We start from the raw sequence: 51,553 nt of genomic DNA on the forward strand, positions 1-51,553 counted from the left end.
TAAACAATTAGTTAATAAGACTTAACGAAAATAGATTTATTATTAATTTTAAATTTATTTATTAAAATAGTTTTTTATATACAAAAAATTAATTCATTATGGCTTTACAAAATTTGTGAGTCTATAATTTTAGTTTTTTTTTTAATTTGAATACAGTTTGGTTTAGTAAAGTTTTTTAAAGAGTTATTTGTGCTTTTTAAAAGTACAAACTCTTCATTTTGTGTTTGAATTTACCGTTTAAATTTATGTCTTTTATAGTATTTTTAAATTTTAAAAGCAATTTTGCCTAACATAATTATTTTTGTTTGTGTTTATTAAAAATAATTTTTAATTTAATTTAGCAAATATAAATGATACAATTTTTAAAAAGTAGAATTGAACGGATCTACTGGCGTCGACGTCGAGGAACAGCGGCGAGGACCGAACGACAAGGAGCAGCAATAAGATTTAGCGACCGAACGACAAAGAGCTGCGGCGATGGCGAAGAACAGCGCCAGCGAATTCCCTTTCCCTTTTCTTTCCTATATTCCCTCTCTCCTCTTATTCCATTAAAAACCCACCTCCTGAGAATGATTAACTCCTCTCCTGTTTCCTATCCTTTAACCTGTTTTTTTCTTTTTTTTTATATATTTTTTTAATTAAGGGTAATTTAGTAATAAAAATTAAAGTTTTGATAAAAATGACGATTTTAAAATTAAGATAAACGTTTGAGATATTTTGTAGTAAAAAAATGTCAGAAATAAAATAAATTTTCAATTTCTATCTTAGAGACCAAAATCATAAATCCTTTTATCAAATTAAGCCTCCATATATCTTTCACTTAAAGATGTTAATTAATGACTTAATATTTTATTTTTTAATAAATATTTTCACCAATACTATTAATAATGCACAAAATTTATTATTTATTTTTTCTATCAACCCTTATTATTTATCTATTGTCAATTTCTAAGTTATTCTTGATAAGTCCTGTTCATGAAAATATCCTATATAATAATTTAGTTGACAAAAATGATGAAATTAGCTTTTTTCCTAAGATTTATCATTAATTAATTTATTAAAAAAGATTTTAATAAATTTATTTCTTTAATTAATAAATATCAGATAAAATTAATTTATTGTAAAATTCTATTTTATCGTTAAAAATTTAGCACATTAAATTTAATACTTATACTTTGAAATGAGTTTAGTTGATAAAATTAAAATATAAGTAATATTATTTTTGTACAATTTTTTATTAATACTATTATAATGGTGCTTATTTGAGCAATTAAATTTAGCTTATACTAATCTTAAAGTTGTCCTATTTATTATTCTAGTCATTTAAAATATATATATTTTTAATTTATTTTACATTCAATTAATTAAATTAAAAATATATTTAGTGACAATTCCAGTTAATATATCATTTTTTTCAATAAAACAAATTAATAAACTTATAAAGTATTATTTTTTTTATTAAGCAAATATGTAAGTTTATTTTTTTATAAAAGAATAGAAATCTTACAAGGCCTAACTCGCCCAATAATGCAGTTTTAAATACATCTACTCAAACTAGCTTGAAGCTAATTTAGACAAAAAAGACATTTTCAAATCAATTAAACTGTCCAAAAGATGTAACGGTTGCATGCCTACCATATAGTTTTTTTGTGAATGTCTACAAAATTTTCTTTTCTTAAATCTAGACCATTTGTATTTTTTATATTAAATCTGATTGGTTACAAATAATAGAATTGTGATATTTCAAAAAGTACACTGGAAGGTGAAAAGCTTCCAATTATAATGGCTTCTCTGTAACATGAAATCTCCAACGTGGTTCAAATCACAATACTTTGCTACTAGGCTAAGCTATTTCATTTATTTTTCTATGTTAATCAGTATATATATTCTAATATTTTAATTAAATTATTTTATATTTATTTAATTTAATTTAGTTTTATGGTCAATTTTTTCAAATTAACTATTTTTTTAATTATATAAAATTATTAAAACAAATATTAAATCTTCTTAAATATTTACAAATAAAAAAGAAAACAATAATACTCTTTATTAACCATAATGTTTTTTCTATAATTATATAATATTTTTATAATAAATACTCAAAATATATAATAATAGGTGTAAACTTTTTTTTTTCCGATCAGTTAACAAACTCACAAGATTTCCTACCCAGGGACGTGAGTACAAACAAGGAATACAAAACAAAGAAACAACAACGAACAAAAAAAACAATGATAAAGTTTTGTTCTATTAAGTGGGGTCGATTACATGAATCAAATGATGTTATTATATTCTATTATGTATTATGTCTATAAAGAAACTGTTTACATGTAGATCTCGTTTGACCACCTCATAGATGGTCTTTTTAGGTCTTTCTCTGTCTTTCGCCCCTTGTCCATCTTCCATCTCATCCATCTATTGATCTTTTTCTCACATGTCCAAACCACCTTAGACGCGATTCAACCATTTTCTCCACAATGAGTGCTATTCCAACTCTCTCCCTTATATCTTCGTTTCTTATTTTATCCAATCACGTATGACCGTTTATCCATCTCAACGTAAAAACATAATCAAACAAATAATATTTAGCATTTTAAAATCATGAAGTCATCAAATTAGTTGTATCTTCCTATTTGAGTTTAGTTATTATGGTATATATTTTAAACTGTGAATTATTACTACATATCTGAAATTCATAATAACTGGTTATATATGTACTGATACTTTTTGTTCTCCGTTATATATATATATATATATATATATATATATATATATATATATATATATATATATATATATATATTAAATGTTATAAATCTAACATGCGATCCAGTTGTGAATTAACGAGCCTTATTTTACACTAAATAAAGGGAAAGAAAAATACCATTTTAATTCAGCTCCTTTTTTATTAAATATTTATGAGTAATACCTTAAATCATTTTTTTAATTAATCAAATATTATTTTAGTTTTCAAAAAATATTATTTTTAAACAAATAAATTCCACATCATATTATGTTAAAGAATTTAGATAAATTAATTTTTACCATTATTTAATTCTCTAAAAAGGTTTTTAAAATTTTTGAATTAATTTTTTCATATAAACGAGAATTTTAATGTTAATATTATATTGATTTGTTTATAGAATAAAGATTTAGAGACAAATTTAATAAATAAAATTTATTAAAAACTTAAAGCATTTGATAAAAAAAATTATCTCAAGGCTTAATTGGGTTCAACTATATTTTATTTATTATTCGTGTCAAAATCAAACTCTGGATAAATTCAAGTCCAACTAGCGATACAAGATATACCGTCCAGATGATATTGATTGCTGCCTTGTTGGCACATTGATCTAGTCTCAGGAAAACTACGAATAATAGATTATATTTTCCTTTTTGACGAGTACAAAGAGTGACACATTAGGGAAGAGGAAGCTAATTAAAATATATAGAAGTCATCTTCAAAAAAAAATCACCTACTTATTTAATTAGCTGAACCAAAAACAATCGAAGTCATGCATTGGCTCATTTATTACTTATTTGAAGTTCATGGTAATTCTAAATGCGTCATGTGAAAGGGAGGAATATAATAGATATTATCTCTCAAGGTTTAAGTGACTCTGTTTGATTTTGACTCTGCTCCTGAATTCTTTTCATTTTTTCTATCTTTTGCAAATAATTAATTATTGAATATATTTTAAAATTTTATTACGATTTATAATTTTAAAATTTTATTTAAGGTTGACTATTTCAAGTAAATGAAATATTTGAATTGATTTCTTAAATTTTAAAATTAAATTAAATTGGTTTCAAATTTTTATTGACTCAAATTACAATTTTTTCAAATAAATATTTTAATTTTTTTATTTACTGAAATATATAATTTGTAAGTAATTTACCATTTTATATTTATATCGTTCTATAAACTAAATAAGGTACATACATCGATGAACATGTCGTGGGTGCTCATGTATTGTGTAACAATGTTTATCTAGTTTAGCGTATAAACGAGATAAGCACAAACGGTGTCTATATATATAACTTGTTCACAGCATTTTTTGGATGTCACTTTCATCAATTTCTAACCTCTATTCTCTCTCTTAGATCCTTTTTTTGAGATATTTGAGTGAAATAGATTCTATGATGTGCACAAACAATGGTGGAGTTAGATAAAATATTAAAGGGGCCAAAAATATTTACACAATAAAATAAGACTAAAATAAAATTTTAAAGAAAGACTAAATTAAAATTTATATATAATTTACATGTAAAAAATTAAAATTACAGGTCATTGTCCCCTTTCCTACAATGTAGCTCCGCCCCTATGCGCAGAGACAATAAATAACAATATCAATTGTTTGAACGTAATGTGGCACATCGTTAGAGAGATTGACTTCTAGATTAATATTATTATATTTTTATTTTGAATCACAAAATCATAAGATTATGTTTATTGTACTAATATGTATGATTAGAGTTGGTGCCTTGTTCTTATTTTGAATTAAAAAATCATAAAATTTGATTTATTGTATTAATCTATAACAATATATAATATCAATATATGAGTTTGGTGTCCAATTTTTTTTTTTCAATTTTGTCCTCCTTAATAATCTATCCCACTATATGTCAGTTGTACGTTAAAAAACACTTCCACTGCTTCATCTTCTCTCTTATCACATATATTCATGTTCTCTCTTATTTCATTCATTCATAATCACTGAACTTCTATAATTATCTCTTTCCTCTCTTACTATTTATTATATAAAATTCCTGTTACTCCATAATAAAATAATATTTTTCTTTTCTTATTCATCTTCACTTGCATCCTTCTCACTTTACTTACATATAACATAAAATCTAATATAAGGATAATTGGTGTCTAAATTTAAGTTCCAATATTGTTCCTAAAGAAAGATTTATTATTAAAAAAATCTTTCATTCAGTTAAGTTAAATAAAAAATTTTCTATCCATTTCTCCACAATAATCTCACTATGATTTTTGTATTGTCTGTAAATTATCGTTACAGATTTTTTTTATTTGGATATATTTTAAAGAATAAAAATAAAATAGTTCAATAGGGACCATTTTTTAAAAATAAATTTACGCAGAATAATTTTTTTCTTATCATACTTTTCTAACATATCCTAGATATCTACGCAATATATAATGTCAATTGGCATCTAAATTTAACTTCCAATATTACGCTACAGAAGTTTATTATTAAAAAAATTTTTTCTGTACATCTATCAGTTACGTTGAATGAAAAAAACTTTCACACATTTTTTACAGCAACCTTATCAAGTGTTTTCTATTGGATATAAATTATTCATGCAGATTTTTTTATTATGGATATGCTTTTAAAAAATTAAAAATAAAATAGTTTAACAGGACAATATTTTTTTAAAAAATTTACATAGAATAATTTTTGTACTCAGGATTCATTTTACATATAATATTCATTCATCTAAGTTCATTGATAAAGTACCTTATAAAAATTATATTTAAGTAATTTTTTATCTTATAACTATTTTATATCTTGAGATTCAAAATTTTGTATTTTTATTTTTATTCAAGCTTTATTTTTATGTTTTATTTTATTTATGTTAATGAAAAAGTATTAACATTAGTTTTAATGTTTAACTTTTAAGATAAATAAAAAGATGGGATATTTTTTTATAAATTTGATAATTAAAAAAATTAATTATTATAGAACAAATTAAGTCTATTTCTTGACTACAAGAATATGCGCTTGTTTGGGCGCCATTATTTTAATAAAAAAATATCTTTTCTCAATAAAAAAAAGATCTTTTTTTATTTTTTAGCGTGTTTGGCAAACTTCGAGTTGTAAAAGTAAAAGTACTAGAAAAATCAGAAAAATATCTTTTTTGAGAAGTTGTAATTTACATCTTTTTTTAAAAGATATTTTTTTCTTAAAAAAATATTTTTCATGTAATAAAAAAAAGTATTTTTATATTGTTATATCCAAATATAATTGATAGATAAAAAGATCCTTTTGTATGAGATACCCAAACATGAAATTACTTTTACTTTTTCATAAGATCTTTTAAAAAAGATACTTCGAAAAAAGATCTTTTCTTAGAAGCTCACCCAAACAAACTCTATATATAATTTATTCTTCAATGTAATCAAAATAAATATATATTTATTTAATTTTTTAAATTTTACATTAATTATTAAAATTACGATATAATGGATGTACTCTTATAAAAAATAAAAATGACTTCATAACTATTTTTTTCGGAAAAAACATGACTCAATGACCATAGAGTATAATTTAAAATAAGTAATAAAAAACGGACATAAAATTTAATTTTTTTATTATTTGGTATAAAAATAAATATAATAAAATAAATTTATGTTCTCATAAATAATGACATAAAATTTAACATTATCCTTTTCTAGAGCCGTCTATTTTTGTAGTTTTTATCTTTATTTTTGTACTTTATTTTAATTTTATTAAACCAAAAAGTACTAATGTTATTTAACTTTAATTTTTAACTTTTATCATAAATAAAAATATGTGACTTTGAATGTATTAGATAATAAAAAAAACTCATAATAAAAAAAAAGTAAAATTTACTCATTCGTTGCAGTTATAGGAGTGTAGATGACTCAAATAAGAGTTACTAGATTTTTTTTAACTTTTATTTTTAAAGTAGTCTGAGTGTAATAATTATGAACTAATATATGTTGGTAACTAATTGCGATTGAAGATAAGATAGAAAGAATAAAAACGGAGGAATAAAGAGAGAACAAGCTAATATAAGAGTGATGGTGAGGCATATGTAGATAGATAATAATAAAAAAAAGAATAATGAAAACAAAATTTAAAAATTCTAAAAGAATAATAAGACTAAAGATAATTTAATTAACATATTGAATATTAAATTATAAGAAATAAAAAATTTTAACTATTAAAATTATGCAAGGGAAAGAGATATTTAAATATAAATTTTTATATCTACTTCAAATTAAATATAATTAAGAAATAAATAAATTTACAAATATTTATAAATTTTATCTTCATTGTTACACATAAATATAATTGAGAAATAAATAAATTTATAAATATTTATAAATTTTATCTTCATTGTTATACGTACACTACAAGAAAAATGCATATTTGTAACAAAAAATATTGTTATAAAACGTCGAAATTTTGAAACAAAAGTTTTTTGTAACAAAAAAGGGTCCATTGCAGTAAGTTCCTTTACAAAAAGTTTTTGTAACGAAAAATGAAACTGTTACAATTCAATAACATATTTTGTAACAATTTTTTTTGATACAAAAAACCAGAAGCCGTTACAATAGTAACAAATTTTGATCTTGAAGGTATTTTTCGTGACAGTCAATTTTTTTCCTATCAAAAAATTTTGTTACAAAATGTAACATGATTTTCTAACATTTTTTTTCTTTAGTTACGAAAGCAAATTAATTATTTTGTAACAACTTTTTTTATTACAAATTACATGCATAATTTACTAAATTATTTTTTAAATTAACTAATATATTGACGCTTTTAATAAGCAAGTTTACATGTATATAATATGCAAAAACATACATAAATCAAACAAGATCATTTTAACTAAAATTGTCTTGAAACAAAATAACATTAGCTAGTGAGTACATTGATTAGTTCAACCAAAACATAAAAGTTCTAACATAAAAGTTCAACCAAAACATAAAAATTCTAACATAGATTAGTGTCTCAATGCATCAAAACATTCTTGAGCCCTCAAGGTAGTATATGGTCACCATTTCAGCACTCATGTAAATAAGAAAAACTGAAACAAAAAAGTTAAAAACAAGATATAACACTAATTATAATTTTTTCACTAAGTTTTATCCAAAATGTTTAGAAAAATTTCAGCAGAACCTCCCCTAAAACTTGGATATTTCTACCGTCCACGGTTCCAACAAACACAACCAATTCACAACTTATGTCTCAGTCATACCCAAAAGGCAAAACAAATAAACAAAAACAAGTCCACAAAACCAACCAAACATTTGCAAACAAAAAAAAATAGTCAAAATTAGCACCAGTTTTGGTTTCAAAATAGTACTCCATGCAATAACTTTTCACGTCATACTGCAGTTCAGATTTGATCTTGTATGTGTTTTCGGAATTCTCCAAGAAAATTGCACCTTTTCCCTAGAATCAAAGAAAACAACAAAATTTCATTAATAGAAATGTAAAGAATAGGAAAACACACTTGGTATACTAAACTAATAATATCTTAGAACTGAATATTAAAGATTTCAACATACATACTAGCAGCAACTAAACAAATTGTATTTACCATAATATAATCCAAATCAAACATACAATTTATTTAAAAAGAAAGTTAATTTTTAAATTCAAGTCCTGAAACTTGAAATTAAACAAGCATACCAATAAATTATTAGAACAATCAGCCATCCAGAGACAACAAATTACCTCAATTTTAGAAACGAACCTACTTAGGATACACTTGCTTAGATAACATAAGCCTAGATAATATTGACATATTTAGGATACACTTGCTTCACCAACCAAGTAGAAAAGGAACTTGTTAGTTGTTACTTCTAATCCAAACATGAACAATACATATTGATGACAAAAAAACTGCAAATGAATCAATGAACATACAAGTATACAAGGCATTGTATGCCAAGTAAGGAACATACTGCATAAAAGTAAAACACTTTCCCATATTAATAATTAAAAATTAGCTAGAAACCTTACAGAATAATAAGGAATTAAGAAAACTTACAGAATTCAGCAAATGTAATAGAAAGTATAACAGCAGAAACAATGATAAGGGCCAATCTCCTACAAGCCATAGCTCATCTTTGTTAATTATCTATAAATATACAAATAAAATGGTATACATATAGTTAATTATTATTATTATAACAGCAGAAGCTGAATGATCTAATACAGAAGCCATCAATAGAGAAGAAAACTCAGAACATAGACAGTAAATCAGAAAATGGTGACACAACAAAGAGTGGTAGTGAACTTAAAGTGAAACCAATAAGCCAATCATCAATGTCAGCAAGATAATCAAAAATAGAATAAAAAACAAAATTAGAATTTAACACTAATAATAACAAGTAATGCTCAAATGTGACATGAGAAAGCTTTTAACGCATACAGAGCTCCTAAGCAATCTTAGCTACTCATCAACTCCCTTGAGCTTGCCCTTCCCTCCTATCCGAAGCTCCTGATGGAAATCAACGACAACAATATTCCCAAAAATTAAAGGAAAATCGAAATCAGAGGGGAGAACGCCCTTACCGGCAGTGAATCCCGGTGAGACAGCGCTATTTTCGGACGACAGAGGCCCAGTGGCATAACCCATAACAGCGGCGACGACGGTGACTCCACGAACGGCGACTGGGCGCAGCAGGGAGAACAGCGCCTCCTCCTTTTTCCTCTGTCTTCCTCTCTTCACGCGTCTGTCCCTCCTGTGCATCCTCAGCGTCGTCCGTGATGGGAGATGCGACGGCGGTGGAAGCTGGCAACGACCCGCTCGCAATGAAGACGACGACGGCGGCAGCTTCCCTCGGCGACAGCAGAATGCGAACAAATGGCAACAATGGAGGCACAGCAGCGCTCCTTCCTCGCGGAGCTCTTCCTCTCGCTCAACGTCTCCTCCTTCCTGATAGCGACACGACGGCGCGGCGGCAGTAATGCCCGCCGGCGCCATCCTCCCTCTTCCCCCTCTCCTTCTCTTGTTCTCTGATTCCAACTTCTCCCTTTCTTTTTCTTTCTTTCTCTCTCCGTTCTTCCCTTTCTCTTGCTGTGTGTGTGTGTGTGTTTTTGTGTTTTGTGAGTGCATAATGGAAAAAAGGGGGTGTGACGGCTAGGGTTAAGATGAGTGAGTGGGTGTGACCGTGTGAGTAGGGTTAGAATAAAATTAGAGTTTTTTTTTTTTTTGTGACTTAACAAAATTAGGGTTAGAATTTTTAATTTGAGAATTAGGAATTATTTTTGAAAAAAATATAAAATTAAAATTTTTTAGATAAATTGAAATTTAGTAATTTTAATTAAATATAGAGTATTAAATATTTATGAAAATTATATAAAGTTTAATTAATTTTAAACTCAAAATTTTATTGCTTTGATTTAATTACTTTTTGATAAATAATATTTTAAAAATAAAATCATGAATAATGAAAATGAGGATTACCATTAGGGTTTTTATTTTTTACATTTATTTTTATTTTTTAATTTTAACTATTTTTATTTATGTTTAATAATTCATTTATTTAATTTAAAAAATTAATTTTTAGTCAACATTTAAGACTTAGTTATTAGTAAAAATTATATATTAATTGTATAAAAAATATAAGATAATATATACTATTTTTAAAAATTAATCATTTAATCTTGAATTTTTTTATAAAACATAATTAATTAATAAAAATAATATTTTAAAATATTAAATGTTTAAAACAAAATAAAATTATCTTAAAAATTTAAATATTTTAAAATAATTTTTTTTAGTTACGAAAATTCTTGTATTTTCTGACAAATAAATAATTTGTTACAAATAATATTGAATTTCGTGATAAATTAATTTTTTGTTATAAAATAATTAGAGTTTTTGAAACAAATGGATATTTTGTTACAAAATATTTTAAACTTTTGCAACAACTTCATCTTTTGTTATAAAATATTATAAAATTTTGTAACAAAATATCGTTTCGTTACAAAAGCCAATATAATTTGTAATAAAAAATTAAATTGTTACAAAATAATAAAACGTTTTGTAACAAAATTATATTGTTGTTACAAAACATTATTATTATGTAACAATTACTAATTTTTGTTACAAAAAACTAATTTTTTGTAACAAATTTAAATTTGTTACAAAGTTTTTGTTATAAATGTTTCATTTTCTTGTAGTAATGGTAACAACATAATGATTTTAGTATTATACCTAAATTAATTTAAATTCAATTATTTTATATATTAAAGAAATTAAATAACTAATAAATTTTTTTATTTTTATTTAATTATTGTATACAAAATTTTTGAATGCTTGATATTTTAATTTTTTTTAAATGATAAAATATGATTTAACAAGTAAGTATGAAAAATAAGTATTTTTATAATAATTATACATCTAGATATCTAAATCAAACAAAAAAATAATTTTTTTAACAAATTTTTAACAACTCAAAAGTTAACACAATGGATATGTATGGATCAAAGTGATAAACAAAAATAAAAGCTGCGATAATGGTAATATCATATGGTGGTAATTGATTGCGATCGGGGCTAATAGAAGAAGAAAAAAAAGAGAGAATAAAATAAGGCAACATAATAGTGACGGCGAGACAATAATAGTTATACGTATAAAAAAATAATAAGAAAAATTAATAGTGTATAATATGATGAGATGATATAATCAAAATAAAATTAATAATTTTGAAACAATAACAAAATTAAAGATAATTAAAAATGTTCAATATAAGATTAAAGAAATAATTTTTTATCTATTAGAATTATGTATAAAAAAAGAATGTTTTGAATATGAATATAAATTTTTAAAATTATTTTAAATTAAATAAGATTTAAAAATAAATAAATTTAATATATAAATAACTAATTTATAAATAATGTTATAAATTTTTATCTTGACAAATCACATAAAATAACAACAAAATTTTTTTAATTTAAGTTTATTTATTTTATATTTTTTATATATATTAAATAATTTAAAATATTTTATATTTTTATAATATATTTTTTAATTATTGATATTAAATTTATAATTTTAAAAATAAAAATATAAAAATATCTTTTTAACTCAATAGAAAAGCGGCTAAACAGGCACTGTCGTACCTGTTGAGCTGCTAGTATGTATAACTAGAGTAGATGCCTTGCTAGGAACATATCTTATGTTAGTTACTGTTTTAAATCATATTAGTTGTTAATATTTACGTTGAGTAACTAATATTAGTTGGTATTTTATTTTTTATTAGTGGTTAATATTTAACTATGTAGATACATTTTTTAAATATTGGGTTTAGAAAATAAATGCATAACCATATATTTATCACATTTGAAAAAATAATTTAATAACTTTAATTTATTAATTTAACCAAAAAATATTAGTAATTTAAAATGTCAGTTGATATTTTAATTTATTTTTATTTAAATATTCTATTTTAATATGAGTTGTATATTAATTTATTTTTTAATTTAATAGAGGCCTCGTCTCCTATATTTTAGGAGAGTTAGTCAAATTCTTACACCAACAGACATCATTCTTCCTTATCTGAGGGAGGCAAGGTTTTGCGACACAGTGCAACTCAGAGATTTTGTGTTTGACAATATCCTGATTTCTGTATTCGTGGAGCATTGGTGTTTAAAAACCCACAATTTTCACCTGCCTTAGGTTGAGTGCACGATCACCCTACAGGATGTTGCATATTACCTTGGGTTGCGCACCAATGAAGAGTCAGTGGGTAGTTGCTTGAGGAATTTTCAGACATGGTACCAACACCTGACATGCGATTAGTTAGAGGAGCTCTTCGGTGCTAAGCCTCCACATGCTCAACAATATGGGGAGCAGAGGAAGGAGTCCTTTTCGATCAAGCTCACGTGGCTTAGGGACAGGATACAGCATATGCTAGCTGGTGTAGATCCGGCCACTGTCTGATAGTAAACGAGGTGCTATATATTGCTAATGATTGGGGATTACCTGATTATGGATAAGTCGAACAATCAGGTTCACATTAGGCGGTTTTCCTTGCTAGCAGACTTTGATAGGTGCCGCAACTTGTCTTAAGGTTTTGTCATGCTTGCATGGACGTACCACTCGTTGTGCTCTACGACACATCGAGCCACTACGGACATTGTTGGGTGCATACCACTGCTGATGTCATGGATATACGCTCGACTTTTGGCATGGTACCACCGGACATGCAAACACCGACTTTTCCATTGGCTATGAGGTATACATTTGTTATAATTTCATTTGTCAATTTTCTTCGTAGTTAAGTTTATTTTCTCATTGCATAACTTGCTATTGTTATATATGGTTGTAGGTTGATAGATATGTCTAGCAGAGCAGAAACCAGTTCAATGGGAGACTCCTTTGATGGCATCTTTGGCTAGACCAGTTTTCACTCGATGCGGTAAGAAATCTTTCTTTCATATAATAATTTACTGCATAAATTTAGCTGAATAATTGCATATAGTGATTAAAATCTTTCAATTTGATTTGCAGTTTCAGTGGACGCCATATGATAACCCAGCATTATAAGCTTTGACGTTGGACTGGCTATGAGATGACTAAGAGAAATGGACATAGAAGGGTGTAGTATCCATTTGTTTTAATTATGTTGAGTTTCACCATGCTGACAAGGTGAAATCTCAGTTCGAAAGCCAACAGCTAGTTCCTATGGATCTGGTCAATGTCAACAAGTACATCTTCAACACTAGCGGAGGAGAGGACGTATGGTGGCCCACTCGTTATAGGGAGTGGTATGACAGATGGAGGGTTCAATTCGAGGAGGGACATATGATCTCCTTGCTTCCATAGACAAACTACTAGTCCACACAAGAGTATTGAGACTGGTGGCAGGTTGTTTGCTGAGTTCGGTTGCTATCTGATCAGGATGTGCTCGACAACCCTATACTATTGACTCTTTTTAATGAGTGCAACCCACTACCACACAGCCTAGGGAGGTGCTAGACCTTTGACGTGATGCACCTAGTAGACGTGCTAGGCAGTCTCATTTAGTCACACGGAGGCTAGATAGGAGAGAGGGGTGCGAGAGGCCCCGAAGGATTTAGGGGGCTCGGAGGGAGAGAGCCAGGCAGCGCCGAGAGTGCTTAGATGTAGAGTTTGAGGAGGAGGCCAAGTATGCGCAACAGGAAGATCTCGAAGACATACCGTAGGATGCTGATGGGTTATCATGGTCGCCGCCACCACCATCACCACCACCCTCTCCCACCGGTGACACAGCCACCGTCCCATGTTGATGACCCTTTCAATGCCCTACCTGGCTAGGTTGATCTTGGAGCATAGAGGAGTGGTCATCATGGGGCATCAATTGATGAGATCCAACTCAACAAGGTCTTATAGCTGTATACCACCGACTAGGATACCATGCAAACTCTTGTAGACCAATTTTGAACGAGTATGGAGTAGAGGATACATTAGGGTATCCACTCTACCGTTGCACCGGTAGTGACGTCTGTGTGGGTCCCTTATGTGTCTCCTGGTCCTAGTTACTCATATGGTACGATGTACTTCCTGGTGCTCAGTATGCCACACCCCCATCAGTGGACTATGCACGGTTAATGACTGCAATACAACCTCTGCCTCCTCCACCATAGTATCCACCTATTTCTCCAAACTATCAGACACAACCATGTCCGTGGCTGCAGTATGGTCATCTTATGCAGTTCCCTCCTCCACCACCCCCTCAGGTTCCTCCACAACCTCCGCAAGTTCCTCCTTCGCCCCCGGCCAGGCCGACAAGACCATCACGTCAGACACAGCCCCCACTATATGGCACGGGAAATCATCTTCACTACCGCATGCCCTTCAACACTGCGTTCATGCACTCTGAGAGTTTTGTAGTCATGTGTCTAAACCTACAACCACTATCATAATGCTGCAACAATATCTCCTTGTTGAATCTGTTGGCCAAGTCTAACATCTCATGGGATAACCCTCTCAATGCATCCATATACCCCTCATACCCAGCCTTGCTTGGACCATATATAGCATTCATCAAGTATCGTTTACCCTCTGTGGATTTGAAACGGGTCATAAAGTTTGCTATTATGTGTCTCACACAGTACACATGAAAAGTACTAGGAGGCCTTCAACCGCTATCATCGGCTCTCAATGCGGCTTTAATCACTTGAGATCTATCAGATATAACCAACAGCCCTACTTCTTGTGGTGTCACATGCCTCTTTATATTGTTCAGGAAGAATGACCATAACTCAGTCATCTCTGACTCTATGATAGCAAAAGCAACAAGCAGGATATTATTATTACCATCTTGTGCCACGACAATTAGTACTACACCACCATACTTTCCATACAAGTGTATGCCATCCATGGAGACAAAGGGCTTGCAATGCTTGAAAACCTGAAGACACGAGAAAAGTCAAGAATACCTTGTCAAATTGGTTGCAATCACACACCAATAAGTGGCCATCATAGTATGGTACCATACTGAAATCACTTATTATGCCAGGACAACAAATCTGCAATGCTTGCTACAACCTCAAAACCTTATTATACGACTTCTTAAAATTACCATAGATCTAGGAAATTGCCTTTTGCTTGGCCATCCAGACCTTCCTGTATGACAGTTTGTAGTGATAGCTCTACCTGACTGCACTTTGTAGGACAGGAACAGATACAAACGGATAGGACTGTATGAAAGGCATGATAACACCGCAAATGATGTTGTTGTCCAACTATTGATGGTCCTGAGACATGGTGAGGGCTAGAAGTGTGCGATTTTCCAAATTTATGCACCTCCTTATCAAATTAACATAAAATTAGATGGTTATATGTCAGTCCCAAAACAATCATGATAAACAAGAATATTGTAACTTTAGACATCATAAAGTAGCTTACCAATATCCAAGATTCTGTCAAAGTGTAATACGGAGACTCCAAGGACGTTCTGTTATGAATTGCCTACAATGCATGTGGTACTTTGATCAATCATACTCGACAATCCTATACTCAGCACTCCTCTGAATACTGTAATTCTTCACACTTAGGATGAAAGCTTCCTTGCTCTTGAATCTATGCCCAATAAAAAAACTCCACACTACTGTTTGTGTTGTAATAATTTTTCCCTGTATTTAAAAATGGAGTACCCTCATGTATCGCATCAAGATTCAGTGTGTGATAATGTCTAGCTACAGTTGACAACTCTGGAACTAGTTTTGGGGCAGGCAGAAGATATAGAACTGTTCCCACCCACTGGAGTCTCTAGTACAAACTCTTCCTCATTCCCAGAAGAACCACTTTTATTGCTATCAGCAATATATTCTTCATCTGACTCCTTACTATCCACCTCGATATGATCCGTTGGACTAGCACGCTGTAGAGGTGGTCGTGCAAGAGGTGGATCAGCTTTGATAAAATTTGAGTGTCTAAAACCAACACCACCTATGTCACCAACCTTTGTAGAAAGCTCCATCACTTGTTAGGCTATGATTCTTCCATGGATATCAAATATCAAGTGTACATGCTCATTGCCATCCAGCAAAAAATTACAAAACTGAAATACTCTACTTTCTATTGGTGCTAACAACCTATACCCAACTCTTCCAACCTCCTTTGTCCCATTAGTACCTAAGCTTGTCAATATTAGGCTATTCAACTCAGATGAAAAACTTAATCGACGAATGCACAATAGGATAGGACTATCACACTCAAAAATAATCCCATTGTCACTGTTTCTCATGTGACAATTAGCAGGCATGGACCTAAGTAGAGCAATGGGGTACTTGCCCCCACTCACATTTCATTTTTGTTTTAAAATATATATATATATATATATATAATATGTCCCATTTTAGATTTTAAATGACTCCACTACAAATAAACTAAACCCAATTATTTAAAGCCCCAAATTTATTTTATCTTTCTATCATTTTGACTATTAGTTAACCTAATCAAATTTAGTCTTCTTCCATTCTCAAATCTCCACCATCACTCCTTTAATTTATTCTCTTAAACTGTCTTCTTAGTTTCATATTTTTAACCTTCTTTTTTTATTCTTTGTCTAGTGGTCATCTTCTCTTCATCAAAAGGTAAATTTTAAATTCTCTATTTTGTTTTATATAGCTCTCTATGACTCTATGTATCTTTTAATTTTATTGTTTCTCTTTTTGATATTTTTAATTACAAATTTTAATTCAAACAATTATAATTTAGGTATTAATCTATTTTTTCATTCTCTATGAATTTATATATTTTATTTTTTCATTCTGTTTATTGTTTATGCTTATTATTTTATTCACAATTTAGTTATCCTTATTACCATGTGAGTATCGAAATGGCTCCGTATGAGACTCTATATGGGAGGAAATGTCAATCTCCGCTATGTTAGTATGAAGCTGGGGAGAAAGGCTTGTTGGGATCGGAGATGATAGCTGAGACCACTGAACAAGTCAAGAAAATTCGAGATAGGATACTTACCGCACAGAGTCGTCAGAAGAGTTACGCCGATCAGAGACAGAAACCCTTGGAATTTGAGGAAGGAGATCATGTTTTCCTTAAGGTTACTCCAACCATAGGAGTAGATAGGGCGATTAAAGCAAAGAAGTTGAATCCTTGGTACATTGGTCCATTTCAGATCCTGGAGAGGGTTGGACCGGTGGCATATCGGATGGCTCTACCACCTCATCTTTCGAACTTGCACGACGTATTTCACGTGTCGCAGCTTCGCAAGTATACTCCTGATACTAGCCATGTGTTAGAATCTGAATCTGTTCAGTTGAAAGAAGATTTGACGCTTCCGGTAACTCTAGTCAGAATTGATGATACTAATATCAAACGGTTGCGTGAAAATGAGGTTTCGTTAGTCAAAGTGGCATGGAGTCGAGGCGGTGTTGAAGAACACACTTGGGAACTTGAGTCGGAGATGCGAGCCAACTACCCGCACTTATTCTCAGGTAATTGAATTTGAATTTTGTGGGCAAAATTTCCAATTAGGTGGGTAGAATGTAAAACCCGGTTAATTAATGACTAATTAACTCATAAATGAGAATTTATTCTAGACAGCCAAAAAATGTGATTTTTATGACTTAATATGATAGAGGAGATTGAGACGAGAATTTCGATACCAATTTTATAGAAATCGGCCCAAGATTGGACCGAATGGGCCAAACCGGGCCAACTGGACCCATATTGGGCCCTTGGCCCAACATAACTAAACCTAAAACCCTAATTTTCAGTACTCTCTCCTCACTAAACACTCACACACGCTGAAATGAATGCAAAAGGGGGAAGGACACTCTCTCAAAGTTCTACCCTTGTTTGATCTTCAAACCACTATAACTTTTTTCTAGAGCTCCGGTTTCTGCACTGTTTGCGGCCACGCATTCACCGTGAAGAGCTCTACAAAATCCACTACTTTGTTCTTGAGGTAAGCCACGATTTTGGTTCAGTTCTTCATCCCTTAATTTCGAATTTCATGGAGAAAAGTGTTGAAATTTTGGACTCTTTGATGTTATAGGACCCAACTCTCTTGAAGAAGAAGATTAATCTTGTCTCTTTGAACCTTGGGTGTGGTAAGATTCTCAATCCTAGTGAAATTTATTGTTCTATGATGTTTGGATATTGAGTTATTGTGTTTGGGTATGATAATTGTGGCTTAAGTAGTGTGTGTGTAAATATTGAAGCTTGATTGAGATTTTGGAAAGCTTGGAAAAACGGCTTTGGTGTGCTAAAAATCTGTTCTTGGAGGTGTTGAGACCTTGAGAGCTTATGGAAAAGTGATTTGGAAGTGCTCCGGTTGAGTGGGTGGCTAAGGTATGATCTTGGTTTCCTATATCTAAAATATAATGTGGTGTGAAAACTTAGGCTAGATACCCTAAGATAGGATTTGAATTGTTGATGTTGTTGAATGGTTGAGGTAAATTATGTGGTCATGTGTGTGATTATGAATATTGATGTTTTGATGGTATAATGCATAAGAGATATGCATGCTTGTTATATGTTTGATGATTGGTTGAGGTTGAATTGTGGGTGAAACCATGTTGATAGTGAGACTGATATTGATTGTATATATTGATGATTGATTGGAAATTATATTGTTGGAAATTGGGATGAGGAGATATATACAATGTGATATTGTGTTTGAAATTGAGGTAATTGATTGAGATTGGTTAAAATGGTGGATTGGTGGCTTGTGTTTTGATAAAAAGGTTAATGTATGAGTGGAGGAGGCTTGAGGTAGATTTTTGGTATGTTTTGGTTGATTTTGAAAAGGGTTGAAATTGGTTTCTTTTGAAACTGGCACTTTGTGGTTTTATATGAAAATGTGGTTTTTGGGCATACTTTGACGGAGCATAACTTGGTCTCCAAATCCCCAATTTGTGCCAAATTTGTTTAGAAATGAAATTGGACCTGGGATATTTATTTCGTTCGAAGAACGGATGAAAAATGATTTGAAACGGTGAAGTTATGCCCGTTGGAAGATTAGGGTTTGAAACTGTGAATTTTGCAGCTTTTAACTTGGAAAAATTTTCGGCAGAACGTGCACCCACGCGTGAGCATGGCTGATGCGTACGCATCGTTTTCACTACCCACGTGTGCGCATGGCCCACGCATACGCGTCGATGCGCTGCACCAATTGCCCAGCATACTTCCCGAGAGTTGTGCGAGAAATGTGCCAGTTTTGTGCGTGGGGAACAAACCACACCCACGCGTACGCATGGCTGACGCGTAGGCATCACTTGGCTTTTCTTCCATCCACGCGTGCATGTGGACGATACATACGCGTCGATGAACTTTTGGCTTTCCACGCGTGCGCGTGGGCGACGTGCACGCATGTCTCTGTTTTCATCCCAAAGTTGGTTTTTGAGTTTTAAAAACGAAATTTCATACTTCTAAGCATCCGATCTCACCCCTTATGTCCCAAATCATTATGATATGTCTAGCAATGGGAAAGAAGGTAGGGAGTGTAGTAACTTGTGAATGAAAAAAGGGGAGAAATAATGATCAATGATGATCAAATGTGATTGTATGAGATATGGAGGATGGCGGTGGAAGTGCTTTATATGCTATGAGCCGAAGGGCTGAATTTATTAATAAATTGGCTGATTCTAGATTGAACTATGAGCTAGATGGCTGAGTTATTGCCGAATTACGGCTGAGCCATTATTGATTTATGGCTGAGTATGATTGCATATATGCATATTGAGTGAAATGTGAATGTTGCACTTCCACTATTTGAGATACAAGTTTCTTTGGGTGGAAGCAGTGGCTAGCCACCATGTGCTTCAAGTGGAGACTCGATACTCTGCTGACCCTATGTCGTAAGTGTGGCCGGACACTGTGAAAGTTCCAGATAAGCTCGCCCCTGTGAATATACACCAGTGAGGGTGTTGGATATGAATTATGAATTATGAATTATATTGAGTATAACTCGAGTTGGGGATGCACGACAGAGGGACAATCCAATGGTTAGCTACCAGGACTTGTCGGGTTGGCTTTATAACCGACAGATTAGACACATCAGCCATTATGACAGGCATACATCATATGTATATTATGTCAATTGTTTGGAATTGCCTAATTGATTATATATTACTTGCTAATTGTCTAAATGTCATAACGGCTTCCTACTTGTATATCTCCTTGTCTGATATAATTGTGTTTGCCATTTTATTCTCCTGCTGCTGGTTGAGAGGTCTGGAGGAATTGGAAAGGAAAGTATTAGTTAGATTGAAGATCTTTAGTCAGTTACCACTTATGGTTTAGCCTGTTTATAAGCTTTGAATTATCTGTTGGAAGTTATAGGATTGCCTTCGGCTTTCCCAGGACATTACATGTTAGATATGTGGGCACTGTTACCATACTGAGAACCTCTGGTTCTCACCCATGCAGGTTTTGTAGTTTTTAGATGTAGGACGTGAGGCTTCTCGCAGAAGCATGCTGGAGTCTTCTGGATTAGCGAAGATCCTTGGTTCTCGAGACTCTATCTTAGTTTATATGTTTTGTTTAGATACTTTTATCTCCACTAAATAATACAAACTATTTTAACTCCTCTTAGAGGTTGTTTTGGAGAATAGGTTTTCTGTATTTTTGTCCCTTTGGGTTTTCTTTGGGTTTCTTGCTTTATATATTTGTATATACTTCTATGCTCGGACCGGTTATCTTCGCAACCGAATTTTGAGTTTTAATATTCCTGTTTTTGGCACTCTTTTGTATATATATAATCTCGCGTTAGTTTATCCTTTATCCATGTGTTATCGATCGGAGTGTTGCGCTTTTCTTTTTAACGATTTTTGTTATACCCTTTTCTTCAAAGGCTCCTAGTTATAAACATTTTTCATACTACTATATATACTAAATTTTATTTATAGAGATCATAATACCTTGCCATCTCTGAATTATGACTTAAGCATAAGACTTTGTATGGTAGGGTGTTACAGTTGCTAAACTAGGCAAACTTTAACATGCTTCCACATGTTCGTCGCTCGGTTGGAAGAATTTGATAAATCTGTAAAAAAAAAAATCTTCGTATATAATGTTAGATTAATTTGTTTCTGAAATTAAAGACCTTTTGTTTTATTATTGAAAAAAATTCACTACCTATTTGGGTTAGGGTTAAATACGATTTTGGTCCCTAAGGTAGGGGCTGGAAGTTTTTTTCGTCCCCAACCTTTTTTTTGCTTACAAAATTGTCCCTAAGGTTTAACTTAGTTTTAAAATCGTCCTTCGAACCAAAATACCCTTCCCCTTCTTCCCCAAAATCCTCATTTTCTATTCTTCTTTTTCTTCTTCTCCATCCAGCATCATCTCTTCTTTTTTCTTCTTCTTCATTGAAGCATCAGCAACAATAACAATGAAACAATGTAATAAACATGAAAAAAAGAAACCAGAAGCAGAAGCAAAAACAATGGAATTAGAAGCAAAACCAAAATTAGAAGCACAAGCAACCAGAAGCAGAAGTAAAATGAAATTGAATTAGAAGCAAAACCAGAACCAGAAGCACAAACAACTAGAAACAGAAGTAGAAATAATGGAATTAGAAGCAAAACCAAAACCAGAAGCACAAGCAACTAGAAGCAGAAGCAAAATGAAATTGAATTAGAAGCAAAACCAGAACTAGAAGCACAAACAACTAGAAGCAGAAGTAGAAATAATGGAATTAGAAGCAAAACTAGAACCAGAAGCACAAGCAACCAAAAGCAGAACCAAAATCAGAAGCAGAGCAACTAGAAGCAGAATGAAATTAGAATAAAAAATAATAGAATCATAATAAAAAATAATGTAATTAACAAAATTAATAAATCCACAAATCAAACAAATTATATAATATAATTAACAGAAACGACGAGGAACAGAAACGGCCGGCGAGTAGCAGCAACGATTAACGGACGCGAGTAGCAGCGACGATTGACGACCGAGCGAGGACGAGGAAAAAAATGGAGAGTGGCGCGCGATATCCACCCTCACGGATCTGCTGGCGTTGACGTCGAGCGAGGAAGAGAAGCAGCGCCGAGATCTGGCGGCAAAGACTGAACAACAAGGAGCAGTGGCGACGATAAGGAGCGAGGGCGGCGGCGAATTCTCTTCCCCTTCCCTTCCCTACTTTCCCTTCCCCCTCTTCTTCCATGACACCCCTCCCCCCAAAGCGTGATTCCCTTTAATCCTTTTTTTATTTTATTTTTTTTATATTTATTTAATTAGGGATAGTTTGGTAATAAAAATTAAAAATTTTTACTAAAAATGACGATTTTAAAACTAAGTTAAACTTTAGGGATGATTTTATAAGCAAAAAAAGGTTTGGGACAAAAAAAATTTTCAACCCGTACCTTAGAGACCAAATCGTACTAAACCCTTTGTGTTATATAGTTTAATTTTGATGCACTCAATCATATCCATTCTTTTAAATGACCATTCACGCGGTCAATATAAAATATAATTATTTTTACTTTTGTAACATTATGTAATTAAATTCACATATAAGATTATTTTACACTGACAGTGCATCAAAATTAAATTTATATTTATATATATTATTTTATATATTTTTCTTCTAAATAATCAGCCAATAGAATAATCAAACTTGATATAGTAGAATAATCTATTTATAGTAGTATAATAAAACATTTTATAAAATGTCAAATATATATTTTACACAATAATTAATTTTTTATATACACATAATAAATAATACCATGATAGTAGGATTGAATTCTTTTATAAGAATAATGTACGAAAATTGTCTCTCTCTCTATCTATCTATATATATATATATATATATATATATATATATATATATATATATATATATATATATATATATATATATATATATATATATATATATATATATATATATATATATATATAGTACTCATTAGTTAGCAATAATTGATTATTACCAAACCTAAACTCAATAAATAAATGATTATATATATATACATATATTACTCATTAGTTAGCAATAATCGATTATTACCAAACCTAAACTCAATAAATAAATGAAAACATTTATATAGTTTATTTTAAGATAAGTACGATTTCGGTCTTTAAAGTTTAGGTCAAAATTTTTTTTATTTAACTTTTTTTTATACAAAATCGTTCCTAAAGTTTAACTTTGTTTTAAAATTATCTTTTTTACTAAAATTTTAAAATTTTGGACCAAATTACTTCTAAAAAATTTATAAAATAAAAAAATAAGAAAAAGAACGTGTTTGAAGTTGAAAGAAAAAATAAAGAACCACGATGAAGAAGAAGGAGAAAGAGAAAGGTGGCGACGACGCCAGTGAGAAAGGATGGACGTCGTACGCCGCATCGTCGTTTCTGTTCCTGCGGCAATGTCTGACGTTGACGCCAGCAGATCGGCGAGGGAGGACGTCGTATGCTGCGTCACCGTTTCTGCTCCTGCGCTAGTGTCTGACATCGACGCTAGCAGATCAACGAGGGAGGACATTGTACGCCAGTATCCCCGTTTCTGCTCCTGCGCTAGTGTTCGATGTCGACGCCAGCAAATCGACAAGGAAGGACGTCGTGTGCCGTATCGCCATTTCTGCTCCTACTTGTCACTCCCTCGCTGCTCACTACTGCTCCTCGCCACTCGCCGCTTACGGCTGCTCCTCGTTGTTCCGTAGGTTCCAATTCTTTTTTTTTATTCTTTGATATTTGAAATGCAGATTTGTTGATTTTTTTAGTACTGATTTCTGCTTTTGCTTGTTGTTTATTACGTTGTTGATTCATCTATTTTTGGTTCTTTAATGTTTGTTGATTTGTTAATTACATTTTTTATTCTTTTGCTTTTTTTTTGTTTATTATATTATGCTTCTGATTCCATTGTTATTGTTGCTGATGCTGTGATGAAAAAGAAGAAAAAGAATAAGCGAAACTAAGTATTTTGGTGCAGAAAGATTGTTGGAGAAAGGTTTTTTTGGTGCGATGGATGATTTTAAAATTAAGTTGAACCTTAAGAATTATTTTATATGCAAAAAAAAAAAAAAGTTAGAGACGAAAAATTTTTCGACCAATGCCTTAAAGACCAAAATCATACCTAATCCGTTTTTTTTATTTTAAAAATAAAAATCTATTTCAAGGTCAACAAAAGATACTTAGAAGTTCCATCACTCGGAAGTTCCTCATTTGATTCATGGCAAATAAATAGATATAGAGTAGACACACATGGCTTTAAAACGTTTCTCTTTCTCTTATTGACTCTGTTTCGCTCCCACAAATAATAACACATAATCATAGCTACTCTTCTTGTCTTCTTCTTCTTCTTCTTCGTCCCTTTCACAAAACCAACGGGAAATTAAATACGGTGGCCAGCAATAATTAATTACACACCATATCATGATGAAGGTGGAGTTTGTTATGCCAACAAGCTCCAAAAACGTCAAAGCCTTCTTCATCATTGTGTTCCTTGCCTTCAATTGCTTCCAACAGTTTGGATCCTTCGCTCAACTCATACCACAAGATGAAGGTACAATTCATCTTCTCTGTTTTTTTTTTTTTTTTTTTGGTTCCAGTAACTTCTATAACTTCCGTGGTGCTTTTTTTTTTCTTTTAAAGGAAGAAAAAACTGCCATAAAAAATAACACTAACGCTCTTTTCTGGCAGAAAAGAAAAAATGTATGAGAACTTTGTGTTAACGATCTGTGTGTGAAAATAGGAAAGAATGAAAAGTTTTGCATTATAACCGTTTCGAATTGTATGAATTAAATTAAATAGACACACATATATATACAATCAATCATTTTCGTAGAGTTTGAAGTGATTGTCCTTGTTTTTGGCATTGCTTTTGATTACCTTGTTCTGTTTTTGCCGAATAAAGTTTGTGTTCTTTGCTCTCTCCTTATACCTCCAGAATTTATTTATTTATTTATCTATCATCAACTTCAATTGCTATTTCTTTTATTATTTTGCTGTTTGGGTCTTTTTATGGCAGTTACCAGATCCAAAACTTGAATTGATCATGGTCAATCTTCCTATGTTTCTATTACTTGACACATGAATTTATATTGTTTTTTCTTATTGGAGCTCACTTTCATGGTGACATGTTTTACTTTTCTGCTAGCAATAATGGCGAATTGTTTATCATACACTTCCTTATTTATTTTATTTTATTTTATTTTTTGGATGACGTAGATTTTTTGTAGATGGACTTGTCATTTGTTTTTGAAGGTTTTTGGTGTTCACAAAAATAATGATAGAGTCATGTACTTTTATTATATTTATTTGAAACTCGTTTTTCTTTTACCATAAAATCAAAATGAAATCGGAATTTTTAAAAATAATGTTAATAAATTTTCACTAAATAAAATATCTTGTACGCATTGCTGTCCCTCGTCAGAATGTCCCATCCTTACATGCAAAAGGGGCCACTTCTTTTGTAATTTACTCATATATGAGATTGAATTATTAAATATTATTATTATTCTTTTTATCTATCTATTCTATCATATTTACTGTGTGACCCGTGTTTTCTTTATCAATAATAGATAGAAGATATATTCTATGTTTTGTTGTAGTCAAACCAAGGAATGGATCATGCAGCTCATAATTTTATAATGATGTAAAGGGGACTTAAAAAAAACACAAAATAAGTTGTTTCATATATGGTTACGTTGAATAATGTGTACATACAAGATGTTTTAAAATTATTGACCAAAATCATGGTTTGCTAAAATCATATTTCTCCTATCCCCACTTGTGTTTCTTTAAATTTATTACTAAAGCATTATTAGTAGTGTACCAAAATGGAATACTTTTCATGAATGGAATTACGTGCTGTAGTATCGTGCATACTCTTCTTATTATTAGAACTGGCTATTTGGCTAATCATAGCACTATTTTGTAATTAATGCCTTATTAAGCCATATGTGTTCTTAAACTTGACTTTTCTTCATACATTTTGTGGAAAGGAGAGGTGCTTCTTTTTTTGAGTTCAGTGTTTTATTCAAACCTGCTTTGTGTGTCGGCTAGTAGCATATTTATTGGCCTCCATTAAAAAATAAATAAATAAAGGTGAAAATTCAGGTGAAGTCGATCGACTTCATGTGAAGTTGATATTTGAGAGTTGTTAAATAAAAATTTAGTCAAATCAGTCAAATTATCTAACGATTCTCAAGTATCAACTTCACATGAAATCAACTGCATCTGAGTTTTCACCGTAAAGTGATTCATAGTTAAGAGCTCGATTTGAATCTATGCGTTAATGTTATTTAGTGAAGCAACCTTAGAACTTAGAAGTAATCCCATAATTCTTTGATTAATAAACACATGTAAATTCAAACAGAATTTTTTACCAAAAAGAAAAACCAATAAAAAAAGGCATTTTAAATTTCTTAACATCTTTTCTGTGAAAAAAGTTGAATGCGCAACCAAACATGCAAAATTGGACGATAAGCCTTGAGAGAATATGAAAAGATCATTGAAAGTGACTTGTAGCATATAGTTGCATGAAAAGTTCAATTTTCGTTAGTATTTTATATTCCACGCCAACCATGTATGACTTTGTTTAGCCGACAAACTAAGTATAACGAGTTGTTGTCTTTATTATTCTTCTTTTTTTTTTTTCATTATTATATAATTATAATAGCATCGCATTCATTTATTTAGGCTATTGACCACGTGAATGCAATAACAATGATATGGCCAGTTAAAATCTTTTAAATCATATATGAGAGTTTCAAGTTGATATAGTAGCCCCAGCATGTGATTGTTGACTAGAAATATCTCCAAGTCAATCTAGAAATATTAATTAATTGAACCATCTTCAGTTGACATGGTTGAATTCGTACATACATTATTTACTTTTCAATTAATTAAATACTATGGTTTAAAAGGTGGTTAATAAAGCCTTGGTTAATTCATTTACTTGTCCAATTTGATGTGACTCGCGTTCACGTACTATTGATACCTTGTATTTGTTTTTAAGATATGTTATACGTACATAATAACACACACCTTTTATTTTATGCATTTTGTTAATATGTAGAGTAAGTAATAATAATTTCGTATTTAAATTGGTGTTTAATTTTATACATTTTTGAAATTTAAAAAAAGATAGAAGAAAAAAAGTATATGAAAAATAAATACCATTAAATCTTTGAATTGCTATCTCTATTGATTCAATATTCTGTTCGATTTCTAGAATCTTGAACAGATATAAAATATTTTTATCACAAGTTAATTATATTGAAAACAACATGAAATAATGCATGCAGATAAATAAAATTCAATTGGATTGTGTATTGTGTTACAGTGAAAGTGCTACAAACAATATCAGATAAAGTGAAGAACCTGAACTGGAAAGTAACACAAAATTCATGTAACGTTGATGGAGGATTTGGAAAACAAGAAGCCAATTTAGGGTCTCAAGTCCTTAGGAATATCACATGCAATTGCTCTTTCAATAGTAACACTCTTTGCCATGTTACAAACATGTAAGTCAATTTTAATTTTCAATGATATGTATCTATGCAGTGAATGTAAAAACTAAAAAGTAGTTATCAAATGTTAGGTGGCAATACGTGTTAAATTTTTTTTTTTATGGATAAATATATCAAAATTAAATTGTTATTTTTGTTATTAACAACACAAAAAAATTGGCTATGATAGTGTTCTCAAGGGTCTCAACATTTCTGGAGCTATACCTGATGAATTTGGAAATCTAACTCATCTGGTGGAACTGTAAGTGTTTTTCTTGTTACATGTTCATATATCTTGTGAGTCTGTTAGAAATTTTGAATGTGCTTAATTTTGTAGTCATTACTTGACTTAATTGTATATGATTAATGTAAGATAGAATTTTTAATTAACTGAAATTTTTGTAATTTTGCAGTGATTTAACTCGCAATTATTTTAATGGCTCAATTCCAAAGAGTCTTGCAAACATCCCACTTGCTAATCTGTAAGTCACCATTACTTTATTTTGTATCTGTGTTATTGTTTTCTTGCTCTATGATTCAAATCACTAATTAATCTACGATTATTACTATGCTTAAGGTCACTCTTGGGAAATAATCTTAGTGGTCCAATTCCCGCTGAAATTGGTGACATTGCTACTTTGCTTGAACTGTAAGTGTTTGATAAAATGACTGTGTCAGATTGGTTAGTATTTGAAGAGGAAGAATAAATTGAATTTGTTAATCCATGGTAATAGGAACTTAGAAGATAATCAACTTGGAGGATCCCTTCCACCTAGCCTTGGAAATTTGAGCAAATTGGATCAATTGTAAGAACTTTTATTGATTGATTTCAAGATATATTTTTCATTTAATGTGGATGCATTTCTTATGTATCATGATTTCATCTTGCTTTGAAAATGCACATGCAGACTTCTCTCTGGAAATAATTTTACAGGGGCAATCCCAGAAGAATTTGGCAAACTAAAGAATCTCACTGGGTTGTAAGTGATATGATTTTATACAACTTTTTTTATTTACCTTTTTCTTTAATTTCTTATTATGTCTGGGTTAAATTCTGAAATCACTTGCCATTTTCTGCAGTAGGATAGATGGAAACAGTTTTTCTGGGAAGATACCAAACTTTTTTGGGAACTGGACCAAAATTACGAGAATGTGAGTCTAAAATTTTGCTTCATGCATGATATTTTTTCTTGTTAAAGAAGAAAACAAATGCACATAATTCGGGTTGCTTTTGAGTTAATTCGGTGAGGCGTCTTGTATTTTTATAGGGATATGCAGGGAACATCCATGGAAGGCCCAATTCCTTCTGTTATATCTGAGTTAACAACTTTGCAAGAATTGTGAGTACTTTCTCTGTTTAAACTTTAAACATATTCTTAAATTGCTGCATTGTAGAATTCAATCTTCAACAGAGACAGATGTTCTTTCCATTGATGAAATGTTACATGTATCAGGAGAATAACTGATTTGAAGGGACCACCTATGACATTTCCTAATCTTACAGAGTTGAAGAGCTTGACCAGACTGTGAGTATGTGAAGAATTATACAAGATATAATTCATTTACCCTTTTTACTAACTCATTCAGTTTTTGGTGACATAGGGAATTAAGAAATTGCCCTCTCACTGGTCACATTCCACCCTATCTTGGTGAATTGCAACGTTTAAAAACTCTGTAAGTTGTTGTATGCTTTGGGTATAACATTTTCACTACATATCTGTTTATCTGAAAATCTATATGTACTTTTAATTCAATGATATATATGCTAAAAAGAATAGAGGAATGAGTTTGAAAGATTTGTTCTTTTGTTGCAGAGACCTGAGCTTCAACAGGTTGAATGGTTCTATCCCAGATTCACTTGGGAACTTGCAAGGACTAAATTACCTGTAAGTGTACAATTTCTTTTCTCGGATCGGATAGTCCAGAAAGGATATGGTAATTCCAACTTGTAATTTGATCTCAAGAATGTTGAGTGCTTTGCTTTTATTGATTTTAACTTTCTCTGATATGATGAAGATAAGCTACTGATGATGCAGGTTCCTGACTAACAATTCTTTGACCGGAACGATTCCTTCATGGATACTAGGCAGCGACCAGAACATGTTAGCATATTTTGCCGAACTTTTCCCTCTTTATTTGCAAAGTTTAGAGTCAATTGTTCAAATTTAGCTATTACTAAAGAATACCAACACCATAGACTTGTCTTTAGCAGTCACTGAATGAAGTTACTAAATTGCTTTATGTTCTCTCTTTCAGGGATTTATCTTACAACGATTTTACATCGCCTTCTCAACCTAGTTGCCAACTTCAGGATGTGTAAGCTTCTCTGTCTAGAAACTACATAAGCATTTCATATATTCCAATGCTAAGTTCTGTATAATTATTGAACAGGAACCTAGCTTCCAGCTTCTCTTCCTCAGCGAGCACTTCGTAAGTTTCTTTTAATGGTTTAGTTTATATTCTATGCCAGCTTTAAATAATCTGTTAAAAACAAACCTCATGTCTTGTAGAACTACATGCTTAAAGAGGGGCCTGCCATGTTCAGGAAAAGCAAACAGTAAGTGTCCAAACATAGTAGTTAAATGATAGTTACTTTTGAAGTAATATTTAACAAAAGAAGTAGTTGTTTCTTCTTCTCAAAAGTGATTCACTATGTTTATGCAGCTTATTCAATATTCATAAACTGTGGAGGATCTGAAATTGAGGCTGAGGGCACAAAATATGAAGCCGACGTCAGCAGAAGCGGCACTTCAAACTATCATAGTAGTAGCAGCAAGTGGGCTTACAGCAGCACAGGAGCATATCTAGGAGATACGGATGCTCCACATGTGGCAACAAATGATTTCAATTTGAATATTAGTGGACCTGGATACTACCAAACTGCCCGCATTGCCCCTTTGTCTCTTAATTACTATGGCCTCTGTATGAAGAATGGAAATTATAAAGTGAAACTTCATTTTGCTGAGATAATGTTTTCTAATGACCAAACATTTAGCAGCCTTGGAAGGCGTATATTCGATGTTTCAGTCCAAGTGAGCAAAATTTTTGTTTTTCGCATTTTACCAAAATTTGTGCACCTGGTTTTACAAGATAACAAAAGTTTTCAATGTTTTGAATTCTTTTTCATGGCAGGGTGTTAAATATTTGAAAGATTTTAACATTGCTGAAAAAGCTGGTGGAGCTGGTAAACCAATTACTGAGGAGTTTGATGTAGATGTTAATGATAATACCTTGGAGATACACTTGTCCTGGGCAGGGAAAGGAACTAATGCCATTCCTGTGAGAGGTGTATATGGACCTCTTATATCTGCCATAACTGTTACTCCAAGTAAGTAATTTCAACCCTATTGTTCTTGTCCTTCCTTTCTTTTAAGTTTTGTCTATCATATTATTTCATGTTCTAAAGACTCTTCTACTTTGTTTTAGACTTCAAAATTCCTTCGAATGGACTGTCTACTGGAGCAATTGTCGGAATTGTGATTGGATCGTGCGCATTCGTCATACTGATACTATTTGTCCTTTGGAAGATGGGTTTCCTATGTGGGAAAGATCAAACAGACAAAGGTAATTTCACAAATAGAAGGTTAAAAAAATGGTTAGCAGCCAAGATACTTCTATTAAGATTATATTATTTCATAGCAAAAATTTTACTGCAAAGATCCAAAATGATATCTTGTGATATTCTTTTTGAGGTGACAAAATCATGTGTTTTATGTTATTTGAAATTGCTGACTTGGTTTCTGATCATTGTGTTGCTTTCTTCCTGGAACTTCTTCCCCACTAATCATATGTTTTTATCACCCCCCTCTTGTCTCTCTGTTTTCATGTGTACTTTTTCATTCTGATTAACTTGTATAAACCTACCTTGTTGCAGAACTTCTAGAGCTGAAAACAGGCTATTTCAGTTTAAGGCAAATTAAAGCTGCTACTAATAACTTTGACCCAGCAAACAAGATAGGTGAAGGAGGATTCGGACCAGTATACAAGGTAACTTTGAATGGATTATATTCATCTTGCTTGAGCAGTATGAAGTTTTAGAACATTGGAAATTACCTCATACACCAATAAGTTCGCTATGAAGACAAAGATGCTGAAAACATTTCCTATTCCAGGGCGTACAGCCAGATGGTACTGTAATTGCAGTTAAGCAACTCTCGGCCAAATCAAAGCAAGGGAACCGCGAATTCGTCAATGAAATAGGCATGATATCTGCTTTGCAGCATCCAAATCTTGTGAAGCTTTATGGTTGTTGCATTGAAGGACACCAATTGCTGCTAGTATATGAATACATGGAGAACAATAGTCTTGCTCGTGCCCTTTTCGGTTAGTACCTTTTCTTACGAACAACTCATTGTGTCTGTGGTGTATGTTCCTAGTCATATCTAACTGAAAAAGAAAATTTTCCCTCCAGGTAAACAAGAACAGAGGATGCATTTGGATTGGCCTACAAGAATGAGGATCTGTGTTGGTATAGCAAGGGGTTTAGCTTATCTACATGAGGAATCAATATTAAAAATAGTCCATAGGGATATTAAGGCAACCAATGTCTTACTTGATAAGAGTCTGAATGCTAAAATCTCTGACTTTGGTTTAGCCAAGCTTGATGAAGAAGAGAATACCCATATCAGCACAAGAATAGCTGGAACAATGTTAGTATCTTGCCACACCACAGCATTTGATGTTTTGTATTGTTTTATGAACTCACTGACTCAATGATACTAAAATTTTTCTATTACCAGTGGTTACATGGCCCCAGAGTATGCTATGCGGGGTTACTTGACTGACAAGGCAGATGTCTATAGCTTTGGCATTGTGGCGTTGGAGATTGTTAGTGGGAAGAGCAACACAAACTACAGACCAAAAGAGGAGTTTGTTTATCTTCTGGATTGGGTAAGTTGCAACTGCATGTCGCTTTGAGTTTTATGTTAACCTCAAATGTTGTGTGGGATCATTTGGGTGCAAGATCACCAAGTTACTTTTTGACTCTTCTAAAGTTTAGATTTCATTTTGATTTTCTAATTACTATTTTTCTTTCCATGCCACTAAAGGCCTATGTTCTCCAAGAGCAAGGAAACCTTCTGGAGTTGGTTGATCCAAGTCTCGGTTCAAGCTACTCCCCTGAAGAAGCCATGAGAATGCTGCAGTTGGCACTCCTGTGCACCAACCCATCTCCTACTCTTAGACCACCCATGTCATCTATTATAAGTATGCTTGAAGGGAAGACTCCCATCCAAGCACCAATAATCAAGCGCAGCGAGGGTGCACAAGACGCAAGATTCAAGGCCTTTGAGATGCGGTCACACGACAGCGAAACAAATATTTCTTCTGCATTCTCACAATATAGCCAAGAGCAGAGGAGCAGATCCATGAATGGACCATGGGTTGACTCCTCCGTCTCTCTTACTAGTGGAGAAGATTATTCCTCAACCAATAACCTTATAAACAGTTCGCGCAATGTGTGATTCTGTTTGGACCTTGAAATTTGGGAGGCCAACTCACATTAAATTCATATTCTTTTTGTAAATCATGTAAGCACTAAGCAGCAATAGATTAAGAGTGATTGCATAGAAGTTTTCTTTAGACATGTTGGTTTTGATCTAAGAATGGAGAAGTTTTTACTCAAAATATCAAACTTGTTTCGCATTATTCACTAACAAAACGATGTGCACGGATGAAGTGTTCTGTTTTCATTAACTTCTCATCTAAACATTTAGTAAAATCTAAGTTCATGTCGCCTTGTACCACTCACCATATGGTATAGGACTTACATTGCCTAACGTTCACCATATGGCATAGGACTTACATTCCCTAACGTCATAGCAAAAGGTTAAGAAATATTGGGCATCTGATCCCATTGTTAAATAAAAAGTTAAAAAAAATGGTGAACTTCACGTAGTCATGAACAATGAACAATATTAAATAAATACACAATTTTATGTATAAATTAAATCAATCCCTAAATATTTGATTCCAAACACTAGTTTGATGTCATACAAAATTGAAGTACAACTGTTACACAGGACATTACTTAAGAGCATGGCATTTTCTCGTCAAAGTTGAAACCTGCAATACCCCCTTCAAACTAAACATAATGCACGCCTTCGAGCTACAAAATTGGAACAGTTTTTTAACTCAAAATTGGAATTCTATTCAAGGACGAATTCCCTTTACAAACACTAAGATGCTACAAGGTGATACAAAGCTATGCCTCATCAAATATTTGATTCTTCAGAGGTGTAGCATGTTGAGCTCATCATGTACCATATTATAAGCATTCCTGTTGGAAGATCTCTGTTGAGCAAAGTTGTAAAAATCCATGTTAATGAATTGCTGCGTTCATTCCTTGGCACCTGAAGAGCATAAATATCGCAGCATATATTCATTGGAAGAGCATGTATCAGCTAGATCTTGATGTATTCTAGTGATTCCTTTCTGCAAAGATTTTAATGATGGAAGCAGATTTCTAGACATCTGTTGAATCGAATTCCCGTGGGCTTTGCAAAGCTCCTGCCATTTCAGATGAGATTATTTTACAGGAATAATCTGATTTTTATGCCTAAAAAAGAGGGAAAACAAATAAAAGTATAGAATACCTGACTCCATCTGAGTACAAATTCCAAATGTGGGCAGTTTTCTATAAGATCTGCAAGTGCTTCAATTAACCGCTTGAGATATCTAGAAGGAATTGATCTGGCAACTGCAGGAATATCGCCTGGCATAACAGCAAAGATACATTTTTTTATTAAAGAGTCTTCATTTAGGCGAAGGCTAAGTACCAAAGCTCTGCTTGGTTGATTTTCACCAAGAGCTTCCTCAACAGCCTGTTCAACAATGTCAACTCAAGTCACTAATGACATTAAAAGAAGGTGAATTATTATACATTTATTTCCAGCAAGTTTTTCTAAAACAGTATCTGAAAGAGAAAACTTGAAGTAGAAGTACCTCTGGTGTAACATTTATGTCAAGGTCTGTTGGATCAAATATGAATGATTCATCAACAGAGTAAACTAAGACTCCCTCAGTTGTTGCTGCTACAAAACTCCTGCCTGTTGGTGCAATTCTTAGGCATTTTGTTTGAATAATAGGCCTCCCACGGTTAGGCAGGGAGCCTGGTAAACCAAATCCTAGGTTCACTCTTGTTTGTTTGTCAACACCATCCTCAATGTCACTGTTATCATCATCGATTAGATCTAGTGGGCCAGCTTCCGTCATATTCTTGGAGTTTAAGAAGTCAAGAACTCCATCTAATGAAAGATTGAGTGTTATCTGGAACCGTCGCAGCAGTACCTGTATTTAATAGATTCCGATTAATAAAATGACCTTACTATGGTATGACATGTTAGCAAGATATGCAAGTGGGCAGAACAGCAGACATAGTTTTGAGCACATTAAGCAATATCCCACTCAAGAAGAAAGAAGACACAATGAAATGCGCTACATAAGCCTACAAAAAGCAGGAGAGTAAGTCTAGAAAACAAGGAACTTGTCATGACTGAGAGAATGCATCGATATAGGTCAATATTAAACTGCGAGAAACATATTGGCCAGGAACAAAATTTTATTCAATCCCAGATTTACTTTAGTAGTTATCAGAAAGATATATGAAGATTCTGAGCATCAGTCTTTAAATGATTCTGTGTTTGATTAACTTACTGGGCAGCCAGGTAGGCGGATAAGATCAAGAATTTACAAAACCATATGTATCCCAAACATTCAAGAAATCCATGTATTAGAAGACATCTAAGACTTGCAACCAATCCATTAAACTAATGTTATGCAACACTATGCTGCATTCGAGCTTTAGCATTTTATTTAAACAGAATGCTACCATAGAAAGGTAAATTTCAACAATGTCAAATTGTCAATGTGAAGTATCATATTTACCGTAAACCAATAACTACTCTCCTTATTCCTCCTATCCAGATGCAATCAATTTGGCAAGTAAATTAGATCCCCCCCGGGGGGGGGGGGGGGGGGGGGGGGGGGGGTACTACTCAGAAAAAAGATGCTATATTATATTCCATGAAGGTGTCATGTTTGTTAACTGTCTAAAAGCCCCACATCCAAACCATATCTGTTTACCCCCCAAAATGTGTTGATGTTCAATTTAAAAGTAGAATATAACCTTCAGTATAGTATTTGCTATTTAATCAATAAATAAATAGCTTACTACTGTCAGAAATAAAACTTTCAGAATCCATTTAATAGGCTTTGTGCTGTGACTTCTAGATATGCAAAATTCTACATAATAAGGAGAGATTCATAAATGCAAGCAAGCCAACCTGATCAGCAACATCATACATACAGATATATCTGCTAACGCCCCCAGCTAAAATATAGCTTCCATCGGCTGAATAGCATAAGGTTGTGAAGAACTTTCCTGAACTTGAATTAGCACTTGTTCTACGGTCAGTCATAAGACGCCCTCCAGCAATATCTCTGGCACCCTCTATGGTATACATTAGCAAACCCTCTATTGGATCCCAAAAATGAATTTGCCCATCTAATGTGCTGCAAGCTAACTGCCTTCCATCAGGACGATAAACAACAGTGAGAACTTCGTGTGTATGAGGAAATGTCTCAACTGCCCCTTTTCCATCAAAGACATCCCACAACCGAACAGTTTTGTCCCATGATGATGAAGTCAAGATATTCTGCATCAAAAAAGAAATGATGTTAGGCTTCCTATAAATAGCAATATGGCACAATAAATGTAAAAACCATGGAAATAAAATACAAAACAACATATTTTAGTAGTTCCCTTCATTGTCAACTCTCGGGACATTGTATAGATATCTGACAATATGGACTTATACATGTTACTATTATTTTATAAAACTGTAAAAACTGAACCATGGCTTCATTGGAACAAATGAAAACTAATACAGAAAATGGATCACAATAGCTTGTGCAGATAAACATTAGAACGAAAAGACTAACATTTGTTGGAGAAAACATCAACGCATGAACAGGACCTTCATGACCACTAAGCACATCCAACAAACGGCCAGTTCTCATTGACCAGACAAAAATCTGTTACACATAGCAAAAAGGGTGAAAATATATTTATCGCATATTATATACTATATATGTAAATAATGATACAATCAGAAACATCCTTGCATGAAAGGATACCTCAAAATAATCTTTAGTACCAGCACATATCACTTCGCCACTTTGATCTGCTGTCAGAGAAACAAACTGTCTTGAAGAAGGGGTTGTAAATGTCCTAAAGTTTCGGTATCGTAATAAATCCCAAGCTCGAACAGTCCCATCAAGAGATGCACTAAGCAGACAATTGTTACTTGCCATAAAATGTAGAGCAGTAACAGCATTAGTATGCTCAGAAAAAGTAACAAAGCAAAAGCCTGAGGAAACAGTCCACACCTGTAGCAGAGAAATAGATAACTTTCACTTGAATTCAAATTTAAGCTTGTTCCAGAATTACAGAACTCAATTTTAAACTGATGCAGTATAGTAATACATATATATTATCGAAGACACTACAAAACCAGGGTTTAATCTTAAACAATTCTAAAAGAAATGAACGCACTTCCAACCTTGCGAAACATAGAGATATTATCAAACGTGCAAGGTAACAAATTAAAATGGATCAATTTTCGAATACAAGAATATCATTCATTCTCAAATACCTTCACTTTATTATCATCTGCTCCGGTAGCAAGGAGTTGTGAATCCGGCGAATAAGCAAGGCAGTTCACATCAAAGTAGTGACCCTGCTGTTTCAAAATGTAGCTCTCAGAACGCCATTCCCACACAAGCAACTGCCCAAGTTTCGCACATCCAAAGGCCAGCCAGTTCCCAAGCTCATTGAAGACCACCGTGGTGATCTTCTCCCTCGATATAGACAACAAGTGAAGGCACACAAAATCCGGCATCTGATACAACCCGAAAACTCCATTCGAATACCCAATAACCAGCGTGTCCAGCCCTCTATGATAATCACAAGCAGTCACCTTCTCCGGCGCCTGCCCAAGAAAGTCCTTCCTCAACAACTCCCACTTCCCCCTGCACAAATACCCTTCCTCATCATCAATCTCACCATCACATTCCTTTCTCTTCTTCACAGCACCATTCTCAACATTCAAATTCCCCTCTGCAACTCTCTCTGGTGTCCCCGGAGACTCCGGCTCCGAACCCTCAGCATCCATAGCATCACTCACACTTCCATCAACAAAACCCCAGCTAAACAAAACTCCATCCCTAGCAACAGTATAGGCCCTACGAACCCTATTAGTCTTCGGTTCAACGGCGAAAAACGAACCTACAACAGAATCCCTATGCCCTAAAAGCAAGAAAGGCCTATACCTCAAAGCACCTTTCTTCGATTTCTTGAGGTACAAGATTCTTGCAGTGAGGTCCTTGGACCCTGCGAGCAAGTAATTGGAGTCAGGACTCCAATCCAAGGTGGTGACCTTGCCATCGAAGTCGGCGAAAGTGCGGAGGAGCTCGAAGGGGAAATATTCCCGGCGGAAGCCAGGGGAGCGCCAAATCTGGACGAGTTTACCGGCGGCGACGGCAATTAAGGATCCGTCGGGGCTGAACTTGGCGACGGAGACGGGGTGCTTGAAGGAGATGCGATGGAGGACGACACGGCGGCTGAGGTTGATGAAGTGGCAGCGGTTGCGGTCATCGACGGTTAAGAGAAAGGTTCCGTCGGGGGAGACGGCGATGCGGGAGATGTTGGAGGAAGACTGACAAGGGAGGGTAGTGGTGTGGGACTTGAGGAGGTCGGTGACGGCAACTCTGTTACCGACGGGTGAGATTAGGAGGGTGTTGTTGGAGATTACGGTGTTGCCCCCTCTGTAGGGGGCTCCAAGAAGGTTCTGGAACCTGAAATTCATTATTTGGTGTTAGAGGTTAGAGGTTAGAGGTTAGAGGTGAGAGGTGCCGCTTTTGAAACGCATCAACGGAGGCAACAACGCCAACCACTACAGTCAAGTGCTCTTTCCCGCTCTCACGGCGGCTATTTTGTTATGTAATCAGGGTTTTGCAAGGGTTTCTTCTTTTTTCGTTATGTGATGGATTATGGGCTTTAAGAAACATAGATATCAACTGAAATTTCGAAAACAAAAATATGAAACTTCTTCACCTAAAAAAATATATGAAACTTTATGGTCATGATTTTTAATGTTAGGAACTTAGGATAAAAAGTAGTTAATTTTGGGGGATAAATTTTAAGAACGTTATGAAACTTTTTCTTTATAAAAGCAAATTTTATTCATAGAAAAAACCAAACACTTATAAATAGAAAAAAAATATTATATCTAATTCTAAAAAGAAATTAAATATTTTTTATGTTAAACTATATAGTGAGAATGAGTACAAATTTATATTTCAGGGAACTTAAACAAATAAAAAACTCACCTATAACAAATATAGAAATTTTTTATTTAAATTAATAAATATAATATTTACAAAAATAAATAAATGGTGAAATAATTACAAAAATACATCTTCGATCATATTTCGGATGTTGAGGGTATTTTTTAAGAATGAGCATATCTCAGATGCACAAATCTCGTTCTGTGATAAAATGACTGCGAGTCATATCTCGGATGCACCTGTGATATAAACATGCGCTGATATCGGATACTGAGCATCCGAGATACATGTGTTTTGTGATGGGAGGTCTTAGCATTCGAGATAAATGCATCTTCCTAATGCCCCCCTCAGCATCCGAGATATAGTCAAAGGATATAATTAGGGTCTCAGCACCCGAAATATGTGTATTATGGTTTAGATGACTCTGTACCCAAGATATGTTGTAGAATAAACCTATTTATAGAGGTCATCCCAATACTTCCCCTCACACAATTCACAAACAAATCTTTTCTTTCTCTTCTTTTCGTTTTATTCTAATAGAGAATAATCAATTCTTCCTTGTGGTGGTTTATCCGAATAGGATAGTCAAATACGGTGATGAAGGAGTGAATTTTGAGTCTGACAAGACTGTCATATTGCGTATTTACCGGATTGATAGCTTGGATGCACTAAAGACGGTCATGTTGAGAAATATGGGAGAGTAGGAATGAAGGAAGTTGGGCAGGTTGCATATAGATTTCTGCACGTACTTCCGAACGGTGGATTTACCAACCAGTTATTTTGGATTGATGGGGATCAGCATGTGAGGGTAATGTTTGACGTATATACACCGCTAATGCCGCAACATGTGATGGATTTGTATGCTGCGGTCCGTGACATAGTTGTTGGTGGTGGGCCGTCTCCTTTGACTCCTGAAATTGTGTCGTTCGAGGCGACACCAATCCACTATGTCCAGCCTCATGATATTGCCAACGAGAACGACAGTGAGGGCGATTCAACTTATGTTACCGGGTCTGAGTCGTCAAGAGATACAACATTCGAAGATGAGTATGTACCGGAGACTCCCAGTGGCGGTGTTGGTAGGTTTTTGCTGCCTCCCCCTTTGGCCATTACTCGACTGTCGGATGTTCCTAGCCATTATCAGATGTTGAACTTGGATGCAATGCAGCCAAACGATCTTCTGAACGCTGGAGACGGGGAGGATTACAACACGAATGGGTGGGTGGAATTCCAAGTTGGGAATAGGTTTAGGAACCGTGAAGCAGTTCTAATGGCAGTGAAGAACTACAGTATTCGACGGAATACGGAGTACAGAGTTCTGAAGTCAAATAGGCTTAAATACCACTGTCGATGCAAGCAATTTACCAATAGTTATCCATGGAGTCTTCGTGTAACATTACGACAGAACTTGAATTACTGGTATATTTTACGATTTATTTTGAATGCATTAGAGTCTATTATGTTAGTTTTTTATTTTGCGTAATGTTGACATCCGAGCGAAATTTGTAGGGATATATGTCGGTTCAGTGGATCAAATACTTGTCTGACAACTACCATGTCTCACGACCATGCTCAGTTGGATAGTGATTTGATTTGCAAGGTCGTGTTACCTATGATAAAGACCGACCTGTGGGTGTCTATCCCAGTGTTGCAAAGTGCTATGCATCAAAATTACCATTGCAAGCACTCGTATCAAAAGGTGTGAATAGCAAAGCAGAAAGTGATTACCAAGATCTATGGCGACTGGAAAGAGTTGTACAACAGGATACTCGGGGCTCTTACAAGCTTTACAGGAGTGCCTTCCAAGTACAATCCATAAATGTATTGATGTTCCTTATTACAACGGGGACATGGTTGACAGAGAGTGGAGTCAGTTTGATAAGGTTTTTTGTGCATCTCCTCCACGTATTGTAGCGTTTAAGCATTGCAAGCCCTTTGTATCTGTGGGCAAAATATGCTTGTACGAAAAGTACAGGGGCGTGCTTTTAATTGCTGTGGCTCAAGATAGTAACAACAATATTCTTCCCAAGGCTTTCTCATTAATTGAGTCTGAAACAACGGAGTCATGGTAGTTTTTCCTCTCAAATTTGAGACAACATGGAATCTTTATCATATCAAATAGATCACAGGCCATTCGTGCCGCCCTCAATGCACCTCACAGTGGATGGCATCCTCCGTCGGTATATCATGTTTAGTGCATCTGACACATGGCTTCAAACTTCAATTCACAGTTCAAATCGACCGAGGGTAAGAGGTACCTTATAAATGCTGCATATAGTCCAAGCAAGGAAGGATTAGGCTCTTCCTTATAAATGTTGCATACAGTTAAAACTTGAATGCTTTGGGTACACTATCCCGTGAGATGGTGGATTGAGTTCTTCGTTTTAGGAAGGATTTGTGGCTGCAACATTGCGATGAAGGTCGTCGATATGGTCACATGACGACAAACCTATCGGAGTCTTTAAATGTCATGCTGAAGGGAACAAGGAATCTTCCAGTAGCTGTGATTGTTCGGGAAACGTATGAGAGATTGCAATAGCTATTCGTGCACAGAGGTCGCAAAGCACATGTTCAGTTACAGGGTGGATAGATCTACTCATAGCGGCTGTTGGCAGCTATACATAAGAACAGAGAGAGCCCGCCGATGATACGAGTCACCCATTGTGATTGTAGGGCATTTGTGTTTAGTGTGGAAGAGCTGGAGTCGGTAGATGATTGGTCATAGACTTCATATCACGTTCATTTGAATGCGCATACATGCGACTGCGGCCTATTTCAGTCATTGCATTATCCATGCCGACACTCCTTGCGGCATGTGCAGCTGCGAGCATCGAAGGGGGTCATTTTGTGGACCCCGTGTACACGATGGCCTGTATTCAACGTATATGAGAGGGAGTTTTCGCCGATACCAGACGAGAAGTTGTGGCCTCTATGGTATAATACACAGCTGAAGCCCAACCCAGCCATACGACGGAAGGCATCGAGAAGACCGGTATCTACTCGGATCCGGAATGAGATGGATGCCATTGAGTGTGCTGAGAATAGATGTGGGCTTTGCCACGGAAAGGGTCACACGAGATGTGGGTATCCCAATGCACCCCAGTCGGATTCATGACGATGCATGCAGTTTAGGGTTTAGGTCTTTGGATTCCAAGGTTGTAAGTTTGATGTATATTGAAACAATCCGTGTTTTTATCTATTATGTCTATATTTAATGTGTAATGAAGTATGATTTTTGTATAAATAGTGTAGCTGTTACTCATTACTTTCATTGTTTTGGTCCCAATTTCAATCATTAACGTTAAGAATGCATTACTAGTAAGGATGATACTGGTTAATACATGGTTGTACATTAATAAAAACCTTCGAATATTTTTGTAAAAAATCATACACCAAAATGGATAATCAAGTAGAGTCGTACATGAATATTGAACTAATAGAGTCATACATGTGATGGTCAACTAAAAAATATAAGTAATGAGCAAAATACATAGTCATAATAATATACTAACGCCGCTCGGCTGCGGGATCCAAATGGTGTCCAGTCCTATATCCACGAGGAGGGGACAGCCTGGGAGGACGGTATGGTCGAGGACGAATAGTAGGGTGGCTCGCAGTGGCTGGTGGCCGCTAGGGGGTGGTGGTGGAGGAGCTGATACATGCGTGGGAGGAGGCGAAGGAGGTAGTGGCCAAACAGATCCCAACAGAGGTGGCTGTGGTGTAGGGATGGAGTCTGATAGTGGGGTGATGGTGTAGATCCAGACTGGTAGGGTGGTGGAGGAGGAGTCTGGTAATTTAATGGCGAAGCTAAACCATGCTGGGAAGATACACCACTCGATGGCCCAGGTATGTCGGTATCGTCTCTCTGGTGTCAATAACGATTGGCCAACTCATCCATCACATCACCAGTCGCCCCGACGTTCTAGAAAATGTCATCGATGTTTATCTCAACATCAATCCAATGTCAAACTGGGCCTGGTCCCAAGGTGTGTCATTAACCGGGTGGTGATTGGGGATGGAGGTACCCAGCAAAAGCCTCCAAGCCATGTCGGCCACATGGTAAGCAAAGAATGCATCGGACGAAAGCCCTGCATGTGCATCGAGAATATCACCCTCAGGTATATCGTCCAACCATGCGTACTCAGCCTCCTCGTCTGACAACTGCTGGTCTCCCTCACCGTGTTGAGGATCTTCACCGTGCCACCGAATGCACTGATCGTGTTCCCTCCATTCCGGTCTCTATACATCATCGCGAGGTTGCCTCCTCGCCCATCGCCTTCGATCTGGGGCATCCTGTGGTAACTGTATCTCATCCCTCTTACTAGGGGCCGCAGGGAGGATATCATCTGGTGAGGCTGCTGCTCTGGGATCAGCAAGGACGTCCTCCCCTGAGAAAAATCTGACTCTGCAGGCCTGCTACCACCAGAAAAGGTACTCCTATGTTAGGCAAAGGTTTGGATGACCGTTGATGGTAACCAAGTGTTGTGCCTAGTAACGACCCCTGAATAGGTCGTACCACTCACAGTGCTGGTCGGGCCACTAAGTGTCATCTCCCCTGGTTATCTTGAAAAGCTAGTCATCAACGTTCAGTAGGTTTGCTAGCCTGTGCTGCTGTCCCCCTAGTTGCCTCTTCACTCTGTCAACGTGATGAAACTCGACAAAGTGAAAGCAGACGATAAGGACGATAGCCTTTCATGTATAAACCTCTGCGTCACCCATAAGCCAGTCGGGTGCAATCTGACGTAGCTGGACATCGTCGTAAGGTGTACACCAAAACTGTTCACATAAGGTTAAAGGACTTTAATTAACTAATTGACATACCAATGCATGGAAAAAATACATAAACCAGACACTGTTGTACCTGCTCAAATGTCAGTGCATCGATACAATGACGCAGACTTCGGATCATGCTATCATGACGATCTCTACTATGCTGTCCTAGCCCTGCCAACCTATGCACAACAAAGATAGTTTAACATAATTTAATTAATTATATTCCATAACAAAACACGTGTTCAGATGTCTACTACATGGTAAGTAAAAAATTATTTACAATATGTACGTACCTGGAAGCAAGTGGGAACCTGATGACGTTGTAACCCGCCGGACTAAAAGACAGGAATCTATGGTAGATCCACGATACAAGAAGTGGCATACACCCACGCAATGTCTGTCACATCACGCGATGCCGCGATGCACAATGAGTGGTAGGTATGACAAAGTAGTGCAGATCCCTATGACAACCGGCTGCAATGATCGAAATCCTCCAACAGCAGCCACCATTTCAAAGAGACAAGTGTAGCCGACTTGTCTGTGAATAGAAATCTCCTAATCAGCATCATCAAGTAGCATCGGACATACTGACAGAGTGTATCCGGGGCTGCCCCATCAGGAGTGTATGCCACCCGGTCCCTGAGCCACGTCATCCTGACCCCAAAAACCTGCTTCCCTCCCTCTGGCTATGGTGGCGGCCTGGCACCCAGTAAATTCTCAACCCACTCCCATGTCGAGTGTCCATGCCACTTCCGGAAGTCTCTAGTACAACCCCTAACGGGCTCTCCAGCAGTGCGCAGTCCAATATGATAGACAACATCTTGGAGCGTAATGCTGACCTCACCCCATGGAAGGTGGAACATGTGGGTCTCTAGCCTCCATCGCTCGACAAATGCAGAGATCAAGAAATTGTCAAACATAAAATTTCTCAACTCTACTGCAAGTCCAAATCCCGCTTCTCTTATATAGGACAACATGATGGGCGGCGGCGGGGGACCCAGGGTCACACGGCGTGGCAATAGTAACTGTAGTCTCTACAATTTCTAAAATATTTACTAGTGCATATCAATTACATCTAAATCATTAATTATTACTAAACATTACTAAAACTTATAATCCACCTAGATAAATATTTACATTAAATGTAACAAATATCTATTTATTATACTAACAGGTTCAACGAGAGTTACTTATTTTGTTTCTTTAATTTAACTCACAATTAGGTACCTATTATATTTATTTAACTTAAGTAATTATAATCAATTATACAAGGTATACAACGATCCCAAGTATACCGAACAAAGCAATGTAACTCTTCTAACTTCAGCAACTCATTATACCTACTCCACTAACTAAGTCACTAAAGACTACACATCTAAACCTATTATTAACTAACAATAAAAAAGGTTAAACTACTAACCTCAAAGTCTAATACTCCAGCTACGTGTCAAGTAGCATTCAGTCTGTTGATGTCTCCTTCGCGGACATATTGTCGGGGAGCCATATTTTCTAAAGGAACTCTATTTCACATGTCCAGAAGCTCACAAAAATGGGAAAAAAGGTTGTTGTGCACGTTCTTCCTAGATACTGTGACTTATATACGCAGTCATCTTTATCTCGGATGCTGAGCCCTTGAAGAGAGAATTTTTGCGTGGTCTAGAATTCAGAATAAATTTCCGTTGCAAGTATAGCTTCCAGACCAACAAAAGTCCTTTCTTACAAACGTTTTGGTTGTCACAAGTAACAAACCCCTTTAAAATTGATAACCGAGTATTTAAACATCGGGTCGTCTTCTCAAGGAATTACAGGGAGGTATGCTCTTATTATTGGTTATGCAAAGGTATATTTTGGGGTTTTCAAAAGTGTTGAACAAGTAATTTAATTGACAAGAAAAATAAATAAATGACTATAAAATAAACTCTTGGCAAGATATGAGAAATTGGAAGTCCTATCCTAGTTATCCTTATCAGGTGTGATGAGAATTGGGTTTTAATCCCACTTAGTTAACATTTACTAAAGCAAAAAAAAGTCAAGTGGACTAATTAGTTTGATCCTCAAGTCTTAGTCAATCCCTGTGGGAAGACTAGCTTTAGAGCGATCTAGATCAATTAGAATTTGCCAATTTCAACCACTGCTGAGTTTGACAACTCAAGAGTTACCAATTAATCAACCAAAGCCAAAAGGAAATAAAATATACTTGAATGAAAATAATTTGGATAGAGCCCAAGCATCAATAACATAAATTAGAGAAAACAATCATAAGTCTGAAATACCTCAAATTATATTAATTAAGAAAATCCTAACATGAAAAGTTCATAAGCCAAATATGCAACATAAGTAATACAAGCATTAAAGCATCTGGAAGTAAAAGAGAAATATAAAGTAAAAGGAATATTGAACCTGATGAAGAGTCGAAATCCTAAATCCTTTAAGAGGAATCCTAATCCTAAATCCTAAGAGAGAGGAGAGAACCTCTCTCTCTAAAAACTACATCTAAAACTATATAAAGTGTATTATGAATGAATGAATATGAATGTATGCATTTTTCCCACTTTATAGCCTATAATCTGTACTTTCTAGGCCAAAAACTGGGTCAGAAACAACCCAAAAATCGCTATTTTTGAAATCTGGTATGTACAGGTTGCGGGAAAGTGACGCGGAAGCGTCGTCCACGCGTTTGCGTGGGTTGAGATTCGCAGATGCGACGCGGATGCGTCATTCACGCGTCCGCGTCGCCTAACTTCGGGGCAGCTATGGCAAATTATATATCGTTGTGAAGCCCCGAATGTTAGCTTTCCAACACAATTGGAACCGCATCATTTGGAACTCTGTAGCTCAAGTTATGGCCGTTTTAGTGCAAGAGGGTCAGGCTGACAGCTTTGCAGTTCCTTCAACTTCTTGTATTCCTTCCACTTTTGCATGCTTCCTTTCCATCCTCTAAGCCATTCCTGCCCTGTAATATCTGAAAACACTTAACACACATATCAAGGCATCGAATGATAATAAGAGAGGATTTAAATAAAAGAAAATAAAAGCCAAAGAAGCATGTTTTCAGTCATAGCACAAAATCAGGAAGGAGAATGTAAAACCATGCAAATCATATGAATAAGTGGGTAAAGAGTTGATAAAAATCACTCAATTGAGCACAAGATAAACTATAAAATAGTGGTTTATCAACCTCCCCACACTTAAATATTAGCATGTCCTCATGCTAAGCTCAAGAGAAGCTATAAAGGAGTGAAGAGAAATGATAGAGAGTATGCAATGCAACCTATCTATGTGGATGCAACTACATGCAAAATGTTTCTACCTACTTAGTTAAAAGTAAACAAGTTTTTCAAGACAAATATGAATCAAATTTCACTAATTCAAATTACACAATAAAAGACAAGTAAACTTGTAAGAAGATAGCTCATGAAAGCAGGGAACATAGAATCAAGCACTGAACCCTTATTGGTAGTGTATATCACTCTAATCGCTCAAGTGTCTAGGGTCAATCACTCTACTCTTCCCTAATCATGCTTTCTAAACTTTGTTCTTCATCTAACCAATCAACAAATATTTAGTATACCAATGCAAACATCATGAGGTCTTTTCAGGGTTGTAATGGGGCTAAGGTAAAGGTAATGATGTATATATAAGGCTAAGTGAGCTAATAAAGTGAATCCTTGATTGGTCTAAGATCTCACATAACATATACATACTTTATACAATTTAAAATGCTTTACCTAGCTACCTAAAATTTTTCCACTTTTGTATTACATGCTCATGTATCAAACTTATTTTTGAATTTTTTGTCCCATGTGCATTGATTCTTTTTATTTTGCATTTGGGGTAATATATATTTTGTATCCCCTTATTTAATTACTTCATTTTTTTTCTTTTTTTTCTTTTTTTTCAATGCACATGGTAATTTAATTATTTTGATTTCACATTAGCATGCTTCCCAAATTTTCAAATAACTCATTCAATTTAATTCTCTACTTTTTTTCTATCATCCCATGTTCCCATAAAATTCCCCACACTTAAATTATACACAATATCTATCTTAAGCTAACCAAGAATTCAACTTGGGATTTTTATTTTATTTTTCTGTTTAAGGCTAGTAATGTGGTTTATAGAACAACAGGGGATTAAAAAGCTCAAGGGGGCTAACAAGGGTGATGCAAAAGGTAGGCTAATTTGGGGTAAGTGAGGAAAATTTCAAATGATGACCTCAATCATATGCAAGCATGTAAATACACTAAATATTGGACATATAGATTAGAATAAAATAAAGATTACAATCATAGAGAAGAAAACACACAAAAATAAAAATTTATGGTTAAATAATGTAACCATATAAATAAGCTCAAAATCTTGCAAGTTGTGTGTTCTTTAGCTCAAAAACCATGTTCCAAATACAACTTCAAACAAATTTAACACATGAAAAATTTTAGTTTTTAATTTAAATTAGTGAAATTATTCAAAAATAGGGTCTTAAAAAGAAACTTATTATGTTTCAACCAAGTAGTATTTAAATGCAAACAATCAACTACACATGCAATCTATTATGCAATGCAACAATGAACAAACAAAGAGAACAGAATATTGGTGTTGAGAAGAGAATAACTAACCCGTGGAGATCGGTATCGACCTCCCCACACTTAAAGATTGCACCGTCCTCGGTGTATGCTAAGCTGTGCAGGTGGATGGGTGGCTCCGCAGCTAATGCTCTTTTTGTTCCTTTCCTTGCCGGTGGTGTGGGAGTAGCTTTCTCTTTGCCTTTCTTGGTGGCCATCCTGAAAAGGAAAAAAGAAGGTAACTTTTAAAGCTAAGGGTTGGAGCAAGGAAGAGAACGGGAAACGTGGTAATCAATGCACAGTAATGAAGAATGACGTTAACACATGGTCATGACTACATGTGAGAAGTTCATCAATGGAAATATAGTAAGTGCATGTAATGACAGTTAAATGCAAGGTAGTTATTGGCATGCTCGCAAAGGCATGAGTAGCATAGATCAAGCATTCAATGTCCAAGTTAGATTACCAAGTTTTTCAAACTAAAAGTCTGTTTGTAATAACAATTATATTAAATTAATAAAATATAAAATGGATTTTGTGAAAAACAGTTATTAAAGTATGATAACATAAAAGTAGTGCATAATGCCATATGGGTGTTTTCACAAACACATAGCATGCATGGTGAAAATATGATGAAAAGTAGTAACTTGAACATGCAAGCAATCCCATGAAAAAGTGATATAATTGTCCCAATAGATCCTCAATAATCCACAAACAAAAGATAGAGAATAATGGCCCAAATAAATTTCCAACACCAATTAAAAGAAAAACAAAGAAAAAAGAAAGGAAGGAAGAAAGAAATAAGAAGGGAAAGAAAAGATTTAGATTTGGGGAAGAAAAACATAAGATATTTGGCTAATTTGGATAAGATGTGCGCTGCTGGTGACGCGGACGCGTGAGTGACGCGTTCGCGCGGATAGCGCTTCTATGAAATGACGTGGACGCGTCATCCACGCGGTCGCATGGATCGATTTGTGCCATTAGCATGAGGGCAGCCTCGCGGTCGCGCAACTCTCTGTGTGAAATTCATATTGCCAAATCTTTGGGTGACGCGGTCGCGTGGTTGACGCGATTGCGTGGATGGCCTAAATTTGAAAAGCGACGCGGACGCGTGGGGTACACGTTCGCGTGAGGGGGCTTGTGCTTCCATCATGGATCCAGCCTTATTCCAGCCCAACTTAATGCCATACACCATTTACGTCGTTTCCATAGAGCCACGCGTTCACGTGGGTGATGCGGAGGGAGGCATTTTTCCCACATGACGCGGACGCATCAGCAACGCGGTCGCGTGGACCAATTTGTGCCAAAGGCACACCTCCAACCATGCTTTCGCGTGACTCTCTGTTCAATTTGTTTTCTTCCCAACGCACCTATGACGCGGACGCTGTCGCGTCGCGTGCGATTTTTTTATGCAGTATGCAGAATGAAAAATGCAATAAATGTTATGCAAAAATTCCAAGTTCAATCAAAATTCAAAAATAGACAAAAATTCAAACTGAAGAAGAAACGATCATACCATGGTGGGTTGTCTCCCACCTAGCACTTTTAGTTAAAGTCCTTAAGTTGGACATTCTGGTGAGCTCCTTGTTATGGTGGCTTGTGCTTGTATTCATCCAAGAATCTCCACCAGTGTTTGGAGTTCCAATAGCCTCCGGGGTCCCAAACAAGGCATGTAAAGCCCTTAGGTGAGTTTAAGAAGGCTTCAAGGCTTCCGGGGTGTTGAATGTCAGAATAGATTCCAGGATCCCAAACTTTACTTTTACACCCAGTTTTATCTTGATTTGCATTTTTCCAGTCGGGTGGTGGGTGATCTGAATTCTCACTGCAGTGACCAAACAGCTTCCGAGATCCTTTCAATTGAGCTTGACACCAATCCTTACACCTCAAATTGAAGTGCGAAGCCTCATTGAATCTTGCATACCAGCTCTGAGTGCGAGTCATTTCCCTTTTGCTCTTAAAGCTGCAAAGAGCTCTAAGCTGGCCATCTGTTTCAAGTAAACCATATTCAAGTGGAAAAGTAAAGATAAAAGCTAAGGATTTTACCCACTTGAAGTCTGTGTTGGGTGGTAATGGCCTTGAGATAGGTGTTTCTAGTGGCTCTGCAAGCTCTACTCCTTTGTGGTCTTCTGTGAATTCTTCCACTTCTTTGCAAATTTCTTCAACTTCAACCATGTCTTGATCAAATTCATTGATATCTTTCTCATCACTTGAGTCATAAATAGGAGGTTGAGAGAAGTCGACCTCAGCATCATCTTCATATTCACTTGGGGGAGATTCTTCTGTCTTAAAGAATTCACTTGCGGATGCAAGTTCATTATGAAGAGGACTTGACTTGTGATCATCATCATCAAGGAAACATGTGTCTTGGGTAATTCCGTCTAGTTCCCCATAAGATACCTGCTTTGGGAGTTATACATTATCCTCCTTAGCATCAATTGTAGCGTTCTTGACGGAATTCTCCACAACTCTAGATTCAGGTGGCGGTTCGGCATCTCCTAAACCTTCAACCAACTCTTCTTCTTCTACAATGACAGTATCCTCTACTTGTTCTAGTACAAAGTTATGCTCTATGCTGTCCACTGGAGTTTCTAGTGTCTTCTTTGTGCTGTGTTCTTCATTAGATTCTCCACATGAAGCCATGGGAGTTTGTTGAGGGGCTGAACGTCTTAAAGATAATTGATTTATTGCTTGCTCCAGTTGATGAAGGGTTGCATGAAATTGGTTTACTGATTCTTCGAAGTGAACCTGTGATTCTTGGCTTGATGGATATGGACATGGTGCATAGGAGAGTGGTGGTTCTTGGGAGTAATTGGATTGGCATTGGGGCGGATAAGGATCATATGGTGGCGAATGGTGAAAAGAAGCTTGTGTGTATGGTGGGTTGAGGTTGTGTTGAAAGGATGGTCTCTGAGCATAGGGTGGGGCTTGTTGGTAGCTACAAGGCGGTCCACCATATCTATCAGCTTGGTATGCATTGTAGAATGGTCTCTGTCCATGATATCTAGGAGGGTGTTGCTGCTTAAAGGAGTGATCAGATCCTCTTGGCTCCATCCATCTTTGATTGCTTAGACCTTGATGCATAGTCCTGTTATAGCTTCCATTCCTTGCAACAAAATTAGAACCAAACTCAAAGCGAGAGGGGTGAGAATTCATAGTAGTTATCAGAAATAAAGGGGGAAGAGAAAAATAGAAACAAATAAACAAGTAAAAGAAAAATATTTACAA

General features: G+C 34.6%; 3 protein-coding genes across 6 annotated transcripts; 1 reads left to right on the forward strand and 2 right to left on the reverse strand.

Moving 5' to 3' along the window:
- Window positions 1–7,834: 7,834 nt before the first annotated feature.
- LOC112703570 (uncharacterized) lies at window positions 7,835–9,887 on the reverse strand. 4 transcript variants are annotated; one of them, XR_003811235.2, is made up of 4 exons: window positions 9,303–9,887; window positions 9,160–9,215; window positions 8,776–8,834; window positions 7,835–8,174 (listed from the first exon to the last, which is right to left on the reverse strand). XR_003811235.2 is itself a non-coding variant. In XM_025755083.3 (3 exons), exons 1-3 carry the CDS (start codon window positions 9,844–9,846, stop codon window positions 7,968–7,970), a joined length of 810 nt encoding a protein of 269 aa, XP_025610868.3. In that variant the 5' UTR covers window positions 9,847–9,861; the 3' UTR covers window positions 7,835–7,967. The 4 variants fall into 4 exon arrangements, 1 of the variants encoding a protein (XP_025610868.3); XR_011864198.1 differs by having other exon boundaries at window positions 9,160–9,228; window positions 9,303–9,870; XR_003811233.2 differs by having other exon boundaries at window positions 9,160–9,308.
- A 14,441-nt stretch (window positions 9,888–24,328) lies between these two features.
- Window positions 24,329–33,272, forward strand: LOC112703571 (probable LRR receptor-like serine/threonine-protein kinase At1g53430). Its single transcript, XM_025755084.3, has 24 exons — window positions 24,329–24,697; window positions 27,482–27,662; window positions 27,838–27,909; window positions 28,061–28,129; window positions 28,225–28,296; window positions 28,382–28,453; window positions 28,556–28,627; window positions 28,728–28,799; window positions 28,916–28,987; window positions 29,102–29,173; window positions 29,250–29,321; window positions 29,462–29,533; window positions 29,684–29,749; window positions 29,904–29,963; window positions 30,039–30,077; window positions 30,158–30,204; window positions 30,312–30,679; window positions 30,780–30,975; window positions 31,074–31,211; window positions 31,522–31,634; window positions 31,760–31,970; window positions 32,059–32,296; window positions 32,387–32,537; window positions 32,696–33,272. Exons 1-24 carry the CDS (start codon window positions 24,568–24,570, stop codon window positions 33,107–33,109), a joined length of 3,069 nt encoding a protein of 1,022 aa, XP_025610869.1. The 5' UTR covers window positions 24,329–24,567; the 3' UTR covers window positions 33,110–33,272.
- Window positions 33,273–33,562: 290 nt separating this feature from the next.
- On the reverse strand, window positions 33,563–38,755 carry LOC112703572 (periodic tryptophan protein 2). Its single transcript, XM_025755086.3, has 7 exons — window positions 37,301–38,755; window positions 36,783–37,034; window positions 36,588–36,680; window positions 35,930–36,301; window positions 34,590–34,934; window positions 34,241–34,468; window positions 33,563–34,154 (listed from the first exon to the last, which is right to left on the reverse strand). Exons 1-7 carry the CDS (start codon window positions 38,510–38,512, stop codon window positions 33,984–33,986), a joined length of 2,673 nt encoding a protein of 890 aa, XP_025610871.1. The 5' UTR covers window positions 38,513–38,755; the 3' UTR covers window positions 33,563–33,983.
- Between the last annotated feature and the right edge of the window lie 12,798 nt (window positions 38,756–51,553).

The sequence above is a fragment of the Arachis hypogaea genome, chromosome 7 (assembly GCF_003086295.3).
Source record: "Arachis hypogaea cultivar Tifrunner chromosome 7, arahy.Tifrunner.gnm2.J5K5, whole genome shotgun sequence".
Lineage (NCBI taxonomy): Eukaryota > Viridiplantae > Streptophyta > Magnoliopsida > Fabales > Fabaceae > Arachis > Arachis hypogaea.

What these genes read in the sequence shown, in the direction of transcription:
- LOC112703571 (XM_025755084.3), top strand. Translation starts at nt 24,568, where the DNA reads ATGATGAAGGTGGAGTTTGTTATGCCAACAAGCTCCAAAAACGTCAAA. An exon ending in ATTGCTACTTTGCTTGAACT is followed by an intron (nt 28,297 to 28,381) that starts GTAAGTGTTTGA and finishes CCATGGTAATAG; the next exon opens with GAACTTAGAAGATAATCAAC. An exon ending in GATTCGGACCAGTATACAAG is followed by an intron (nt 31,635 to 31,759) that starts GTAACTTTGAAT and finishes TTCCTATTCCAG; the next exon opens with GGCGTACAGCCAGATGGTAC.
- LOC112703572 (XM_025755086.3), bottom strand. Translation starts at nt 38,512, where the DNA reads ATGAATTTCAGGTTCCAGAACCTTCTTGGAGCCCCCTACAGAGGGGGC. An exon ending in CAGATGATAATAAAGTGAAG is followed by an intron (nt 37,035 to 37,300) that starts GTATTTGAGAAT and finishes TCTCTGCTACAG; the next exon opens with GTGTGGACTGTTTCCTCAGG. An exon ending in TGATGTTTTCTCCAACAAAT is followed by an intron (nt 36,302 to 36,587) that starts GTTAGTCTTTTC and finishes TTTTTGATGCAG; the next exon opens with AATATCTTGACTTCATCATC.
- LOC112703570 (XM_025755083.3), bottom strand. Translation starts at nt 9,846, where the DNA reads ATGCACTCACAAAACACAAAAACACACACACACACACAGCAAGAGAAA. An exon ending in CTCACCGGGATTCACTGCCG is followed by an intron (nt 8,835 to 9,302) that starts GTAAGGGCGTTC and finishes TATGGCTTGTAG; the next exon opens with GAGATTGGCCCTTATCATTG. An exon ending in TATTACATTTGCTGAATTCT is followed by an intron (nt 8,175 to 8,775) that starts GTAAGTTTTCTT and finishes CTTTGATTCTAG; the next exon opens with GGAAAAGGTGCAATTTTCTT.